The sequence below is a fragment of the Emys orbicularis genome, chromosome 12 (genome assembly GCF_028017835.1).
Source record: "Emys orbicularis isolate rEmyOrb1 chromosome 12, rEmyOrb1.hap1, whole genome shotgun sequence".
NCBI classification, from domain to species: Eukaryota; Metazoa; Chordata; order Testudines; family Emydidae; genus Emys; species Emys orbicularis.
Genome location: NC_088694.1, coordinates 23,130,267 through 23,202,355, shown reverse-complemented (window position 1 = coordinate 23,202,355; position 72,089 = coordinate 23,130,267). Strand labels below are relative to the sequence as shown.

The 72,089-nt window shown below is 42.8% G+C and overlaps 1 protein-coding gene across 1 annotated transcript; it reads right to left on the bottom strand.

Annotated features, from left to right (window-relative positions):
* Nucleotides 1–22,943: 22,943 nt before the first annotated feature.
* On the bottom strand, nt 22,944–63,653 carry ARHGAP40 (Rho GTPase activating protein 40). The gene is made up of 16 exons (XM_065414247.1): nt 63,538–63,653; nt 55,896–55,979; nt 45,481–45,680; nt 40,997–41,250; nt 36,259–36,337; nt 34,939–35,099; nt 33,735–33,900; nt 33,285–33,376; nt 33,098–33,175; nt 32,657–32,816; nt 30,877–30,959; nt 29,531–29,737; nt 28,749–28,889; nt 27,001–27,161; nt 25,956–26,011; nt 22,944–23,050 (listed from the first exon to the last, which is right to left on the bottom strand). The coding sequence occupies exons 1-16, from the start codon at nt 63,651–63,653 to the stop codon at nt 22,944–22,946; spliced, it is 2,145 nt and encodes a 714-aa protein (XP_065270319.1).
* Nucleotides 63,654–72,089: the final 8,436 nt, after the last annotated feature.

Genomic DNA, 72,089 nt, shown 5'->3' with positions numbered 1-72,089 from the left:
ACCAATGCAAGGTCTGTTCTGCATACAAACATGGACTGAAATAACCAATGGTGTGAATTAAAAGCAATTTAGTTACCTGGCTGCAACTTCTGCGTGGACACTCTTATTTGAGTGTCCTATTTTTATTTTGCTTCCAGCTTAAATAAAATTGAGAAGCAACACACAGACCTGCACCTAAACTTTGGAATTAAAAGCAATTTAGTTATTTCAGTGCATGTTTGTATGTAGATCAGATCCGAAATTGATGTAAATCAGGACTGAATACACTGAAGTCAACAAAGCTAGTTTAAGGGCAAGATGAGTCATACCCTACGTATTACCCTAGGCTGTTACTGCCCAAGTTCCCCATGTACTATACTCAGATTCCTGCTTTTCTAGATTATGTCCTCAAGTTGTTGAATCCTTTGCAGTCCATCCCTATCTTTATACCAGTAAAGTTTGCATCCAGAGCAATATTTCTCCACAGTTAGCTCAGGTCCATCTTTAGGCTGTGTATTTCAACTATCTTCTTCCCACAGAAAAACTCATACGCTTTTCCTCCAGATTAATGTGCTGGGCACTTTGTCCATATGCAGCCTTTATATTAACTTTCAGCTAAAGCTTTCTGAGGTACTGACGAGTCTGGGTAACCTTTTTCCAACTTAACGTATGTTTCTTTTTTCACATTCCTAAGCATTCAGACCAGAAGCAGAAACACCAAATCAGGAACATATCAGTAGTCCATCTAGTCTGGTATCCCGTCTCCAACTGTGGCTAGTACTAGAATCTTCAGCAGAAGATCTACAGCATCCAAAATGGACCTCATGAAAGGTGGTGCTGATGGCATTGGTAGCCCAAGTTAAACCAGGAAGTGCCAAAACTTACTTAAGAAAAGCTGTTCTGAGATTCTTATTGTATATCCAAGAACTGTGGTTGGTTCAGTAAAGCATCAGAACTTCCTAGGTTTTGAAGACTATCCTAGCTCAAAACCTCTCTGAGGTTCCCTCATCATGATATTGAATACATGAAGAAGCTGCTTTGTCAATTTGTTACAAGTGCACACTGCTTTGAACGAAACATGAGACAACATTCAATCATGTGTCTTCTTTCCCTTTCATCTCTCTCCGCCCTTGCCACCCGCAAATGACTCACAGAGCTTCTTTCGGGGATTTCTTTAGTAACTGACATTCTTTATGACTGAAGGAAAGGATGGTATTGCCTTTCCCTGCATTGGAGGTGAAATGAGTCATCATTTGCTATTTCTGGAGTCAGAGGCATGAAGCCTGCAGATTTCTCTGCTGCTGACGACAATTGAGAGGTCATGTCGAAGGCAGAGGGTGGGGGGAAATCAAAACCAAATATAGTCATGTATATATGTGGTAAATCTGTGTAAAATTCACTGGTTTCTCCTTGTTATGATTCATACAAGCTTTTGCACGGTTTCAGCTCCTATGGGTTCTCACTGTGAATTTTGCTTTGAATTTCTGGTTTAAACTAAAATGAGATGTCTGAACAACACCGAAAATCCCACCTTCTTGGGCCATTAGGATGCAATATGGCCCCAATGTAATTCAAAACTGTTTGGTGGGCAGTACACACAAGACCAAGTCATATATTAGCCATGTTCCGATACACAGCTATGAGCCTGCAAAAGTTGAAGGTTATAGTATGATCTGGGAAACTTGAGTAAAACACTGGTCCCATCCGCACGGAAATCAAATGATTTCCATGTCAAATGATTATCGTGTCTGAACTTGGTTCCCCCTACAAATGTAAGGATTAGAATGTAGATGGGACTAAAGTCTCAGAGCTGAACTCAACTAAAACCAGAAGGTTTCACCTGCTTTCGGGACAAAACCACCATGTTTTGCATATTTATTTTCCATCAATCTGACTAGAGTTTCCAGTTTGTATGGACACCTGAAACTGGGTGCATTTTGCTTTGGGGCAAAAGTCTTCCTTAGTTCCAGTACAGGGGCAGAAAGGGCTTTTCAGGGTGTGTGTAAGCCACCAACCCTACTTCTCCCCCTCCCACACACACTTCTGCTGTGAAAATAAAGACTGTTAGGGGCCAAGTTGAGTACCTAAAAATTAGGGGACCTACACTTGAAAAGTCAGGCCTAAGGAATTTGGTTAACACCACATAGCAAATCAATGACTAAGTCCTTAGCAGAACCCAGATCAACAGCTTGCCAGTCCAGCATCCTATCCACTGGACCACAATGCCTCTTTCTAAAACCACATGGCTCTGAATTTAAGTATCTACATTGTAGTTAAGAAGCTGTTTCTCTCTATCCAGCCTGCTCTGCTCCCCTGGAACCAAGAGGGCCCACTCTAATAACTGGTAGAGCTTCTAAGCAATATTAACTATAGACTCCAAACAATGTGGCAGTGTCCCTTGAAATTCTAGTGGTTAAAAAAATAAAATAAAATAAAAAAGTTGGCAGTGCATGCTCAAAAGCCACCTGATGAAATAGTTAGGGGGCATCCCTTCATGGTATGCTGTGCTCCAGCCCTTTGACTATGCTGGGGATTCAGTCAAGGCCCCCACAGCCAAACACATCAGGTGATGACTCAAAAGTGGCTTTGGGAAGAGGGACATCCGTGCCTGACGGGTGAAGGGGTCTAAGCATAACTCATACTTTCCGTTTAATCCCCGTCAGTGCAAACATGCAATCCATTTATTAGAACACTAGGCATAATAAGTAAATACACCTCCCCCACACACAAAACCAGTATATTTGTGTAGATATTTTGCACACATGCTATGTATTCACATAGGTGCACACATCCACACACACTTTTTGTACAGACAGTTGCATGAGGAAGGGAAAAATAATTGTGTGCACAGAATAATGGGGGGAAGCAGGGAGCTGGAGTCTGAGGTGAATTATGTTTCCATCTCATTAGCCTGCCAGCTGTAGCACTAGCTGTGCCCATCAGAGATTTGCCAAGAGTTCTGATTCAGTCAGTCATGGAGGTTACAGCCTTCAGGATAGAAAGAAAGGGGAGGGAGGGCAGAAAGGGACAAAGATCTTATATTTGTGTTGGACTGCCTCTTGAAAGATCAGACATTTATTTTTTTGAAACAAGTCCTAGTGTCAGGAACAGAGTTATAGAAAATGTTACATCTCTGAATTATGCTATTCTTTTTAGGTGCAGACTCTTGTAGTTTAATGGTTTCACCAGATGGCACAGGTGGATCACTGCCTGGAGGCAAAAAATATGCCTGGGGTGATATATACCCACTCTGTCCATGTCATCTTCATTGAACTACCTCCTTATCCACACCATTGCTAGGTACCACACACTGCACCCATCACTTTCACCTCACAAGTGGTCTGTGAGGTGTCCCTCCCTCCCTTTCCTCTCCCTCCCACCCCACATTGAACTCCATGTTTTTCAATCTTTGAAATGAGAAGTCCACATACAAATTCATCCAGCTGCTGAAGTCTCACTGATTTCAGTGCGGCTGTTGCTGCCGGCGTACCCCTCGGTCTGGAGAATAGAAAGACTCTTGTGGGAAGCCTCCTTAGAGACTAAACAAAGCAGAGCAGAGAGAACAGAGTGCAAACCACTCGCAACAAGTATTTTAAATCAAATGGCAGCTTATGTAGGCTGAAAGAAATCCTGTCCTTTTGCCACAGAAATCCAATGAGAAGAGCAAAGGGGGTAAGCACAAGGCTAGAAACACCTAGGTTCCCTGGAAGAAGGGACAAAGCAACCTTTCATTCCCCTCGACAGTGTGTGGGATTCGTTTACATTTTCCCCTCTAATGCTGAACTTTATTTTCCATTGTTTTTGCTCATTCATCTACCTTACCTAGATCTCTGAAATTCCTTATAGTCTTCTCTGTTCCTAACTAACCTAAATCATTCTGTGTTACCTGCAAATTTTGCTACCACACTACTCACACTCACTACTCTCCAGTTCCACACATGAATATATAGTTTAAACACAGGAACTAACACAGAACCTTGAGGTACCCACCGTTAGCCTTTTGCCTTGAAGAAAACTGACCATTTACTCCTCTTCTTCATTTTGTTTCCTTGCCAATTTTCATCCATCAGAATACCTTTGTCTCACAACTTAACTTCTTCAGTAGCCTCTTGTTAGAGACCTTCTCAAAATGCTTTCTGGAAATCTAAATAAGTTATGGCCTCTGGTTCTCCTTTATTCACCCCTTTATTGGCACATTCAAAGAATTCTAAGAGATTAGCACGATACTATTTTCTTTGGAGAAATGGGTGTTAGACCCCATCATATCATGACCTTTCAGGTGTTCATTATTTTGCTTTTCATTGTTACATCAACTAGTTTGTCAGATACAGATGCAAGTCATACCGTTCTTCAATTCCACGCATCACTTCAAGAGCCTTTTTAAATATAGGTACAACATTTGCTACTCTCCAGTCTCCTAGAATAGTGGCTGCTTTTAAATAAGAGATGAGGAGCTTGAGTGTATATAGAGCGGCTTGGGATCTAACCAACAGCAGCTCCCAGGTGCCCCAAAAAGATGGAGGAATACAAAGTTAGCTTAAAGTCAATTTGTTCACGTTCACATACATGCACACCTCTCTCCCCTAAAATATACGAACGGAGAAACCAAGAATCAGGGCCATTGTGTTTATGCCCTTTACCACATATGGGCGTTTCAGAAAATGCCTTTAAAAAGCAGAGGTCCCATTTGCTTTGCATGAGTGTTAAAGTTTTCATAGCACTTTTCACATGTAAATAAGTTTGCCGCTTAAATCAAGACATTTCTCCTGCCCTCCTTGTGCAGCATATTGTGTTGTGCAGCATGGTGTGCGTTACTTGGTTTTTGGATACCTCTCTCACCTACCCCAAAGGTGGCTGCATTTTTGCAGGTGAAGTGATCTGCATCTGTGTGTAGCATTTTTAAAGCTTTGTGAAATTCTTTGGATGAAAGGTACAATATTAATTAAGAAAACTAGAACAGAGAAAGGGTAAGCACCGTGTTGGAGGAGCTCAGCTGGAAGGAGTGCTCAGGGTTAGAACTTACTCTGACTTGTAATGGGACATGAGCATCAGCCCCACATTTTAGAACTAGATCCTAACTTTTCCAGAGTTTGGTGGGAGAGAAGGGGGAGAATCCAGCGTTTAGTTCAGCCCCTTCCCTAATACTCAAGGTTGATCTCTCTCTCTCCTCCATGTTGAGTTTACAGACTCTGAAAAGAATAATGAAAGGAACATAAAGAACCTTAGCAGGTACATGGAATTAACTGTTATAAAATGCTGTCAGGAGCCAGCCTCTTTCTATTATCCAGATAATTTTCCTCTTTTGTCCTGGGATGAATAGATCACTTCAGCACCAAAATTGCTCCAAAGGAGAGTTGTTACCAAGGCTTTCAGAGCAAGAAACTTAGTTATACAACAAGCAGTGATCAACACAAGCAACACGTTGCATCTTCTAGCTGTAATTTCCCAGTTACAGTGATATAGACTATACAAAAACTGTATCCAGCGTCTAACTGGGATGCTGTAGAAGCTGCATACTGAATGTGTAGCATTGTCTGAAGTACAAACACACAGTATTTTTCCAGATTTGTGTAACACTTACAAAAGTTACCCATAGGACTAATGAATACCTAACTTTTCTAGAAATATTTGCTCCAATAAAAGTTTCCCTTCATTTGTTTCTTTTCTAGTAAATTATCATTTGGGAATATTTGTGGAAAGAAAGTTTGAATAGTGACACCACGAATCTGAATCGAGGAGTTATGTTCATCAGAAACAAAAGCAGCACCATCTGACCCATATGTCCGGTCAGAACTAGCCAGCTTCACTTGAATTCAAATGAACAAGCTACACATAGTTATTCACAGAAGTTATCTGGCAGATAAATTTTGAAAATGAATAAATTAGTTTATTGCCTTGACTAGCTTATGGACAAGAGACAAAAAATGAGCTGCTGATACTCCATAGAAAGGAATGCGAGTTCTCTCTCTCCCACTAGCCTCCAACCACCAAGGATGCAGAAGGAAATGCCACAAATGGAAACTTGTGAAATTTCCCAACCTCTACACAGAGTCATAGAAATGTAGGGCTGGAAGGGACCTTGAAAGGTCGTCTAGTCCATTCCCTTGTGCTGATGCAGGACCAAGCATACTTAGACCAGCCCCAACAGCTGTTTATCTAAAAATCTCCCTTGTGTCAAAAACTGGACACCATACTTCAGCTGAGTTCTCACGCAACTGCATCATGTTGGCTTATATTCAGTTTGTGATCTACTATAACCCTCAGATCCTTTTCAGCAGTACCACCACCTAGCCAGTTATTCCCCATTTTGTACTTGTGTCTTTGATTTTTCCTTCCTGAGCGTAGTATTTTGCACTTGTCTTTATTGCATTTCATCTTGCTGATTTCAGACCAATTCTCCAATTTGTCAAGGTAATTTTGAATTCTAATCCTGCCCTCCAGAGTACTTGCAACCCCTCCCATCTTGGTGTCCTCTGTGAATTTTATATGCATACTCTCCACTCCATTATCCAAGACATTAATGAAAATCTTGACTAGTACTAGACCCAGGACAGACCCCTGCAGGACTCTACTAGATACACTCCACCCCCCCATTTTGACAGTAAACCGTTAATAACTACTCTTAGAGTACTGTCTTTCTACTAGTTGTGCACCCACTTCACAGTAATTTAATCTGGACCATATTTCCTTAGTTTGCTTATTAGAATGTCACATGGAACTGCATCAATAGCCTTGCTAAAAATCAAGACATATTGCACCTACAGCCAGGGCCGGCTCTAGGATTTTTGCCGCCCAAAGCAAAAACAATTTTGGCCGCCCCCCCACCCCCGTTTTTTAATTACCCCGGCCCCGCCTCAACTCCGCCCCTTCCCCAAATCCCCAGCCCTGCCTCCTCCCCCCAGGCTCTCAAGTTAATGCTGACCCTGTCATACTGTCCTTTCGCGCGCCGCGGCCGCTCGGGATCTCCCCCTCCCTCCCAGGTTTGAGAGCCTGGGAGGGAGGGGGAGACTCCGAGTGGCCGCGGCGCGGGTGCCGCTTCTCCCCCTCCCTCCCAGGCTCTCAAGCCTGGGAGAGTGGGCGAGTAGCGGCGCGCGAGCGGCAGCGGAGGTGAGCTAGGGCGGCCGGGGCACATTTTTAGGGGTGGCATTCTGGCGCCGGCCATGCCGCCCCTAAAAATGTGCCGCCCCAAGCACCAGCTTGTTTTGCTGGTGCCTAGAGCCGGCCCTGCCTACAGCCTCCCCGCCATCCACTAGGCCAGTAACCCTGTCAAAGAAAGAAATGAGATTGGTTTCATATGATTGATTTTGACAAATCCATGTTGGCTATTCCTTATCACCCTGTTATCCTGTAACCTTACAAACTGATTTTTTAACTGTCTTTCCAGGAATTGAAGTAAGGCTGATTCGTCTATAATTCTCTGGGTCCTCTTTGCCTTCTTCAGTCCTCTGGGACCTCACCTGTCCTCCATGAGTTCTTGAAGATAATTTCTAATGGTTCTGAGATTGCTTCAGATCATTCCTTAAGAACCCTAGGATTAATTTCATCAGGCCCTGCCCACTTGACTACATCTCAATTATCTAATTATTCTTTAACCTGTTCTTTCCCTATTCTGGCCTGTGTTTCTTCCTCTTTGTTGTTAATATTGATTGTGTTAATTATCTGGTCACCATTAAACTTTTTAGTGAAGACTGAAGCAAAATAGACATTAAACACCTCAGCCTTCTTGATGTTATCTATTATTAGCTCTTCTTCCCCACTATATAGTAGACCTACATTTTCACTCATCTTTCTCTTGCTCCTAATGTATTTATAGAACCTCTTCTTATTGCCTCTTATGTCCCTTGTTAGGTGTAGCACATTTTGTGCTTGAGCCTTTCTGATTTTGTCCCTACACGCTTACATTATTTTTTTACACTCACCTCTGAGGCATCCCCTTGTGGTTGCTTCTGGGGATTAGCTCCTCCCAGTCTGATGCTCCCTTCCTTTTGTCACTCGTGCCACAACCTCTCTCTGTCACAGTGCTTCCTCTTTGTGACTTGGACCTTCTTCTTCATGCCTTGGCCCTCTGGCCAGGACACTTCCCCTTCTGGGGTATCAAAGTTTCACCAGACCAGCTGCCCCAGTACCATTCCAGCCAGTCTTCCAATTCAAGACTGTGCCACTCTCCCAGTGGCTGGTAGGGGAATCCAGACCCAGCCACTACTCTGGGCTCCAGCCCAGGGACCTACAATCAGCAGCCAAAGTCTGTACCACTGAAGCCTTGTAGCAGTTTCCCTGGGCATCTTCTCCTTTGGATAAACCTCTTCCCTCAGGATCAGGATCCCAGGGTTTCTGGTCCTCACTTGGGTTTCCTCCTTCTCTCCTCACTAGGCCCAGAGAGTGACTGCCAACCTCCACACTGAAGCCCCTTCTGCTCTCACTTCCTGGCTTTAGACAAGCCCCTGCCTACTATTGCCCATCTTCAATTAGTGCTTGTCAATCAAGCCCAAATTCTCCTCCCAGGTGCTACCTACCTGAGCCACCTTAACCCCTTCAGGAGTGAAGTGGGGTGAACACCCCATCACACAATCCTTTTATTCCAAGTTCTGTTATTGACTTATCTCTGTATTATAAATAATACATGCCTCAACCCCATTGTGCTAGACATGGTACAAACACAATAGAAGAAAGTCTCTGCCCTGGAGAGCTCACAATCTCAATATAAGACTTACTGTCATTGGGGTGGGAGCTTGGGCAAGACCCTTCACCTTTGTGCTCCTGCCTGCTTACTCAGCTTATTCTGTACTCTAAAATGGAGCTCACAAAACATACAAACATCACAGAAGGGGTCAAAGACTAAATACATTAATGTCAGTGCTTGGATAGCCATAGTTGGAAGAAGGAATAAGTGCAAGGTGTTATAATTTCCCCAAAGACCTTTGCCAACTATTGAACATCCTACAGGGCTTGTAAAGGCTTTTTCACAGACAGTATCAGAGCCCTTTTTGCTTCCTGTGGGATATTGATCTGGGTTTTTTTTTTAAACAAGTGTTTTAAAACATACTGTAGTGTGTTTTTTCACTGCTTGAATTGGCATCAGGTCTCAGGTGCAAAGAACTGCCTGGGGGTACATGCCTGGCTCTGCAAAGGATTCAGCTACAGGAAGAATCCAGATGAATACTCAGGGGCATAGTTTCACTATTACAGGAAACATGAAGCTATGAGTTTGTTCAAGGGGCAGAACTTCCTCTAATTTCTTGCTTCCCTCTGCCACCCACCTCCCCAAAGCTTTACTTTCTGTTAATACCCTCAGCAATGCAATATTGATGACGGTAGTTAATCAAGTTAAGCAGTTAATCAAAAGGGACCATTATTTCTCCCTGAAATCCCCATTATTCTCTGCATTGACAAGCATGTTTGCAAGGATGCATTGTGGACTGAACCACATAGGTTCTTTCCTTTGAAGCTAGCTCATTGCCATACAAAATCTGCCACCCTGGCTTGTTTATTTATTATGGACCCGTCATGGTTTGGAAATGTAGCTTAAAATAAATGAGCCTGAATGCCACCGACTCTAGAGTTATTATTAAACTGCTTGGTCCTGAGGAAATTGCTTTTCATAAACATCCTAAGCTCTTATGGGTTTCTTTTAAAGTGTTTAATACAGTGAGGGTCCTAGTTAATCTGAATCAATCTGCAAACTGCATCACTAATGAGAAAGGAAAATGTATTATTGTTCGATATTGGAATACTAGCGTGAAAAGGACATGGCTAGAGAGATGGGAGGGGATGCACAATATACATATATTGTTCTCTTACTAGTTGATGCACCAGCCTATACTTAAAGAAAATGCCTTTAAATTTTTTTTCTTTAGTAGCCTCAAACTTTATGAAACGCTTATTCCAACCTTATTGACATTGTCTACGCGGTGGCCATCAACTCTCTGATTTTATCAACTGAGATTGGCTGTGTACAGACAGTTGTTTCCACCTGAAAACAGTTGATGGCCTACATTAAAAGAAGAGCTGGGCTCAGGGCAGTCCTGAGTGGATTTCCCAATTACAGAGCCAATACCACTGCCTAGCTTCAGTCTCAGAAGTGCAGAAGCCACCTTCTGTAGGTGCTCATTTCTTATTCAATATTTGCACTGTGGTAGCACTTAGAAGTTCCCTATCAGGCTCTGCTAGACATTGTACCCTCACGGGAAGGAGACAGTCCCTGCCCCAAGGCACTTACAATCTAAGCAAGTTCATTTCTAAAACGGGGTCCCATGCATTGCACAAATGAATGAATGGCAGCTGGATGGTACATTCCTACAAGCAGTGCCATGGCTTGGGAATAGTGAATCCAGGCACAGATTTAGAAGGATGACCCAGATGAGCTCTGAACACTCAGCAGCTCCAAGGCCTTTAAGAGGGAGAATCCCTGTGTTCCATGTCTGCTCCTACACACCAGCAAGGTATAGAAAGGGGATGTCCAAGTGACTGGAGTCTGGGTACTTGTGAAGCCAGCATGTGATGGCTACTCCTGTGAAGTGGATAGTGTTATACCCAGTGAAACTACCTCAAACTCCCCCCTACCCTCCAAAAAAAATCCTTGACAGCCTCCTTTCACCCAGTCCCCACCTCCTGGATTTCTGAAATAATAATCAATGGCCTGTAAGAAGTGAGTTAGTGGGTCTTAGTCCAGTCCCCACTAAATATGTCCAAAAGTGACAAAAGCCACATATCGGCAGTCTCAGAATAGGCAACAAAGAGTGACCACTTCTCTTCCTGCCTCTCACATCAGGGTTGAGACGCATTGCCGGGGAGGAGGAAAGGAGGGAGTCTTATGCCAAGCTTACCTTTCTGCACTACTGTAATGATTTTTTGGAAATTTTTCCAATGAAAAGATTTTCCTTTAAAAACATAACCTTTATTCAAGAATGAGATTTTCACAAAAGATATGTACTTTATGAGAAATTGTGCTTATAAAAATGGTAAATGAACTATTTCAATAGCTATTTTGCCAGGTTTTTCTAAATAAGTTTTTAATATTCTTGAAAAAAAATGAGGGGAGGGAGTTAAACTGAAAAACAGGTCTCTTTTGAACACTTCAGAATGAAAAGGTGGTCTAAATTTTACATACATACAGGTTTTCATTTTTTTGGACCAGCTCAAATTCTTTGTATTCTAGTAACACATAGAAAATTCCAATAAAAAATGAAGGCTCCATCATGCTAGATGCCATGAAAAACATTTAATAAACAGACCGCTCCTGAGAGAAAAGACTTCAGTCTCCAGAGCTGCCCTGCGAAATGGGTACAAAACAAAACAAATTAACCAGCAGATGCTCCACCTTCCATGGCTTTACAATCTGAACTAGACAAATGACGTCAACCTTGCATTTTTCCCCTCGCTAACAGATAACATGATACAAGAAAGGAGTTCCCTAGACCTGATCCTGCATCCAGTTTGAGAGGAATGATGCAGGTCCCAGCCCTTGTCACATACCCAACCTTCTGCAAATTTGAAAGGAAGAGATGAAAAATAGCAGCTAAAGGAACAAACAAGAACTCCAGAGTGCCTGACCCCTTCAAATAAATTCATGTGCATTAGTGCCTGTGCAATAACATGGAGCCAAGACTCCTTGGCATCACATTTTTTAAAAAAGTAAAAACTAAGGATCTGTAGCCAGGAATAAATTCTTATTTGCATTGAGGCTAAATTGAAGAAAATGATGCGCATTTTTTCCTCCCGGAAAATGGGCGATGTAGACCAATCTGGGTTGCTATGCAACCAAGGCCTGCACATGGCTGATAACACTCAAGGCATTATCTGCGTGCCTGACTGCACAGAATCAGAACAAAGCCTGGCTAATGAAGCTTTCAAATGCTGTTGGCTCTGCCTTTGACGGTTCAACACAGGCTCTCCCTGCATGTATGTGACAGTCACAGCAGTGATTCAACATCCCCTCCAACCATGGATGCCTCTCAAGCCTGGACAGGAAAAGCCCAACGGAAAGTGACAGACAGACAGCAGCGGAGAAGAGTGGCAAAATGTCTGACATATAGCTAGTTTTCAAAATGGAGGACAGCGACACAGAATGAGAGAGAGAGAGAGAGAAAGAAAAGAGGGGATAAAAGAGCAATCAACAAGCATGATCTGCAAAACGATGAGCAACCTGCACCAAAGACCAAGCGGATTTTGTTTAATCATAGAATGCAATAGTCCTAATTCACCAAGGCTAGAGTTTATATTCATGGTGGAACAGAGACAGGGAGCAGAAACCTTTCTAATACTAGCCTAACCAGGAGGAGGAGAAAGACTGATCCTTCTCTTTTGGGTTATGTAGTTCAAACACTCCCTGCTAATGCATGCACTAATATGGGGAAGGGCACTTAAAGACAAAAATCAAGTCTTTAAAAAATGCTATGTTAGAATAAGTTTGGTTCTGAATGTATTTACTCCATTCATGGATGAATGCAATTTCTCTTAACTATCCCACAGTTGGAGAAACAGATCCAGCAAACAGGTGAATGCTGTCCCCAGCAGGATAGAGTACATTGTTTTCCCCACACCTTGTCTGTCCCCACCCACCCCCGGCTCTCCCAGGTTATACTGAAAAGGTCCCATTTTGTAATTTTTACTGCAATATCGGATAGTCACTACCAATCCCATTGTTAACAGGGAAATGCACTGGGGATATTCTTCCTTAGAAAGGCCAGTTGATTAGATACCCTCTCCTCCTGCTACACCGCTGTCCCCAACAGAGCTGTCATTGTCTTTTCCCAGCTTCTCTGCCATCCACCAGACAGTCCATTTTCTGGTAGGACAGAAGATACCACAAGAAGGAAGGAGATCCTATTTGTTCCATTTCATGAATTTCTCATCTCTTTTGAAAGGATCATGTTAAGATGTGATGTGCATATCTCCTGGGATCCTTTACAGAGCAGTCTGGGTAAACACTGTACTTCCTGTTCTCTGTCAGCAAAGAAAACACACAGCTCTATCCAGCTTAGGGTTCTCTACTGCTGCCCATCACCATAGTGTTGGAATGTTTCCACACAAAAATCAGTATCAGTGATCCTAGTGGACCCCATAGGCATCTGGCTCTTCTTCATTTTCAGGGTAAAAAAAATAATCTCTGCTTGTGTATCAAGATGGGGTTTGTTGAGTTGCAGAGGAAATTAAACAAAAGGGGAGCCATGTTCCATCTTCTTCCGTTAGAAAGACAGGGTGAAGCGCAAGTGGGGAAGAGGGAAAAAGAGAGCCTATCTAAATACCTAAATGTAAAACAACCTCTGGGTCTGATCCTGCTGTCACTGAAGTGAACATGAGTTGTGCAGATGTCTTGATGATTCAGAAAGAAGCAGGTAACCTACTGAATCAGCGGCACCTTGGGTTGTCACGGGACATGTCCCATCCAGCTATTAACCAGGCCCAACCCTGCTTAGCTTGAGTGAGCTGGGGCAGGGGGAAATCACAATTCAAGGTTCTATGGCTCTAGAACAAATTTAACAAGAGAGACAATTATGCAGCTTTGCCATTAAGACCAACATGTGAAAAGCTTTAAATCCATGCAGCGTATGCCACTCCTGAAATTTGCAAACCTCTTCCCCACTTTCCAACTAAATAACGCTCTTTCAGTCCGTTTGTTCTGTCACAGGCAGCCAAAGTGCAGCCAGGCTTGATCGATTTGCTAATTACAGTAATTTTACCTTAAATGCAGGCAGCTGAGTGTTCATCAAGTCACAAATTCGCCGTTTAGCAAGAGACCTCCCCCCAGCTAAATAATTAGGGATAATAACAAGTGGCTCATAATAAATGCAACACACAACAATATGTGCTAAGGACATGATGCAGAGTCAGGAGGGCTATTAGGGAACCCCCATGTCTATTTCTCCTTTTGAAAAAAACAATGCAATATCCTTAATTGTCTTGCTTGAAAACTGGAATCTAGCTCATCAGCCAGCTCTGTTGGTTTGTTATAAGTAATACCCAATTATTCCCTTTTTGGCTGCCTCTTATTGTGTCCGGAGAACAGCTTACCACAAAGTCATCAGCACAGGCCAAGAGCATCTTCTTCAATGTACACTGACAGATATGAAAAGCTGCGATGCGAGGCAGCGGGAGACACCGATTATTTATGGAGTTCCTCGCCTCACAGCCCTCCAGTTTTTTCTTAATCATTAAAGTGGCAAATTTGTGAGCCACCCCTATAACCTGGCATGGGTATTTGGGCCTCTCTTCCCCTCTCTCCCCACACCCATCAATATCTTCCTGGAGGGGAAAAAAGGCAGTAGATTTTGAATTTGCATAAGTTTAACTAGGCTGGGGATTTGCCTCAATTACAAGGGTCGGAGTGGCTGTACCAATACAACACCACTACTGCCACTGGTGGAGCTTACTCTAGGGTTTCAAGTAAGAGGTAAAGGCTACCAAAGCAGATAGTGGTTTTGTCCATCTACACTAGTGGTTGCACCATTATAGTGTACTAGCTATATTCAGGACAACTGTCAAGGAAAGGCCTTCGAGTGATTACTAGTGATTGGGAAAGTAGTTTCCATGCCCTCCTACACCAATGGAGAGGAGCTGAAAGCTCCAGCACCACCATCACACCAAGTACAGTACTCAGTGTTGTTGCCATTTAGGGCAGATAGGGGGCTCTCAACACCTTGAAAGAAAAACACATGCAGCTCTGGAATTTTGCCATTGCCACTTCCCCTGTTGGCCACTAGAGGCTTCTGTGCCACTTGCCCTGCAAGCTACCTGCAGTGAGCGAGTGCTTGTGAATGCCTGAAGCAGAGTGGAGCCCTGCAGTAGGTACAGCATAGCAGAGCCACCCTGCACCCACAGTGCATGAAGGGGGTGTTAATGGAGGTCAGGGCCTAGGGAAGCCCCATCCCATGCAAGCTAGAAACAGGGGGCAACTGCTGGAGCCTGCCCCAGGAGTGCGTGCCTGTGGTAGTCTGCTGGGAAGGAGGGGTTTTGCAGAACTCTGCCAGAGAAACCCCTCCCTATAATATAATCTGCCACATATTTTATATACATACATATATATATATATATATATATATGTATGTATGTTTCAGAGCACCCCTTCTCTCCCCCCAGTGTATTAATCTGCCTCCCCCTTACCCAGCCTCCCAAACACTTGTGCAGATGCTCCAGATGCGCCCATTCCCATTGCTTTCCTCAGCACTAGGCTTTTCTGCTCCATCCATCCCCAGCTTCTTTGTTCCTTCAGTCCCCTCTTAGTGCTGTCTGGGGCACCTGGGAATCACACCTCCATCCCCTGCCCATGGGGTGGAGATAACAGGAGAGAGTTTTATTCACCCTGCTGTTCCAGCCCAGGGACAGGGCCATGACGGGAACCTGCAAGGAGGAGCTGGAGAGCCAGCTACAGAGGAAGGAAAGGACAAGTGTTTCAGGCATGCTCCTGGGCCTTCGAGAGTGGTGGAGCTCAGCCCATTCCAAGCGCTGAAGGACAAAGAAGCTGCCTTCTCCCTCTCCCCCACCTCCCGAGGAAGGACAGCCAATCAAAGGGATGTTCCCATAGGGGGACAGGTGTTCCCCATAGACTTCAGAAAGCTGAAAACCTGCATCTATGGAAACCAGAGCTGCCAACTCTGCTGTCACCACCTATGTGGTGTAGTCACTGCAACTCTGCATTATCTTTAGTGGGACCTTGATAAGTGGCCTACGGTTTAAGAGGTTGGGCATAATGCATCAGTCTTGCCCAACAGGGACAGTACCACAATCCAAGGATAAACCTTTATGGCACTAAAGCACGCACAAAACGACCTTCACGTCATGTTACTTCAATCCGATCAACGGCTGCCCGAGACATTAAAACCCAGTGAAAAATATAGACAAACACTGGAATTAATGCTTTATGAATCAGGTCTTAACATACAAAGTGTCACCTCACATTTAACAATCTTCCCAAATTAGGTTTGGGGGTTCCTTTCATTTGTATGGCGTGCCCCTCCCCCACACCTCAGAGGCTGCTTGAGAATATCTGCAGAAAGAACTTTCAATTCATAACCGTGTGTTTGTTCTGGAAACCTCCAGTTTTAACCAGCCTGTCACCACCACCACCACTTAAAACACAAAAATGTATCCCAAACCAAACATTTTTTTTAAAGCTTACAGTTCTCCTGAAAATCATGACCTATTGGCAGGAATTTGTAGAAATTAAGACATTTTTAGTGAATAAATTTATGGGGAGGAAGTCAAACTCCTCACAGGCAAGTAGCAAAGGGGTGGGGGGGAAAAAGCATCTAAATGTGATGGATAAGTTATTTGCTACGAATTATTCATGTTGCTTTAGCAAATGCGTTTGTTTAGCAGAACTGTTCTGTTATCTGGTTGTTTTTCTATGGCATTCATCTCTCCGTGCTAAAGTTTCATTCAGCCACTGAGCTTATTCTTGTTCAGGACTTCATTGTATTTCTACACAGATTTTGTCCTGGGGCAAATGTTGTTTTTTAAATGGGTGACATTTAAGTCAGTTCCACTTTATTCATATAAATCTGTTTAACCAACATTTTGCAAAGCTCTCGCATGCTATTTCCAATGATCACCTCACGTCTCACTGTGAACAGTATACAAAATAAATACCGGACTTTTATTCAGAGCAGACAAGATGGCCATGTAATGATCAATCAAAAAAATGCCCTTGGGAATGAGAGAGATTAGCACTTTGATAATGTGGAAGATGAATGGGTGGACTGAGTTTGATAAACTGGTGTTTTCCTCAGATAATCCCTCTGAAATACTTAAAAGGAGAAAAGCAGCCTCGAACCACTTGGGCTGTTTTTCCTTCCATTCGTCTGAAAATCACTTAGGGAATCCTGATCTAGAGTGATAATCCTGTGCCCACTGCTATTGCTTTTTATATAAACACAGCTTCGGGCTTGTGCCGTATTTCACCACCCAAACACTAGGCAATTGCAGCACCCAGCAATAAAACAGCAACTAATCATAATTTCATTCTACCGATGATGTGTGAAACCCTTAGCTTCCCTTAATCTTAGTTAATATTTGGTTATTGGCTGTTAACCAATAGCTGGACTATTCTGTACTATGTGTAACCACAGACATAGCCCAATGGAGGGTGGGAGGCAGAAGGATAGAGAGGTTTTGTCTTTAGTTGGAAGTTGAGATGTAGGTGAATGAACATGTATTGCCTTTCTAGGGCCTGTGGCACTCACCCTCTTCTTGGTTAGGTCAGGATGTCCATCAAGAACCTAAAGTCTCTGGCCATGCGTCTCATTGTCCAGAAACACTGGAGACAGAGCAGCCCAGCCTAGCACAGTGGACAGGTGACCAAGTGGCAGAGGTAGGAACTAGGAGTTGTGAATGAACACACACACACGGATCATTCCCAACCCAGCTGGTTCCTTTTGGCCTTAGAGGACAAGGGAAGTCGTTGAAGGCTGTAGTATTCATTTCCAAACACAAGCCATAGAGATCGTTACGGGACAATAAGGCTCAGGAATGAAACAATCAACAGTCTGGTTTCCTTCCTTGTTACAAGATCTTACCTGGAACCTCATCAGGTATGCCATGCCTCAGTTTCCCTTTGTGGCCCAGTGTCTCCCTCCAGCTGGTAGGATGCTTTGGATGCTTTAACCCTCTGGCCAAACCAAAAGGATCCTCTCCCGAAGTAAATGAGTCGAACAAAAGCAGACCGTCCCCCTCCCTCCTGGGTTGAGTCCCTTTCTCCTGAAGATAGGGGTTAATACCAGTTCTTGCCCATCCCTGAGATAAGTTCTTCTCCATGGCTGCAGGGACCGGGTGTTGGGAGGCTCCTCCCCCTTCTTCCACAGTCCTGGCCTGGGATCCCCTAACTGAAGAGCAATTGCACAGAGAAGGTGTCATCCCCATACTGCTCCATCTGTCCAAGCCCAGACCATCCTCCTCCTGCCCCAAAGCATCACCAGAACAAGAGCTCCTTACATCTCAATGCAGGGCACACTCCTCCTTGGCCCTAATAAAAAAAAGCAACAACCCTGTATCTCAGGATGTCTTCCAGAGGCCTGTGATGGAGACCCACAGATAGCTCCAGGCCTCCCTGCCAGCTTTCTAACCCAAACGCCACCCCTTCCTTGGGTGCTTCCTTTCCCCAGCCCTTTGGTTGTTTCCTTAAGGCTGCCTTGCACACACTTCTTTGTTCCTTCGGTCCCCAATTAGTGCTTTCTGGGGCAGCTGCTTCTGTTCCCTTCAGTTCTTCCCTTCCCAGGTCCAGCTGTGGAAATGCACCCAGCAGGGGTGCTGGAACTCAAGAGTGCTGGGGGTGTGACAGCACCCCTGGCTTTAAATGGTTTCCATCATATATAGGGTGTAAAGTTTTGTTCAATGGCTTTCAGCACCCCCACTATAAAAACTGTTCCAACACCCCTGCTCCCAGGTACATCTTGCCCTCCCTGTCTCCCTCTTATTTAGTGGGAGTCATGCCATCACATGATTCCCTTCTCAGTCATACAACTTGTCCAAGTTTTAAAAGGGCTGAGGCCCTACAAGTGCGCTGGTAGCAATTTACCTTTAAATGGCCAGCTTGCTCTGTTACAGACCTCATCACTTCCTGAGAATAGGTCTGAAGGGCACCTCATCCTAAGTGAGGAGGTAGCGTCTACAGAGAGTTTGAATCAGGTCCCATACCACAAGGAAGACAGAGACAAGTTGGTAAGCTTGTGTACATCTTGCCAATGTCTGGAACTAAAGACATGGGGAAAGTCAAAAGTTACTTTCAAAAAAAAAAAAAAAAAGGTCATCTTGTAGTTAATTTGACTGGTCTTTTTGCCATTGAGTACTAAGACTTACAGTCAATATGTTTTATTGTAATATTGATAATTTCACTTCAAGACCTGTAAAAATGTATTGTTTATATTTTGACTCGAGTCTCTCTGGTTGACCAAATCTTGGCCCCATCTATAGGAGTTTTGCCATTACCTTCAATAGAACAAGGATCTGTCTCTTTATAGCCTAATCCTGCAAATATTAATGCACAAAGTTTTACTCACTGTATGCCGCCAAGACTGAATTTGGGCCACTGTCTTCAAATGAATTTAATAAATCCAGCGTGTAACTGAGATCAGAATATAGGCTAGTATCTCCAGTAGACAAACATAGTAGCTTGAATGTATTTTTGTCCAGTCAAGCTCATAGTGGCTATCCCATCCTAAGTGCGGATTTCATACCCTGCCACTGGAACATGGGACATAAGAAAGCCATTTATTTAACATCTTATGATTCTTTTGTTGCTTTATTGATTAAGTGGATTTTAAATACACCATTAAAACTATTGTAAAAAATTAATAAAAGCTAACATTCAAAACAAAACTTTTACATGGTGGTGACATTTTTCTAGCCTCACCAGACTTGGTCTTTTTTACAAAATTAGGAAACTGAAAATACAAAAGAACATCAATTCTATGGACAGAGATGAGGAGTTTGACATACAATTTGAATATAGTTTTATATTCCTAGCCTATTTGCCTCATGAGATATTCCCTCTAACCTTGTTTTTCACAGCACTTATTTCACATTGTTTGGTTTGCTGAGAAACTCACCAAGAGATGAGTTGTTTTATAGAAGTGATGGAGTAGCATTTTCCTTTGTCCCCACCCTCTAGCCCTTGTAGCCAATCAGAATGCACAGTTGTTATAGCACTATAAAATATTCCTCATACCAAAGCAAGCAGAGTCCTGTACTGCAATTTGGACTATCCTGCTGCTACTGTTGTCCATCTTTGTACCTTGAACTATATATTTTTTTAAAACAAGCACATCTCGTTCATCACTACATTGGCCAATGCCCTTTGTGTTTTCATGTATAAAGGATCTCTGTTGTCTCAAAGTACACTATTATACTTGCCAATTTCATGTCAGATTTTCAAAAATGTGCACAAAATGTCTGTAATTTGCATGCACAAGCCAGATGGTTGTACCTGCAAAGCATAGAATATCAGGGTTGGAAGGGACCTCAGGAGGTCATCTAGTCCAACCCCCTGCTCAAAGCAGGACCAATCCCCAGACAGATTTTTGCCCCAGACCCCTAAATGGCCTCTTCAAGGATTGAATTCACAACCCTGGGTTTAGCAGGCCAATGCTCAAACCACTGAGCTATCCCTCCCCAAAATAGATGAGGAGCATTTGAATGTTCAGTTAAATTAACTGTGCATGCAAATTAGGCATGCATTTTGTATACAGATTTGAAAACTTTGAAAAAAAATTAGCCCAAGATGTAGAGTATCCCTCCTACTGATAACTCTAAATCACTACCCCCAGCAACCAATTGATCGGCATTTCCCAACATTCTGAAGCGTTCATATCTTGCCATCTCTCTGAACAACCGGGCTGAGATTGGGAGAAGGGGGAATGCAAAGTCAGCTGCTTATCGGCTTGGGAGGGAGGGGGGTCATTTGTTTGTATCTGGTAGGAGTGCTCTGCACCAGTTCCCAATGGAGAGATATTGTAATGACTTATGAAATGTCACTAGACAAGTTTTACATTGAAAAAAAAACCTGAATATATAAATAAAGCTACCTAGGATAGTAGCCTATGGGTGGAGGAAAAAAAAAAAAAAGCCACGTGATTTAGAACTATCAGGAGTGCATCTTACAGTACAAACACCTTTAGTAGGAGGGCATGAATGGGCTCATCTACATACTTCTAACTCCCACATCATTCATGAGATGGTCCCCTGGTATCCAAAGACGTGCCACCATGCAGCAGCAGCTATTACTTTAGAATATTGTATTCATGGTTTTGTAAATCTCCGCTGTGTTTTTGTTCTTTTCTTTTGCTAATGCTCATAACAATCGCTTTGGCCAAGATTTTTGGAAGTGACCAGTAATTTGTGGCCCTTGTGTTTTGAGGGCCCAAACTAAGAGCAGCCTGATTTGCAGGAGTCGTGAAGCATCCTGCCTCTGAAAACCAGGCCCCTCTAAGGTCACTTAAGTAACCCCTCCCCCCTCCCAAAATTGAGGCACCATAGTCGTTAGCCACTTTTGAAAATCTTCACTTACAATTTCAGATTGTTATTTAGGCTCTTTAAAAGAGGATCAGGAGAGTGGAAGAAATGAAAGTAATGATCCCTCAAATCCGTGCATCTGCACATCATAGCTTTAATCTAAAAAACAATCAAAAACAACAGACATTCTCATATAGACAACATTTTAAAAAGTCAGCAGCATAAATACAGGAACAACATCAGGACTAAGAAGAATTAAACAGAATATGGCTCAGCTGTTTCTCAAGGATCTTAATCCTCTCAAAAGAATTTAACTGGGATGGAAAAAGGAAAAGAAATCTATACTTGAAGTGCTCTTATAAGACATTTTATGATTCCAAGACAGGGAAGAGCAACAGCTAAATATCAGCCTGAGAAAATAGTAAAGAGGATCAATTCAGATGGCAATGGAAACAATTCAATTAGTGAAATAAATAATACTGAGATCGTCTCCAGGGTGGATAAGGATGGGCAAAAGATGACTTTCTGAAGTATACTTGAAGGACAGCCCTATCTGTGCCACATGAATGTTTAAAATACATTATATTGCCTGCTGGGGGTACAGTTAGACTGATAGATTTGCTGCACATTCCACATTCTACCATTGTGTATAGTGGGCTCCTTCATTCTTTAGGGATTTCAGCACCACTGTAAGGACAGTGACACTTCTGAGGTACTCTTCCAGAGCTGCAGTCCAGTTCTGATCTTAAGGAAGCCAGTACACAGATGTTTATGCTACCAGACAGGCTGTAACTATTCTGGGCTCTCCCCAAACCCAGGGCATGCACACTCCAGAGTCATGGAAGGTTGCAGCCAGTATAAAAGAGCCCGATTCAGTGCTCACAGTAGCCTGATGGAGTTTGTAGTCAAAAATGATCTCCGCACATCACTTAGATTACCTTTACCCTGGCAAGGACTATAAGAAGCTGTGTGGAGCTGTGGCCAGGTCAGACTAAGCCTCACATTAATGTTGATTTTGCAGGCTTTAACATATGATCTACCACACCCAAACCAAGTCCAGTTTGGCCCCTATATCAGGACAGAAGTTCTTTGAAATACAATAAAAACATTCCTCAAATACTGTTCCAGAATCTCTCCTCTGCCACCTTTTACCCTGGAGGTTTCACAAAGATGATCAAGCAGCAAAACTAGACGCTGGTCTTCCTTTCAGTACTGGAGGACTTCACATCTTGCGTGTATCTATTATGATTTCCACTGTGCATTACCAACAGGACATGTGCAGGGACGGGGAAGCAGCTCCTCCTTGGCATATCTCTTCTATCAGCTGGTCCCAAATCCATGTCTTTCCAGAAACAATTACTTTTTCTTGTGCGCAGCTTTAACTGTAGATGTTATTTGAAGAATGCAAGCCTCTCCTTATATCTGGCCACTCATTACATCCCTCCACAAACAAAACCAAAAGCATCCTAATACTTTTCAGAGAAACCATGAGACTTGAGGAGTGGGGGGAGGGGGGAAAACGAGTCTAGTTCTCCCAGCACTGTACATGTGACGCTCACTGAAAAGTCCATGAAACTTAACACATGCAACACAAGGAGACTAGACTGTTGATAGTGCTAGTTGATTTGACCATCTCTCTCCTCCAAAATGAGGACGTGGTCAAAATAAAGAACAATGCAAACCCAAAAGGATTAAGACACATTCTACCAGGTTCTTCCTCCAGGACAGGTCTCTCCCCCACTTTCTCTGCACCTCTGCTTGCAGGTGCTTTACTAAAAGTATTCACACCCTCTGGATTCTGTGACCTAATGTTGACTTCCATTGGTTACCAACTCTCACGTGCTCTCTTTTTTCAGCCTGCTGTAACTGAAATAGTAAAAAACATTCCAAACTAACACTGCTTATTTCCCTCCAAAGTAACAACCTTCCTCCATTCTGGGACGCCACATTCATTAAGAAAAGTTCTAGCTTTCTGCTCCCACCCAGAATCTTGAAACAAAAGTCTATTTTCACTCATGTTTTCCCTAGAGCATCCGTGGAAAGGACGGATTTTGCCTTATAATCCATTCAGCATGGGGGTTGATGTGGTACAAGTCTAAGAGGTATGTATCTGGATCCAGGCAATGTTCACCTGTTGGATAAAAACACAAATTTTCAAAAGAAGTATTTTGCACCCTCAGTCCCATAGCTATTACTTTTTCCTGTGTGTAACACTATTCAAATTACTTTAAATATATATGTATAGCTATTTAGAGCAAACAAGTTCCATAAGTCAGTAATAGCTACCCTTGTTTTTAGAAGTGGACTCATCACGGATCAAGTTTTAAGAAGAAGTGGTTTTCATTTGTAAACATGCAACTTTACCCATGCACTTTAGGGGAGTGGGACAGCTCAATGGTTTGAGCATTGGCCTGCTAAACCCAGGGTTGTGAGTTCAACCCTTGAGGGGGCCACTTAGGGATCTGAGGCAAAATCAGTATTTGGTCCTGCTAGTGAAGGCGGGAGACTGGACTCAATGACCTTTCAAGGTCCCTTCCAGTTCTATAAGATGGGTATATCACTTCAGGACCATTAATGCTTGCAGATATGAGATAGACAATTCCACCTCTGTGCTGGTGATGCGTTTTGCATGTATAAAGTTCTATCACTTGTTTGTGCTTTGCTGGAATCTGATCTGAGGCCTAGTCTGCATTAGAAAGTTTTACTGGTATAACAATTGGGTTATGGGTGTGATTTCTTTTACTGAAATAATTATACTGGTAAAAGTCCTAGTGTGAACAGTTATACTGGTATAAAAGTGACTTTTACCAGTATAATTATTCCCTTTCCCATACAGGAATAAGCAATATCAAAATTACTGCACCCCCACTAGAGGGGTTGTAGCACTAACGTACTGCTTTAAATACACCAGTATAAACTCTGAGTTTAGAGACGGCCTGAGTGTGCAGGCAGTGGTTTTGGAGAAGTTTAAGCACAGAAATGGGTTACAACCTGATCTTCCCTTTAAAAACATTTTTTAAAAAAACGACTACCTTAGCTTATAAAGATGACAGAATTTGTATTATTTAATTTAGCTTTCACAATCTATGCTGTTTATTTCATCTTTTTCATTTCAGCTTGGTCAATTAAAAGCCACATTTGTAATTTTCACATGTGTTTCCAGTCAATTTCACTTTCTGGTTCTCATGCACTAGAGAGTCTTTGGGTTTATCACATTCCAATGCAACGTTTCAGAAATCAACATCTATTCTTTTTTAAAATCAACCAGAGATCAGATTACCTTTTACTTTCCTTACACAGTTCTGCCGCATATAGAAATGGCAGACCAGAATAGAAGCATTAAGAGTAATGCAACAATTTACCGACTGTATTAACTACGGAAGTATGGCCCTGACTCAGCAAGGTAATAAGCATGAGTCTAACGCTAAGCATGTGAGTACCTTTCATTGAAGTCAACATCATGAGCTTAAAGAAAGGTATGTGGTTAAACACCTCACCCTCTAATACTTACATGTGACAATAATTTGTCCTGCCAACTGTTCTGTGTATTTTTAATAAAGAACTGGCAGCTAACAAAAAAAATTAAGTTCATTCTAGATCATGAATAATTTCCCCCAGTGTTGTGTGTGTTTAAGTTCTGGGGTAAGTTGACAGTGTCCCTTAGAATAAATGACACTTACTGGCCCATCCTCCAGCATATGAACTGGTAAAGATTCCTGAACAGATACACTCTTGTTGCCAACTTCAGTCACTACAGAGAACCAGCCTACCACCCTCATTCCTAGCTTTGGCCTTTTATCATGATAAAGGCACCATAACACAGTATTAACAGCCAAGAACTTTAGTGCTGGTAAAGACCTTCATACAGATCACTCGCAGCCTTTGGATCTGGTAGAAGGGATTTAGTTACTTCTATCAAGCAGGCAGAGTCCCTTGTCTTCTGTTGATACTATAATGGAGAAGCATTAAAGACAGACCTCTTCTGGTAGATAGAGTTATTCTCCTGACAATCCTGTAGCTCATTATAGATGGACATTACAGAAACTCCATCTTTGTGCTTAGTCCATGTTGCCTCACCTCTATGTCCTTTGTACTCATTAGCAGAGACCATCTTTAAAGATTCCTAATACCATAACAAGCCTTATCAGTCCTCACAAGACAAGCAGGGACCCAACTAGAACCTTGAATTTGTTGAGCCAGCTGGGTTGTCTTTCCCTGATAGCAAACAGGTTGTTACTAGTTCATTAGTGAGCAAGCCTTCCAGCAGCATTAGCCTTCTCCTTTAATATGTAATAGATGATGATACTGTACATCATATTATGGCACAGGTTCATTTTTACTAATGCTGCAGACTCAGTCTTTAAAAAGGATGAGGTGTACAATGGAGACTGACTCACAAGAATAAAGTTGGGTTTGGTTAGAAAACCTGTATATGAATTAGAGGATGGCAACGGATGGAATGGCATTGCTCTGGATGTCTGTGTTAAAACCACAAGCAAGTTCTGCAGGTCATTCAGAATTAGTGCCAGAAAAGCCTTTGTATCACCATGAAAAGAAGTAGACACGTACCTAGTTCTGCTGCATTTCAGAGAAGTTCCTTTAGAAAGCGTAACTATTTTAGGGTCACATTTTAAAGAGATCTCTACTGTAGGCACCTGCGCCAAATGGACCAATTTTAAGAAGAGCTCAGCACCCACAAGCTCCCATTGTTCCAAATGGCCTTGTTCTCAAGGGGAGCTGACCACAACTTCGGGATGTCTGGGTTTTAACACTGTTTATTGGGCCCATTTTTTAAATAACTCCCCACTCTATCAAGCTGGATTGCCTGGATAACCACTTCAAGGACTCTTTGAACCGCTTAAGTGGCAGAGGGTTTCGTATGGGTCCTGTGTACTTGGGTGAATTTCACCCATGGGGAGTACAGTTTGCTCCACCTTTATCAGAACCCTCTCCTGCAGCCAGACTTTCTTAATTCCCCACTAATGCCCCAGCACCAAGAAGAGATCTGTAGCTATTCAGCATCCAATCTCACATACTTATATTGCCGCCTACTTCGTAGAGGAGCAGGTTCAGCGACTCGACAGCACCATTACTGCAGGAGACAAAGAAGAAACACAACTTTGTAATTGGGCTTTGTACAAGGCAGGCCGGAACAATCGCATCAACTCAGCAGTTCATGTTTCTAAGGCCAGCAGGGGTAAGAGAAGCTACAGGGCATAGGGCAGTAGACTCCCCTCATGCTCTAGGAGTGCAACTCTTGAAAAGATCACCCAAGAATCAAGACTGAAGCAAGGGACATTCTTCACTGCTACGAGACCCACAAAGGGCTGGCAAAGGACTAGCTTCTCAGACAGAAGATAAAAGGCACAAAATCAATGTCTATCGGCAGCGTTCACCTCGGACCGACAGCCTATCTGAGCAGCATTCGTCTGTGTAAGGAAGACTGCAGCAGCCTTTGGCAGGGAAGGCAGCTGGTCATTGGGATATTAGTGCTAATGCTTTCCAGTCTAATGTGACAGCTTTGATTGCTTTCTCCCCTGCTCTCCTAAGCCTGGACATACCCTGCCTAGGGATGTGGTGCAAGAGGTGCATCAATGTGTGCTTCCTGAAAACACTGCCAGATACAAGCAACTGTCTGGATTAGCACAAAGGGTGATATTTTGGCTGCTAAGTAAAGCTGACACCACCTCTCCTGGTTTACTTGCAAACTTCAAAATGGAAGCCAATAAGGGTTTCCCTCCCCACCCCCCCAGAAGGGCATCCACTCCTCCTCCCCAAGAGGATCTTGCACATATTGTTACAGTTCACCTGCTCTCTAGCACCCAGGGGGCAGCAGACCAGTAACTGCTCCACATCCCCAAAAGCCCATACGATGAGGCAGTCACAATTTAAAGGGAAATTAGGGTTTCCTCTTCCCCCTCCCAAACACACTTCAAAAGGTTTAAACAGCAAACCAGAATGAGTCACTGAATGTAGTCACTATATAACCTTTCTCCCCTTGCCAGCCTCCCACCCCTGTAAGAGAAAACATATGGAAACTGGACTACTCTGTCTGCTTATAATGAAGAAAGAGCCTTTTACCGTTTGATGAGGCTGACTTTGTTGACAATACTCCAGCCGTTCTGACTGAGGTGTTTCTGAAACTGCCTCAGGACATCAGCAGCTTTGGTTCCATTGTTCAGATGAACCTCCAGTGAATCCTTCAGTAACAGAGATGTCTGGACTTTCACTGTCTTGAAAGGCTAAAAATAGAGGGGGGGGAGAAAAATGGTTTTAAAAGAAAGACACGGGCAATTTAGAACAAGAGAGATGCCAGTTTTCTAAATGGAGGTGGGAAATCATGTACAAGTACAAATCCAATGGCCCATTGATGGGATTTATACCAGGTTGAGATGTGAAAATACAGAACTGTCTAAAAGCGGTGAAGATTAAAGAGCTCGACTTTTGTTTTAATATTGTAGCCAAGGATGGAATTGTTGGTCTTGGATATAATTTGGAATAGAATTAAGTGTGGGTGCCCTCTGGTGGTCATGAGTGGTCTGGGCATTCAAGCTGGTATAGAAACTTTGACGTAGCTAGAACAGTCAGTTCCACTGAAATGGAAAAGCTTAGTGAAATTGGGTTGATTTTGCCTGAATTTCATTTTAGAAGAAAAACTGAAAAGGAGGGGGTTCTGAAAGCACTGAAATGCCCCACTGCAGCATTTTCCAAACAAAACATTTTGATTTTTAAAAAATTTCAGTTTTGGTTCCAATCAGAACAAAGCCAAAATTTCAGTCTCAAAATCCTTCATAAAACTGAACTTCCGTTCTCTGCACAGTCCTTTGAAAGTTTTATAATGGATGTCCCAACACACACAGTTCTTCCTGCTTAAATTATACCTGTTTGTTCCATACTGGATGGATAGTTGCCAACTCTATTAAGCAGCAGCTTTTCAACAATGATAACCTGCTTTGCATAATGTGGGATTTGAGAGTGACCTGTCCCTTTTGTTTAATTGATTTGTGGTTTCTAATTGTTTAATAGTAAAAGCCAAAATTTGCAAGTACACCACAGTCTGTACATCACTTCCTAACTTTTCCTTTTAAAAAAAAAATGCCAAAAAGAGAGGCTCCCATTTAGTAACTCTTGTTTTAAACAGAATTTGGATAGGGTCTGTCAGCACCCATGGGAAAGAAAGTGGTACGGAAACAAGTGCAGTGAAGCACTATTATTATTTGTATTATCTCACTGCCTATGAGCCCTAGTCATGGAACTATTGCTTGCTAATATCCAGCACCACTGCATGCATCTTTACTCATTAACGCTGGTGTCATGCAACCCTACTGATCAGAACAAGTGTTTGGAAGCACAAAAGCAGGGCAGGAGAGACAGACAGGTACCTGAAGGCTGCTGCCCTCATCTCTAGGTTTCTAGGATTTCTAGCTGGCACTTGTAATAAAAGCCAGTGTGTATCAGTAAGATAAGCCAGTATGTCCATTGTGAGCATACAGGGCCAAATCCTCAGTTGGGTCAAGTTTACACTTGGTGCAGCTAAGACGACAAGATTCAACCGCCAACATTTCAAATTTCCCTCTTCACACACAAGCCTGAGAGCACATGGCATCTAAGCCACAGCATTTGCGCAGTTTAGTAAGGGAAATGGGGGTGTTTTGCAGCAAGCCAGTGAGACGAATTTTCGAGGAGTTTGTTGTAATGTTTTTTTCTGTTTCTCTTTAATTTTGGTTGAAAGAGAATTTAATTCCCTGGCATACACTCATCATTTATGAGGGGACCTTTAACGGGAAATCCTCATTCAACCCCATCCTCAGAGGGTTCAGCTTATTTACTTCTGCCTGGTTCTTCTCCACTTTGTCCTTGTCTGTGTGAATCTTCCGTAGCAAGTTTTTGATCCGTTTGTCGTAGAACTGGTACCTCCGGCTGCTGCTCTCATTCAGTTTTCTCACTTGAGCTACCAGGAAAGAGGAGATCTAAGGGAAATAAAAACAAACCAATAAATAGAACCAATGGAGAGGGGTGTGTGGATGGATACATTCAAGGACTAGACAGTCATTCTATAAAGATACTCAGAAAGCACTGGGCTCCAATATACGTTGACAGTTACACTGGCGCATGCGTAAGTTTTCCCTACATTGAAAGGTTGATGGGGTTAAGGAGAACATGGTGAATGGGGGGGGTGGCACATCCCCACCCACTTTCAACCCTGAGGAAGAAGAATGCCTTCTAGGGCATCTGCAGAAAGTTACTTCTGCAATGTCCATTGCTCTTTAGGGGACTTTTGGTGGCTTTGTTTCTTTTTAAAAGGGAGGATTTGTGGCTTTATGCATATCACATCCACAGGCCAGGTCACCTGCAGAGAAATCAGTGAGTCTTTCAAAGATTTCTATTGTAAATAGGAAAAAGCCCCTAAAAAACAACATTCCATAGACATAATATTTTGCTTATGTGCCTTCAGAACAGCAAAGACAACAAGAGAGTTTAGCCAAACAACTTTTGTCTACAGAGTTCTGTTTCGTTTAAGATCTCCAGGATTATCTCATTCTTCTGAGTTATAGCCCAGTCTGGTTAATGCACAGGTTGCTATCACCCAACAAACAGCCATGTGACTTACAGTCCAAAGCAAGTCTTGGTAATGGATCATCATCCGCACAACGTCAGCTGCCCCCTCTGCCAGCTGCTTCTCCTTTCCTTCTGGGATCTTATTCGCCAGTCCTTTATGCATGAAGAGATTTGGAGCGATGACTGTGGAAACATTCCAGAGATTCATTTTGTTCTTTTTCTCCCTAGCAACCACTTTACTGAGAAATTCCAGCAGAGCCTGAAAGAGGGAGAAAGACATGTAGTTTCAAGACATCTGTGCACAGTACGATTCAGCAAACCTGATTGGGCAAGTGCTGGGTTGCTTAGTTGGTTAATGTCAATAGCTTTTCATTTCTGGAGACCTTAATGCAAATCACAAATGTAAGTGGGCTTGGTGGTCAGGTTCTAGCACTAAGAAGGTCATCAATTAGTTGTACCAAGCTGTGGTGGCGGCTTTTGGGGCGTCAAATCCATAAGTCAGGAAAGACAACAAGTTTTGCACAAGGCAGATAAGGTCTTCTTCCCTGACCCGTGGTAGGTTGCATCCTTTGGAATTCACTCTGAATGTCAGATTCCAAAGACCCCTCAAAATTCAAAGCTTCACTCAGACGAAACAGACAAGCGTCTCCTGTTTCTACCCAAAACCATAAGCCATCCAAGCTGCCTCAGAACACTAGACCAATAGAGCCGGAGTTTTAAAGTTACAATAGTTCTGCAGGACTATGCAGATATAGCACTTTGATCATCTGGAGGCGGCACTATCGAGCGACTTGGGAGATACTTGTGGGAATTAAGGACATGGCTTCTGCAGTACTCCTGACACCTGGGAAACTGCTAGAGAACAGAAGTAAAAGCCAAATGTCCTGCACTGCCACAAAACTGCCCCTGAAACAACATTCTCTTGTTCAAAATTAGCTGCATAGGTGAGAAAGGGATTTTAATGCAGTCTGATCTGTAGGGGGTAGAAAGTTAAAACTTCTGCAGCACTTTTTTCCACATTTTAAACAGATATTATATAAGAATCACAAAGATCAGCTGCATCTTGGTATCCAAGAGCTAAGGAGACTTTGGTCAATGGATATTCTAGGAAGAGCCAGATTGTCAAACATGGGCATAAGATGTACCCTGACAAGGCATGACTCCTGCTGCTCCTGCATTTGCATGCATAAACTTGGCAATCCCACTGAACTCACACAGGAGTTTGTTCGGCCCCAGGCATCCACACCTAGACAAGTTAATGGAGTTGATGCAAGATCAAAAGAATAAGTCCAGATTGCTTATACCTCTCTCTCTACAGGAGGTATTAAGACATAGGTTCTCTGGAAGGATTCACATTTTCTCACACAACTAACTGATACAGTAGAAGGTGGTTATTACCTTTAGGGTGTTTCTATTGGGCTCTGGCAGAATCAGAATAAGCAGGTTGAGAGCTTGCAATCTCTGCTTCAGGTCCGGGATATCTACAGTAGGGAGAATGTACTGTGTCCCATCAAACAGCAACAGCACACATGCAAAATAATCAGTCTAGTTAAACATCTAAATCCACCTGGCTCCCACATGGAATCAGAGCTCTGAACATGCTGGTGCCCTATTGTGAAACACATACCACTAATATGGGAAAAACAAAGCACCTAAGTGATTTAGGGCTTGTCTACAAGGTACTGCAGTCTGGACTATGAGGGTGTGAACTGTAGAACGCTCTAACTGCCCTGTATTTAGTTTGCTTTAGTAGGTCTATAAAGGGCAGTTAAAGCACACTACAGTTCACACCCCCAAATCCAAACTGCAGCACCATGTAGACTAGCCCTTAAAAGCCTGAATCCTACTGACTCTCAATGAAACTTCAGAGCTTAAGACTAACAGATGTATTGGAGCATAAGCTTTCGTGGGTGAATGCCCACTTCGTCGGATGCATGTCACCCATGAAAGCTTATGCTCCAATACATCTGTTAGTCTTAAAGGTGCCACAGGACTCTCTGTTGCTTTTTACAGATCCAGACTAACACGGCTACCACTCTGATACTTCAGAGCTTAAGTCACTTTTGAAAAATGGCAATAAGTTTCCGAAGTCTGAGGGTAAATTTTTCCAATGAACCTCAGTACATTATTTTGATTCTAGGATAGGCACTACAGAAACGTGAGAGTGTTTTACAAAATTAATTGAGCTCACAGCATCCCTGTGAATAGACAGATTATAACCATTTCAGAGATGGGTCAACAGAAGCACTGAAGTTGTGATTTGCTTTAATTAAAATAGCAACTCTGTGGCAAAGCCACTCGCAGCACCCAAGAAACCAGATTCCTAGAATGTGCTCCAACTGCTACTCCATATTTTCTCCAGAGGCAGAGAGACAAGTACAGAAAAGTAGGGAATGAGTGAGTTTTGCACAACAGCATTAATAAAAATTAACTAATTTAATAATGCATTTATGTTCCACTACAGCAGCTGAAAGACTTGAAAAATACACTACACTAGATGGATTGAAAAGTGAACTGGTGCCACATTCATCTATGTTTATGGAAGCAACATGTTTTGAGACAAAAGCCATGTTCTAGCTGAGAACCAGAAGGGAAAAAAAGAGGAGGGGGGGGAGGGTGTGTATGTGGTCTTGTCCAGAGGTGTGCAATCCATGTGTTACGGCAGGCTAGGGAGGAAGCATCGTGGTCCAATGGAGTGGGGGGGGCGCAAAGGACTGGGATTCAGGAGAGCTGGTTTCTATTCCTGGTTCTGCCACTGACCTACTGTCTGACCTGGAGCAAGTCACTTCCTCTCTCTGTGCCTCTATTTTCCCTCCCATCCTTTATCGGTCTTATCTTAGATGATAATTTTTACCATATGTTTGTACCGTGACTAGTACAACAGGGCCCTGATCTGAATTGTGGCCCCTAGGTGCTACTGTTACACCAGTAATAAATAATGCTATTGGGATACTTGAGTGCCATGCAAACGACTTTCGTACACTATTGGAAATAAGAGAGAATCTAGTGTTTTCAGCACACTGGGTGCGGTGTCTGTATTTATTTGACTGATCCTAGTTCATATCTGTCTAGAACACAAAAGCTTATGTGGCACATATCAAATAGGAGATCACAAGACCAACAGAGCTTTGAAAAAAACCAAGGCTGCTAAGGCCAGACTACTTGGAAAAGGACTCACTTTGCACAGCAGCGAAAGCCGGCAGATACTCGGCTGTCAAGAGAGGGGTGGGCAGCTCTCGAATGAACCTCTTCAGTAAGCCAGACACATCATTCTGGCGGACCTCATCCCAGCGGAACAGACCGGTATAGAAGTCACTTTCCAGCTTTTCCTCCAGGCTCTGCATCGGGAGGAAATACCCCATCACTTTCACTAACAAACAGAATGGGAATCCAACAGGCGGGGATCTTGCACAGGGCAACCCCTCAACAATGCAGACACTGCAGAGTGCTTCACAACGTAGACTTACTAGCAGGCTCCCCAGCAGTGAATTTTCCATATTGTGTTGGCAAGGTGAGTGGGGATAATTTTAAATAAGTCTGATACCATATATCAGGCTCATGCAACATGATCACTTGACATGTACTCCCATACTTTAGAGTATTACCGAAATGATTGTACCTTAATCCTGGTCTGGGACCCAGAAACTCTCAGGATGCCTTCAGTGTCAAGCCCTTTCTTTTCCAAACATGACAGCAACTACAAGGGAAACAGAAAGCTCTCAGGTACAGATCTGAAGGCAGCCGTCCAGCTTATGGTTCAAGACCAAGGAGCTATCACGTGCAAGTGAACTCTGAAGGTAACTTACTGCTTGGAGAATCAGTGGGACCTTGGTGTTGGGGATGAGTTTTTGGTCATTTTCCAACAAAGTGCTGAGTGGAACTCCAAAGAGTCGATTCTCTGCATTGAGGACAATACATGTTGTAATTCTTTACTATGGTTATAAACCAAAACGGGCATTTCTTCAATTGCAACCAAGAACTACACTTTATTATTATCCAAGTTGTTGGAGGAAAGAGAGGAACAGAAGCTACAACAGTAGTTAGCAGAGCAAGGGTATAGGGGAGACCCACAGAAAGCAGCAGTGAGAAACATGGACCCATGTTCTGATCTCAAGTGACAGCTGTGCAAGTCTGGCATATCTCGATAGTCTTTAGCCTGGATTTACATTGGTTAGACTGAGGGAGTCTGTAATGAAGTCTAGCGTTACTGAGACCCATTGTCCAACTTTGATCACAAGAACCGAGATAGAACTGACCTTTTGTCTTCTGTTTGGATGCCTTGTTCCTCTTTAACTCCAAGCCCAGGATGTCGCAGAGAGCCGTCAGCTCAATCAGGGCCAATGTGGGGATCTTCTTCATGTCCTGTGGAGATAAGTCTCCTATCCGGGTCACTCCCAGCCTGCCCTTGGGAATCTTAAACTGCTAGGGAGAAAGAATGGAAGAAAGTTTGTAAGGTTTGATGGGGATAATTCTGTTGATTTTATTGTGTGTCGTGAATTCCTTTGTGTCCCTACTACTTCCTTCCACCGCTCTTATGGCTGTAAATCTGCCTCTCACCAGCCACAAACCACTGCCCAGGAATACCCCTACTTCTGCTTCACCTCCAGGGAAGTTCTTATCCAGGCATTCACCGCCTCTTGTCTCCACTATTGCAATCACCTTCTCTGTGGTTTCCCCAGAGTCCTAAACTGCAGGTTTCCTAGCACCTGTAAAGTTTCATGCTGCAGACTGCTTTGCACCCAGAGCTCTCAATAGTGTAGCAGAATGGGTTGAACACAGTAGTTCAGCTTCTTGCAGCGTCAAAATGCACCACCACCAGTTTGGATGGGACTCAAACCAGCTTACAGTTTCAAGGTGGATGCACATATGATAATTTAAATAATGCTAAGTGTGTGTTTTAAATAAATAAGGGGATTTGTTATGCTCTGGAAGAGCTCACTTCCTTCAGCATTGCTTTTCCTTGATTGATGTCTTATTTGGGATCCCAATTTTGTCAGGCAAATTCAATACACGAGACCATCCCAATCCACTGTAGCACTTAGAAAGGGGCCCGATAGCTTCATTTGGCTTTGACAGAGTCTCTTTTCCTATGCAAGTCAAAATTCCCCAACACAATACCTTGGGTCTGGTTATTATCCTTCCTCTAATGTACAGTGAAAAGAGGAAACGCAAGTGGCCCAGACACCAACAATGCAGAACTGTAGTTGTTACGTCAGCTAACATTTGGTGCAGAGATACCTCCTTTCCTGACTTCCACCACAACACAGTTCCTTTTATTTATCATTGCATTACAAGCACACAAACTCCCACATTCACATGTGCACAGTTCTGCTATGCTTACCCAGAAGTCTAACCTGTTTAATACCCTGAAAACACAAAATGAACTAAGTTCCCAAGGCTTCTCTCTATAAGAGGGGGGCTCAACAGGTTCCGAGGGTAGAAGTGCCTTAAAGCCCTTACAGTTAGGGTGCTCTCGTCCTTTATCCTCCTAGACTCCCGTAGAAATGATCCCTTGAGCAAAATGGCTGCTTGCTCCGAGTAGGCAATGTCAGTACAGAATATCTCCTCTTTTCCAGGGCTTCTGAGCATGCAAGAAAAATCCTGGAGTCCCCTTGAATCTGCTATGGATAAAAATCTCTTAGTTGAGGAAGTTTGGAAAGCAAAGAGGACACATGGGCAAACTAACCTAGGAATGCATATTAAAGTGCAAGACTTGTGGAGCCACCATAAACAAATAACATCCATGGGTATTTGAGCTGGGCAAGGTTTGTCAGCACACAGCATTACGTCCATGTTCAACAGGGTAGACTGGCTTAAAGTCATGGTATTATAGTTACAATCTACCAGGTCAGTGACACACAAAATGTCTAAAATGACCTTGAAATGAATGAATGTCTAGATGGACAACTTCTTAAATGAAGACGCACAATTGATTTTTGGTATGATAGCATGTGTTAATCTCTAAAACTACTTATTTTCACAATCTATAGCAACTACCCAAGTCTGTAACCATGTGATATTACTCCATAAACTCTATCCTCTAAAAAACCTAACACCACACAACACTATTTGAGCATTGGGACAGGTCTGGCAAACCCATGACAGATGAAATGTTTGGGTTAAAAATCTAGGCCAACGCTCTGCTGTTACCAGATGGCACTGGACTTAGATATTGTAGCACATAGGAGATGTGTTACATAAAGATAATATACTCTTCTCAGAACCTTTAATACTGGAGGCAAAGCTGTTTAAGAACTTAGATTAGAAACACGTCCCTCCTGGATTTTTAGCCCTACCTAGGAATTTCCTTGCTGTTGGAGATGATAAATAAAAGGTCAATACATGTATGTAGTTGCACATTATGTGAATATTGTGTTTGCCAGGTTGACTCCAAAGTCAGTTACTAATTAAAAGTGTAAACATGTGTTGCACTTCCTGACTATTTTTAAAACCAAGGATCAATTAGGAAAACCCAAAACTTGAACAGTTCTAAGCCTTGGCCTTTGCATACGTGAAAAGAGAGAGAAATTAAATAGCAGAGTGAATTACATCTCATGAGTATGTTTTAATCCCTTATAAAGGGATGAAATTCTGATGGAAGTGGTGCAGGTACAGCTCTTAGTTTTTCACTGCTGCTAACAAAGAGGGCAGAGGAATATTTGCTTGTGTTTTTATATTGTGAAAAAGAGCTTATCATAGATGCTCTGTTCCCCAAAACATGCTCCCTTCCTAAACCTCAATGACATAGCGTAGGTTTACAATACAGTAAAACTGCCTTACGTTTCTGAGTGTAGTCTGAAGTCTCCACACTGTGCTGAGACCGATCCTTGTCAGACTCCTCCATCCCCACTACCATCTCCTAGAAAAAAGGATGGAACACAATATGCCATATGCAGAGCAGATCAGCGGCCAACATGGGGCATCCTCGTTTTGGCAGAAAGTAACATGTAAAATAATCTTGCTCTCTAGCATTGAAGAGCTATAACAATGCCATTTAGCTGAGTTGAAATCTGCAAGGTCTGCCATGGATGCGACAATCACTTAAAGAACTGATATGAAATAAAATACTTCACAAACTTCAGTGTACATGTCTTCGTTTTATAGTATCTGTAGCTTACTTTCTTCTGCAGCAGAAACCTGCAATTAGCACTCCTCTTCCTGCCCGTCCCTCCATAACCCATACACTCACACCATTGTTAAATCACCAATTCTTCCTCTTTCACAGCTTCAGGTGTCAGTGGACATATGCAGAGAAGTCTCAATGGCCCCATTTTATACAGTAGTTTAAGTGTTCTAACTGGCTGTCAAAATGCACCAATCAGCAGTCAGTTTTCATTCAAACAGCTTCTGTGACATCCACCCACAGCATGATCCATCCATGGAATACTGGCCTTTGAGGAGAAGTCACTTTCTTCAATTATATGCCATTTAGCCACATGGATGAAAATGCACTAAACAGACTAAGCAACACAATGTTTCCCTTTTGTCTGCTCTACAATAACACATCTCTTTGCCACAAATCATATAGGTCCCTGAAGTGACGTGTCTAAAAGATCAGTGTGATCCCAGATATCGCCAAAGGACATGCTGACAAAATCCCATGGTCAACAGAGCTGGCTGTGAAAGAGGAAAAAGAATATTTTCATTCAAGTTTTTTGCCTCAAAAACTTTAAGACTTTCTAACTAGCTCCAATTGCAATGATCTTAGTGTCCAGTTAACATGGCAATAAAGAATAAGGAACCTATGCTGAGCCATTGCAAATAAGTAAAATCATCCAGGTGCAGAGAAAGATTTTACTTCTTTTCTTTAACAAAACATGCGACTGATTAACCTTGTGTATAGCTGGCCCAGTGACTTAGCAACTATAGTCCTGTACCTAGCAAGCACACGGCATGACGTCAGAGCACCACGGTCCTTTCCAGCCTGGCATGCCTGTTCTGTGAACAACAATGTGGGTGCATCCACGTGTGTGAAAAGCTATGCTAGAAATGCAAGTCATTTTGAGGACTAAAAATGCTGCTTCAGAGATGTAAATAGGAGGTCAAGGCAGACTGCAATCACACACACACACACACACACAGGTAGAGAACTCAGATAAGGAAATGTCATTGTGAAGCAAATTAAGAGTCCCTGCTGGTTTTGATCCATTGGAGTGCGAGTGGTTCCTTCATAGGCCCTGAACCTGCCCCTATTGAAGTCAACAGCTGGACTCCCATTGACTGCAAAACTGCAGAATAACTCTCACCGTTGTCATATTTATTGGGCAGAATACTTTCCTTAGATCAAATGTGGCACCTAGAATTCACAGTAAGAACAGCATCAGAAATAGGAACATGGGCGAGGGTCTGATCATAGGACCAGGAGCCAGGTTTTCAATTGTTACTCTCTGCCTCTTGCACTGACTTTTTTCTGAGCAAGATAGTTTTGTGATTAAGGCAGTGGACTAGGACTCAGGGGATCTGGGTTCAAAACTCAGGATGCAGTGAACTTCCTGTGTGCCTGTCAGAAAAATCACATTACCTCTGTGTGTCTCAGTTTTCTCATCTGTAAAGTGGGGATAATATTCAACCACCACACAAAGGGATATTGTGATCGCTCATGTTTGTGGAAGTACCAGGAAGGTAAGACATGCTAAGTATATTTGTTTGTACAGGGCTCCCATGATCTTCAGCAGAAAATCCACACTTGCATTGGAGGGCAGAAGTTGGCCCAGCATTCAAGATGTTCTGTGGAAAAAAAAAACTGGCCTGCTCCAAAGCCTATTGAAATCAATGGGACTCTGTATCAGGGTCTGTAAAAGGGTACCAATCAACACATTATACAAGTTGTTTAGGATCCCAGAGCATTAAAATAGGAAGAATTAAACATTACAAATAAATACACTGATTGCTCTTTAATGACCCGAATTAAGAATTTGGTATTTCCCCTGCAATGGAGGAGGGTATCACAAAACTCAGAAGAGATAACAGATTAATTGCCCTTTTTATTTTAAGTGTTTATGATTTCATCTTCTCTTGCAATAAAGGGAAAGAAAACCCAGGAATATGGAATTCAGGTCTTGGCAAGTCAGTAAAGGAGGAACAAGTTTTCAAACAGCTAGCTTTAAAGTAAATTTATTTGCAGTTTTTAGCTTTGCTCACCCTGTCCAGTACATTTTGCTAATGATTGGGGATCGTAAACACATGACTGCAAAGCTTTGAAGTCCAACAATATTGAGACAGAGAAAACATGAATAATTCCAATGGCTCTAACCAGAGCCTGTAGAATGGGGTCTAGAAATCTGGCTTACAGCTAGAAATGAGATGGAACATTCTGTTTTCTTATCAAGTTAAAAGATATTTAAATAAGCAGGCTTGGTATCTTTGAATGTGCACACAGTATACCAAATATTTTAAAGCATGAAGCTGGATCTCAGTTGCATGGATTATCAAATGCAAATATTAGCAATGTATCAAATGCACACAGGAGACTGATATTTATAAGCTTGGCAAATGCTTTAGGAGCAATGGAAAACGGAATAATTTCAGAAGAGCCAATGGGATCACATTACATTTGTTGCTGATAAGTCAAAACTAAAACATTCAGCATTAAATTTTCAGACAAGCAATTAGATTGAACCCCAGGGCACAAACAGTTACTGTAGCTCCACATAGGGTAACCAGGCACCCTGATACTAGGGGCTTTATCTTATATATGCACCTTTACCCTCCCACCTACCCACCCCCAAAAAAAGTGTCCCAATTTTTCTACACTTGCTATCTGGTCAGCCTAGTTGCACCTGCAAAATGACTGCATGTGTGCTGTTACCCACTTGTGCATGAACAAGAGCAGTCTGCATTTATACAGGATTATTCATAACCCTATCTCTTGCAATTAAGCATGCTAGAATTATCTCAACCTAAGAACAGTGAGAAAGCTACAACTAACATCTGCCACTGGTTTCCAGCCTTATATTATGGAGACACTAGTTTATTTTTCCAGCATGTATTTAAACAAACATTTATACTATTAGTGTGTTCAACTGAAACCTATCAGAAAGGTCATCTGGAGAAGTATGAAGGAACAGCTCATTCCTGCCAAAGGTCTGAGTTATAAGGATGACACCAGGCTAGGCTCAGCTTGTATAAATGAGCATTCCAAATTTGTAAAAGGCATCAGGTGGAAAGGAAGGAATTGGGCAACTTCTATTGGGTAAGCTCCCTGGGTGCATTCACTAGCAAGTCCACTTTCCAGGGCTCGTAATGAGGTAGGTTTAAGGACTGTGCTATCCTGCCTAATGCTTTTTTAATAAGACTGATACTATCAAGCCTCTGAAGGCAAATTAATTGGAAGAGGAGCAATTAATCCAAATGTTCCACTTTAATGGGACTAAGTTCAGGAACATGTTAAATGGGGCCTGTATTATGATCCATTCTCTCTCTCCTGACTAGGCACTGGCCCCAAACTCCATAGCAAATTGTGAATTAATACTTCTTTTTCCTACCCTTTGTGTCCATGTGGTCAGCTTAGACCAGGGGTTGGCAACCTCTGGCACGCGGCTCGCCAGGGTAAGCACCCTGGCAGGCCGGACCAGTTTGTTTACCTGCTGCGTCGGCAGGTTCGGCCGATCGCGGCTCCCACTGGCCGCGGTTCGCCGTCCCAGGCCAATAGGGGCGGCGGGAAGCGGCACGGGCGAGGGATGTGCTGGCCGCGGCTTCCCGCCGCCCCCATTGGCCTGGGACGGCGAACCACAGCCAGTGGGAGCTGCGATCGGCCGAACCTGCCGCGTCGGCAGGTAAACAAACTGGCCCGGCCCGCCAGGGTGCTTACCCTGGCGAGCCACGTGCCAGAGGATGCCGGTCCCTGGCTTAGACTCTGAGCTATCGGAGGACTGTGTACATGCATACACTGGGGCAATGTTCTTAGCTGTGGCCTCTAAGTGCTTTTGGAATACAAATAAAATAGTAATGTTTTTGTGTGTCATACATGGAACATGTCATGAATTCAGATCTGGCCAACAAAGTTAACAACAAGAAGTCACCGGTGCTGCAAGCTGTGGAAAGCGGCTCTTACTCCAGTACATAGTCGACAAGTATCGAACATCACAAAGATCCCCACCACAAAGGACATTAACTAAGATGCTTGTTGGCAGTCTGCAGGAAAGCTATGGACACTGAAACAGCCCCTCACCACGAAAAGTGTTAAGGCATAGTGGCAGAAGAGTAGCTGGAAAACTTGTATTGCTGCTGCCTATACCATTCCTGTTCTGTGGCTACAGAGAGGTCTTCAGACTTACAGAGCTGCCATTCTGCTACCTTTCGCTAGCACTACACTGACTAGAGTGAAGTCTCTAAATCCTCAGGTTCTAGAATATTGTTTTACTGTAACCCTGAGGCGTAAACTCTGCAAGATACACTTCCGCTTCGGCTCAAAGGTGAAATGCTGCTAGTTCACAGTCATATAACCCCACAGAGCCAGAAAGCCAAAGAAGCTGCTAGGACGCATGGAAATATTCTGGAAGTCAGTAAAGCAACATACCTCAGAGTTGACCACACCAAAAATGTCTCTGACATCACGCACGGGCGGTTTGTTCTTCTTCCGCCGTGACCGCGAGTAAGTATCCAGCCTTCGCTGCACGGCTGCAGCCTGGGTCTTGGTCAAGGTGGAGAGCAGCACTATATTGTCATTGTCTGAGGTGTCCTCCCCAATTAGGTCAGAGAGGCCTGCATCCTGTAGCCACTCAGCTTCGGCTTCTCCCTCTGAGAGGCAAGGGATGAGGAGAAAGGCAGTGTCTGTGAGAAAGCAGGGTAACACTGCAAACTAACAGATACAGTCGGGACAAAGCAGGGCTAGAAAGACAGTCAGACATGCCAAAAATCCCAACCGCTCACTTCATTTGGGTCCCTCAAGGATTGTTTCTCTTGAACTACCTTTTTATGAAAACTAGAGGGCTTTGAGCCACAGCCCTGGGTTGGGGATGGATCCAAGCCACATCACCCCAGTGGGCACCAGGAGAGACTGGGCTTATCAATTAGTGTTGGGGGGGCAGGGAGGGACATGCCCATTGCAAAAGCTGCAACATAAACTCCTCTCTGCAGCCGGACAACTCCACTGAGCCATGGGGAGAAAAGGTAGTGCCCTGCTACCACCAAGACCTCTTTGGGGCAGCTAATGCCACATCGTTCCCTACTGAGGGCTAATCTTTACACTCTGACAGTGCACAGACTGCGATTATTGCTGAACACTGGGGATGAGGGTGGGGGAGGAAAACTTGTGCTCTCCCATTACACAGCTGCCAGCCACAATCTGGTCTCAAAGGAACTTCCTGGGCAAAATTCTGCCCTGGCATAAGGCAGCACACAACTCAGTGACTGCAGTGGGGTCGGCACCAGTTCACTCCAGGAGTGAATCTGATCCGACCGCTTCCTATAACAATCAAGAAAAAAGCTCTGTTAAAACACAAGACTTGATATTCCCTAGGTGGCTTTTATGCTCTTACTATTTAGATTGTTCCTTTAACAGCTAAATACATAGTTCGATTTACCTCAGGATATATCCAGACTCTGCCTGGATTCAATTTTATCACCTTTTATTTAACTTCTTATGAGCAGTTATCTTGGTGCAGTAACATTATTCTTTTACCTCCACAGTTTATTTGCCATTACATTTTAAGTGGGCCCAGACATCCTTGCAGTATTTCTATATGGATGGTCTAGACAGTATTTGGTCCTGCCATGTGGGCAGGGGACTGGACTCGATGACCTCTCGAGGTCCCTTCCAGTCCTAGAATCTATGAATATGCAGGTAGAACTAAGTTCTGTATTTAATTTACAACTATATTCATTTTTTTAAAAAAAATACTACTACAGTCAAAGCATGTTATGGGTCCAAAGTGAAGCTCTCAGAAGTCAGGATCCATAAAGTTATCTGCAAAAACTTTACTCTCTCCCCTTCTGCAAATGAATCAAGTCTGAGGACATGCCATATTTTTCCTGCATAATTCATTCTATGTGCAGGTCAGACAGTGCTATGTGAATGAGGCAGCTGTTTGAACTCTGAGGATAAACATAGTCATGTGTAGCTTCAGCCTTAATACATTGTATGCCATTCAACCTCCTCTCTTCCTCAGCCCTGTCTCTGCATCCTGCATTTATTCACTACAGGGAGGTTCACAGACATTCTGTACTTATCCATTTACAAACATGGCCGAAAAATCACTATTGAACTGACTGAAGACCGAATATTTGTTCATGCTCTTCCTCTGACAGAAACTGATATTTCCTCTCCTGGGACAGCTGCTCAAGCAAACCATGACTGTCAAATCTATTATACCATATGTCTGTTAAATGTTTTTATAGGAAATACCCCAGCCTTGTGAAGTTAAATTCACCTAACAACTGGATAAAGCTAACATCTCATCACATAGCCTTAAAAAGAAGTATATTGAAGTAAAAGAATCAATATAATGAAGAAAGAGGAGACAGCTCATTATGGAGTCACAGTTGCAAGATATTTTCCACACTAAACCTTATTTTTTAACTTGGTGAAAATAGAACAGAAGCAAATATTACTTGCTTTGTCGTCTAGATTTGCTATTCTGAGGTTCAACTTGGTCAGGAAGAATTCCCCCCTCCCCCCCCCCCTGAAAAATATCAATGAAATGAATTTGGGGGGGGGGGCACGCAAAAAGTTCCCATTTTGTCAGAGAGCCATTTTTGCTGGAAAAAGCGGACAAAAAAGATTCAGCCAGCTCTATATTAAGCCCCCAATCCTATAAACACCTGTGCACATGAGTCATGCCACTCAATTCAATGGGAACTCAGGTGTTTGAGGTTACTCATGTATTTGCAGGATTAGAGCCTTAATCTAATTAAAGAGCCTTGCACTAGACACCTTATTCTGACAAAAATCCTGACCTCTGAAGTCAGTGGGAGCAAGGCATGCACAACAGGGCCTCCGTTTATTAAATTTTGGTGATGAGGAGAAATGTCAGTGTAATTTTTGCAACTCTGAAAGTTTCCAATTCCAATCATAACAGGAAACGAAAAACTGACACACAGCTAATTAGGTATCTGATTTATGGTCTTCTGTTAAACCTATTGGCCTATCTGATGCATCCAAAGTATCTTGGATATAATTCATCTAAATAATTTCCATTTAATAACCTTGGGCTAAATTACATTTACTGCTGGCATACAAGGAAGCAAGTATGACTGGTTATTTCTCTGGGAAACTCCATTGGGAGGAATTGTCCAGTACACAGGTTCATGAAAATCTGGCCTCAGTGATTTAATTTGGAGAATAATTTCAAGGCTGACCCAAGCTACGTAGGTGCTAGACATAAAACATTCCCAGGGAGAGAAGGGAAATATGTAACTGAGGAAGACACATGGATCTGGGAATTTAAAGAGAACACTGACCATCATGAACACACCTTTTGAGATGTAATTTAGCCAAAAATAGTAGTCAAAAAGGAACATTACCCTGAATTACCTAGAGAGATTTAGCCCATCCTGCATTGGACTAATATATGTTGTAATCCCAAAAGCTAAGGGAAAATTTCTGACACATGGGTTTCAAAGTTTTAGAGAAACTGTAAGAGGAGAGGGTTTTCCCTTGCACAGACCCCTTTCTTAGGCATATGGAAAAGTCACTCAGCTTCAAGCTGGGCAGAAGACAAAGAACTTCTGAGATTCAGTAATCTCACAATCTTTGTAACTTCAGTTTAGTGCCAACCCAGCACTGCTTTCTACAACGCACAAGTTCTTGACCTCTTATTTGATCATATTCTCTCCGAAAAAAACCTGCTACTAAAAATGCCCATTTAAATCTACATGCTTGTGACTGGACAGCTGGGGCAGTTGCTAGCACTGAAGATCCTGAACTATGAGGACTGGGGAGGCAGCATGATGAACAGGTTGTGATTAAAATACAATTTCAGAGGCATGGCGAAAGCTGCCATCTTCCTCCCCACACAGTGCCACAGAAGGACTTATGAGGGGCTTTGGGAGTACCAGGAGAGCCAAGTAACCAGAAGGGTCCTGGCCATCTTACATGCATGATGAAATACAAGTGCCCTGCTGACAGTCTGTGGGGGAGTTCTATGATTAATTTTCCCAGAGGAGATAAACCACTTCCTCTCAGAAAAAAAAAAAATCAGGATATTTTTCATTTGTGGCAGCATTTTGGGGAGCTCCTCATTTGTGCATAGCCCTCAGTTTGTTTCGGTTATGGTTATTATTTATGGTTTGCTAAGCTCCAACAACATGCCCTGGAGTGTATACTGCCTTAGCAGTGCTTTAAACTGCAGTCTGGAATCCAAACTCTTCCTTTGCACTTCATGAGCTGCAAAAAACATTCAGTACTCTCTTTCGCTACACAAAGCTTTGAAGAGCTCATGCTACAATGCCATCTAGTGGGCTGCACTGACTGCCAGGAGAAACTAGTTCCAAAGAGAATGAAAGTAAGAGGTCATTGGGAAATTCGTAGATTTCAAACCCAGAAGGGACTATTAGATCTAGTCAAGGGGTGGGCAAACTACGGCCCGCGGGCCGCGTCCAGCCTGTCAGACCTTTTAATTTGACCCTCGAGCTCCCATCTATCTTTCATAAAGGACCCCTGTCTTAAAGGCACCACTTCCCTTGGTAGTTTATTCCAATGGTTAATCACTCGCACTGCTAAAAATTTGTCCCTTAATTCTAGACGAGACCCTGCTGCACAATTCTTTCGCACCACAAATCGTTTTGCCCTTTTCCCCATCCAAATAGTTGCCCCTACCCTTTACCCCTCTCCCTACAAAAAATATTAATAGGGTGATTTTTTTTGTTTTGGGGGGGAATCACCAGGCAAAATTATCAAAAAGTACCTATGTACTTAAATGACTTAGGAGCCTACATCCCATGTTCAAAGTGACTCAAGTACAAAGGTACTTTTCAAAAATTTACCCAGTGAGATTTGGACCTTGCCAACAACATACATTTTCCTCTCCATTGCTCCCTCCACCGATATTCCCAGTGACCTACCCTCTGGGGTTTTGACATCTGCAAGGTTGCACTCCTCTTGCTCAGTTTCAGTGCTCTGTTTGATGTTCTCCACCTCCAGCCAAAAATTGTCCATTGACAAGCTGTCCAAAGAGTCTACTCTGGAATTCATGCACTCCGACAATGGGGGCTCCATAGATCTCTTCTGAGGAAACTGGCTCATTTTGCAAGGGCAACTTCTGCTGTGGAGAGAGGAAAGAAATAAATTAAAATCAATCAAGATCAAGATATCTGGGCTCGACTTTCATGCTTCGTGAGAATAAGTCAACACTTCATGATTAATGACTGCAACAACCAAATAAAGATAAGTGTGCGACGTCCTATTGTTTTTGTTTAGCGATAATAGGAGGTTGAAGGCTGGAAACAAGCTCATTAGTCTAGCTACATGCATTATGACGTGAGTGGCGGTAGTAACAATGCAAATTTCCTTGGACTGTCCTTCCGACGACCTAATACGGAGCACCCATCAAGTTAAGTGAGGAGTAACAAAATCTCAGACTAGCTCGGTTCACCTAAGCTGTAGGCCTCCCCAAAGAAAGCTACAGTCCTGTTGAACGTGGGACTACATTAGTGCAAACTAGGTACCTTTCAGAACATGCCAGCAGTCTACACGGGGCAGTTAGAGCACAGGACTTTAGAGCACTCTACAAATCACATCCTTCTGGTACACTTAGTCAGCGCCGCATAGACAAGCCTTAGGAGACCAAATATGGAGACCAGAATTACTCCCCAGTTGTCTGCTGAGCAGCAGATTATTAGGCTTTAAGCAAAGATACCTGATATATTTTGAGAATAGAAGATGCTCTAGGCATAGTCTCAGAAGCGAGGATTTAGGAATTAACACTGCCACAGCACTCAAAGTGAGCAAGAGCAACTTAGATTTTTCACAATAGCTTTGACAGCTCGATAGATACAGAACCTGGATTCAGCCCCAGTCCCTACACCAGTTGATCAACACTTGCCTGATTTCCATAGGTATTCCCAAATTTCTTGAAGGAAAGAATGATTTTAGATCATTCCAGACTCAGAATGCAAACCTTTTGTAGTGCAAGCAATATATGCAACAGAGACAACCAAAAAATGAGAGTACCACTCATTTTACCACAAGCTATATAAACTGATCTAGCCCTATGTAACCTACTAACTAGTACGATAACCCCAAACCTCTGTTATGTCACGTCACAGAGATTTTGCCGTTATCAAACTCTGCATTTCAGAGGGCTGTCACTAGCTCTACAGGCAAAATCAGTGTTGCCAACTCTTGTGGTTTTATCACAAGTCTCACAATGTTTGGTCTTTTCCTTGAAGCGACAGCTCCTGCAGTCACGTGATTATGTGAGAAACTCGACTTTCATTTAAAAAAATGAATCATAGTCAAGGAAAAAACCTAAAGGCTCAAAAACCAAAAGGCAAAAAGAGTCTTTACCCCAATTTTTTTTAAATCTCTGTGTTTAAGCCAGTCATGATTTTTGGGGACCCAACTCATGGATTGTTGTTTTTAAAACATTTGGGACTGGCAATACTGGGAATTAGTAAGAGAACCAAAGCAGCTAGGACTTACTGAACAAAGAGTAAGCTGTTATAATTCCATGAAAGAGAAGTTCAAGATAGTAAAGCCCTGTTAGACCATCCAACCATCCCCCAATGAGTGTTTGCTTCCCCTCCCCAGCTGCTGAAAGTTGTATTACTCTGACCATCACAAAGTAAAAGATTAGCATTTACATGTTTGGGAAGTCCCCTAGAAAGGAGAGAAATGCTTATAAAAGGGATCTGATAACCAGCTCTTAAGAAGAGGAAATGAGCATATTACAGTAGGAGTTGGGGAGATGAAAAAAGAAATATTCTTCCCCATTGACCCAAATTGGGTAGTTCTACTTGGTATTCCCCTACACCAATTCCAAATGAAAGTAATGGTCACTTGATCAAATGCTTGCCTCAGGGAGAAGATCTGTTTCTCATTCTACAGTGGTCACTGGCTTCACCAAGGAAGTAATTCTGGAGAAACAAATGACAGCTCACGGCTCAAAGTGAAATCAAATTGGAGTCAGGGACACAGAGAAATATATATCTGTATACACAACACAGATATTGATATGTAAATATGCACAAGTAATCATATTTAAATATATATACACACACAAACCACACAACTTGATTCTACATTTGATCCCATTACAGAACATAAAAACGAAAGGTGTACAAGAGAATCTGGACACTGAATCGAGGACACATAGCCTTGCTTGCCCTGTGAGGGACAGTAGAAGACATTTATTCACACAATTCTGAATAATAGGATGCCACATCTAGAGCCAGCCCCACATTAATTACACCAACGATTCCCACCCCAACCCCAGAAAATCAGAACATCCATGTTTTCTGACCTATTTACACCTGATGTGTAACTGACACCACCATTTTCCTCACTGAATTTGGCCCACAGACATCCATGGGTTCCATTCCCACTGACATCACGTGTGAAGTTAGGCGGCAAGCTTTTTGGTGCAGGGGCCATCTTTTCATTATGCTTTTGTACAGCATTTAGCATAATGGGACACTGCTCCCTGATTGGGCGTTCTATTTAAAGTACTTCTGTGACCTGTAGTATCTGGTTGCCTCACAACCTTTAATGTATTTATTCCTAACACCCTGTGAGGTTAGGAATTGCTATCCTTTCCATTTTACTGAAGGAGAACTGAGGCACAGGAAGGCTAAATGATTTGCTCAAGGTCATGCAAGAAGTCTGCTATCGAGCAGGGACTTGAACCCAAATCTCTAAAGTCCTAGGCTGGCACACTAACCACTGGACCACCCTTCCTCTCACACTACTGTAAGGCAAACAGATTTAGAGCCCAATTGTTTCTCTAATCTGAAGACAATTAATGTTTTCTTTTGATTTTCTAAAGAACAAAATTGACTGTTTAAAGCTGCTTTAAATATGTGACTGATGAGGCAGAAAGCATGCATCAAGTTAGCTTCAGATTCCAGACATTTATAAGATTATCTCTGTGAGGACAGTGAGGGAGGAACATTCAGTGACCTACACGAGTAACAGTAGTTTAGATTGGAGGTGGAGATTGTACGTTTTAAGCAAAGAGTAGGTGGAATAACCAAGTTCACTCAGACGAACCGTAACCATAACAAAAAGTTTAACACTTCGAAGATTTTTTTTAAGATTAACTCGACAAAGCAATTGGTTAGAAAATCAAGTTAGTGAAGTGCATAGTTTAAAAAAAAAAAAAAAAAAAAAAAAAAAAACCACTCATGGCAACCCTCCATCTTGAAAGACAATGGTGTGAGTGTCAAACCAGTTCAGTTGCTGCATGTCGTGCTTGCAGCATCACAAGTAGCTAAAAAGTCCAATTCTAAAGTGAGAGTCATTGCAAGAGATAATGTAGGCAATAAGGTGCAGGGCCAGAAGATAAAGCTGACTCACTACAAGAATTTTGCTTTTTCAGGTACTTTGCTATCAGGCACCTTGGTTCCCCACTTGATATTGAAAATACAACGAGGACAGCAGGTGTGGAAGCTGTTTAACCTTCTCTCATGCCTGCTTAGGTGCTCTAAGTATTGCCACCATACAGCAGCGTGCTCAAAATGAACTTCTGGAAGACCCATATCTTGGTGCTCAAGTGCTTAGTCAGTTGACCAAATGCGGGTGGCAGCCCTTCTCAGAACTTATCATCTAGAGATCAGGTATCCAATGTAATTGACCCTAGATAGCAAAACTTGTGCATAACTTCTAGCTTGGTACTAGCTATTAAAACTTCTGGTGCAAAAAACACACAACATTGTCTTCCTTAGGCAGATGGTTAGTCTGAATTCCTCACAAGCTAATGCATGCTACTGCAAAGCTGCTGGAGCTCCTCCCACTGTGTGTGAGAAGTGCTGCGTCATTGGCGTAAAGAAGTTCTCTTATCATGCTCTTAAATATGCAATGTTGAAGCATTTTCCATCTGATCTTGTGTGGAGATGAACACCTGTGGTATTAGATGAGAAAGCATTACAAAGCAGCAGAGAGAAGAATATACCAAAGAGGATGGGTGTCAAAACACATCCCTGTTTGACACCACCTGTGGATTTTAAAGCTACCAGTATGATCACCAACATACTAGATTGTAGCCTTCATGCAATCATGGAAGGATCAAATCCAAATGCAACTAAGGGAGGAGTGAGGGACAACCAATTCTCTCTAGGAATTGGAAAAGGCCCTTGCTGCTGACCACATCAAAAGCCTTTGTAAAATCTATGAAGGCCATATAGAGAGGTTGTTCGTTGTTCTTCGAACTAAAGCAACTGTAAGAACAGTGTGAAGAGCATGTTGATAGTTGATCTACCAGCACAGAAGTTGCACTGATTCTCTGAATATGCACATTCAGCAAGAATTAAGAACATAAGAATGGCCATACTGAATCAGATTAATGGTTCATCTAGCACAGTATCCTGTCTTCCGACAGTGGCTGGTGCCAGATGATTCAGAGGGAATGACCAGAACAGGGCTATTTATCCAGTGATCCATCTCCTGTCATACAGTTCCAGCTTCTGGCAGCCAAGGGTTTAGTGACACCCAGAACATGGGGTTGGGTCCCTGGCTATCTTGGTTAATAGCCATTGACAGACTTACCGCCCATGAACTTTTCTAATTCTTTTTTAAATCCAGTTATACTTTTGGCCTTCACAACATCCCCTGGCAAGGAGTCCCACAGGTTGATGGTGCATTGTGTGAAGAAGTACTTCCTTATGTTTGTTTTAAACTGCTGCCTGTTAATTTCATTGGGTGACCCCTGGTTCTTATGTTACGTGAAGGAGTAAATAACACTTCCCTATTCACTTTCTCCACACCATTCATGATTTTATCATATCCCCTCTTTCGTTTCTAAGCTGAACTGCCAGCCTTTTTAATCTCTCCTCATAAGAGAGCTGTTGCATACCCCCAATCATTTTTGTTGCCCTTCTCTGTACTTTTTCCAATTCTAATGTATGGCTTTTTGAGATGGGACAACTAAAACTGCATGCAGTGTTCAAGGTGTGGGCATAAAATGGATTTATATAGTAGCGTTATGATATTTTGTCTTCTTATCTATCCCTTTCCCAATGGTTCCTACCATTGTTAGCTTTTCTGTCTGCTGCTCCACATTGAGCAGATGTTTTCAGAGAACTATCCACAATGACTCCAAGATCTATCTTGAGTGGTAATAGCTAATTTAGACCCCATCATTTTGTATGTATAGCTGGGATTATGGTTTTCCTATGTGCATTACTTTGCATTTAATCAACCTTGAATTTCATCTGCCATTTTCTTGCTCATTTACCCAATTTAGTGAGATCCCTTTGTAACTCTCTGCAGTCAAATTTGGACTTAACTCTCGAGTGATTTTGTATCATTTGCAAACTTTGCCACCTCACTATTCAGTGTTAAGAATGACCCATGCGAATGCCTTACCAGCAACACTAACGAGAGAAAGTCCTCTGTAATTGTTGCAATCACTCCAATCTCCTTTTATATACTGTATTATGATGATAGCATCCTTCATGTCTTGTGGTACCCCTCCTTCCCTTCAGCAGGCAAGCAAGGCATTGTGCAAATGTTCAAGCACAACTTCTCCTCCTTGTTTCAGTACTTCAGCTGGAATTCCATTTTTTCCCCGGTGTCCTTCCCTGAGGCTAGGGAGGTGATTGCCTTTTCAAGCACACTTATAGATGGTTCTATATCGAACTCTTCACTAATCTGGAATCTACGGATCATGCTTAGCACTGCTTCAAAAACAATGGTTTCATGCAAGTAGTTTGTAACTGATGCAACACTGGGTGGAGCATTGTTTGCTTCTATCAGTAATGATGTCTCCATTAAGAGATTTGAGTGGGACAGTCTTCTTGGCAGAAAGATCTATTGCTTTCTTGATTCCATCATACATACCTCTTATATGTCTATTCTCGAAGGAAATTTGCATCTTCTCGCACAGACCAAGACAGCGTGAGGATATTGCAATGCACCCTTGACCACTCTGGGGTTAGCACATGTCTCAGAACAGAGGTTAATATCATCGATAAAATATGCTCTGCACTTTGCTTCAATAACTGGAAGTATTTCTTCAAAGCAGGATTAAAGCGATAATGACTAGGCCCAAAGACTTGAAGGCCATGATGTTTGGAAGCCAGCATAGCCACAGGAGATGCTGGAGGACAGAGCTGTACTGTAGTGCCAACCACCTGACATTTTTCCCACAGCAAATTTGATTCAGGGTTTTCTCCCCTGGCCTTTGTTCAGTCAAGAACTAGCTGCAAGGCCGCAGCACCAGCTGGAGTTACTCCTTTGTGGACATTGTTTTTTATTCCAATGGGGATCTGGCATACCCTCCTAAAGAAACTACTCTATAGTGATGTGAGCCATGTCAATCCAGCCTTGTCCATGAAACAAACGAAGGGGGGAAAAGAGGAGACAATTCTTCAGCCATCTCTACAGCCCATTTCTTGTAAGCATCATGGAGAGGAAAAGACACAGCCTTAAGGATCAGTTCAGAGAGGGCATTCGGCATGAAAGGGGCAACATAAAAAGCAGTGCTAATATTGTTATGGGAAAAACAGACAAAACAAGATCATTAGGCCCCCAACATTGGTAAAGCTGAATGAGGCAGGGTGAGAGAGAGAACAAGGACTACTGCATTTAGCCCATTTCAGCAAGCCATCCACGTTCAGCAAAGCATGAATATAAAATGGGACTTAGGCACATGATTTGGCATTCACTTGACATGTCCAAGCCACATGAGACTTTACTTACTAATCAACATCCCCACAAATGACATACCAGCACGATTTAACACTTCCACCTTTGTCACCCTGTCTTGCCATCTTATTTGAAGAATTTTACACAAGGATCTGATATGAAAGCAGTTTAGTTTTTTGGGTATGTTTAGCGTAAATGCCAGATTACAGAAGCCCAAAGAGTGCACTGTACTCTGAAGCTCGTGAAGGGCCTAGAAAGAGAGGCAGACCGCTGTGGAGATTTGAGGATGCTTGCAAAGATGACTAAGGCTACATCTACACTACAGGGGGGGTCGATTTAAGATACGCAAATTCAGCTACGCGAATAGCGTAGCTGAATTCGACGTATCGCAGCCGACTTACCCCGCTGTGAGGACGGCGGCAAAATCGACCTCCGCGGCTTCCCGTCGACGGCTCTTACTCCCACCTTCGCTGGTGGAGTAAGAGTGTCGATTCGGGGATCGATTGTCGCGTCCTGACGGGACGCGATAAATCGATCCCCGAGAGGTCGATTTCTACCCGCCGATTCAGGCGGGTAGTGTAGACCAGGCCTTAGTATCCTTTGGAATCTCTGTGGATGATTGGGAAAGGAGTGAAGAATGCCATGCTGGTTGGCAAGGCCAGCTTGTAGATGGAACAAAGTGGACTGGATCAAGCTTCCTGATGACCAGCGTCAGAGGAGGAAAGAATCTGCTGCTCTGATTCAAAGCATTGCTTGCATGTGGGTGTGCCCTACCAATGGGGATGTCATCTCACTAACCCTCCCCTATGATGCTCAGGTCAACCCTGGGCCAAGTGTTGTGATGGTAAGAAATTAGGGAGGGGGACAGGAGGCAATCAGATCTGGAATGACATGAATTTTAAAGGCACAATCTTTCAAGAGGCTATGAGGACCAGAAAGAAATGCTTTCTACAGCACCACTGGAAAGAAAAGATTCCCCTCTCTCCAACAGCACTTCTTCCTAAATCTGGTGGCTTGTAAGGTATCAGATGTCAAAGCTGTCACAGCCCCTTGGTCCAGCAATGCTTTTGGGGTACTGAAATAGTAAAACAGTTTAATTTTTAATCAGTAGACACTGACAAACACAAAACAAAGTGCATCGTAAAACACTCACATAACCCAAGCTCTTCTGAACCCAATAAGAAAACAGTGTTGCTGTGTATTCATTTTGTTCTAGCACTGGATCATTCCATCCAGAGAGCTGCTCTCAATGGGGTGTTAGCTCCTTGGACTTCTTCCCCACTTGCTCAATGTTCTTTCCGTATTGAGAACTCTTCAGACTGCCTCTCTTTCATCAGATGCATAAATAAAAAGGTTTCCTCCTGTTGTGCTGAACTACTTCAAAGGGGACACTTGCTACCAGTTTAAGCCAAAAAAATATGATCCACTTTAAAACTGTTCCAAACCTAACCAAGGTGGGAAAAGGCACGAGATGGTGAAGTCTTCCAGATATTAAAAAATGCAAGACAAGATATCACTTATCTTAGAAGTATTTCCAAAGACATGAGCCAGGCCCAGAGGGACTCCTGGCACCAAGAAACAAAACAGGCAAGAATGAGTTTGAAACTAAAATGAAAAACTAAACATAAAATTGTATGAACTCAGAAGGAGTCAGCAGGGTGCAGTGCTACAAAATCACAGGTTTTAAAGAACAACATTCAGTGTGGAATAAAGAACAGGTCTTGAGAAGGAGAAAGCAGGAGTTGATTGTCATTAGTTGGATAGGCTATTAATTTAGAGGAAACAACTGAAGCCCATCTCTTGTTGGCCTTCAATTTATTTCTCAAGGTCGGAAAAAACCTCTAAAAACAATCAGCTGGCACAGGAGCGCAGGATTAAAGGAAACGTAGGAGGCCCGTGCAGTGGGAAACTAAGTCCTCTTTAATTTGCTTCCAAGTTTCAGCCTGGAGCCATGAGTACAAATCCTAATGAAGAGGCGTACAAGTGAGTTCTGAAACAGAGCTGCACATAGGCCAGATCAGCTGATAAGGGCTCACAACAGGATAGATTCTCCTTTGCATTTGGATCCCTTAGCTCTGCGACCTAGCTACACAAAGGGGCTGAAAAGTAGCTAGGTCTGGCCAGCTAAGCATTCCCCTCATTGTGGGGGAAACTGTAAGCCATTACAGAGCCCAGATACCCACCTCCATGCCATGCCCAGCATAGAATACGGTTAGCAGGGAAAGGCTGCAGCCAGAGTACAATGCAGAGGCAGCATTCAGTGGTCATATGGCCCCTCCAGACCACAGCCAGCTAACTTAAGAACAGCATCTAAGTTGGTCTACCCTACACTGGAGTTCAGTTTGGCACAGATCCATCCCAGACACTTCCCCCTTCTCACTGAGATAGGAAGCTTAGTGAAGCAAAGATTCTTGGCCAGCATATTTAAATAGGCTACTTCAAGCAATCTTGTTTATTCACATGTATATTCATAGATTTTAAGACCAGAAGAGGCCACTGTGATCCCACAGTCTGACCTCCTGCATAACACTGGCCCTAGAATTTCACTTAGGAGATTCCTGTACCCTGCACCCCAAAGAGAATCTCTTACAGCTCTCTGTCTCGATACAGCAAAGATACACTCAAGAACCAACAAAGGTAGCTCATTTGAGAAGCTGAAGAGAATCCTGAAGGAAATGAAGTTGTTTCATTTGATTCAGAAATATTTTTTAAATGTTTTTGGAAAAACTAGAGAGAGTTTTTGATAAATTAAAAAAAAAAAATTCAGTGCACAAAAGGTCACTTGTATTTACAATATTGATCTGGCTGCCAGCTACCCAATGCTTAGATTAAACTATCAGTGTCCTAGCAAAAGCATAGGTCTTTAAAAAACAGGTTACATTGTCCGTTGCAATCCCCAAGTTCAGTTGACTTAAAGCACTGTCCTCAACTCATGCTACCAGTTGTCTCTGAGGTTTGACAGCATAACAATACAACTCACCCCTTTAGAGAGACTGATAGCCAAATAACAAGGTTGGTGCAATTGTTAGGTCCATAACCTAGTTGTAGTCCAGGCCATACTACTTCTCAACTGTGTCATAGATGAGGTACCTCAAGCCCGGACAACATTTGCATATGCAAACGAGATAGGGTGACCAGACAGCAAGTGTGAAAAATCAGGATGGTGGGGGAAATAGTTCCCTATATAAGACAAAGCCCCTATTATCAGGATGTCTGGCCACCTTAAAACAAGAGCTTGTGTATGCAAATAACAATGCCTTGAGTGTACCCTATTTCTGAAACAGTGTTCGACAGCCACATCCTAACCAGTGTTTTATACACTGATAAAATATAAAATTAGATGTTCTTCAATGGATTTATTTTCCTACTTGCTTTTAAAATAAATGTAACTGCTCCCATACTAACACAATTGGCATCAACAGTAAACCAGAGCAAGTTACTCTCCTCTCGATTTAGACTGTTGGAGCAAAGGAAGAAGAAACAATGCCTTCTTGCTAATGTAACTACTGTTCCTATAGTATTTGAAGGGAAAGGGAGAAAGAACAGCAAGAAGGAAAGGAAAAAAACACCATTTGTGACAGGATCACCTTGTACAAGATGGACTCATGCCAGGGCTATTTTAACTTAGCTTAACAAACAGAAGGCTAAGGAGTGATTGATTACAGTCTGTACGTACTTACGTGGGGAGCAGATACTTGATAAAGAGCTCTCTAATCTAGCAGAGAACGGTATAACATGATCCAATGGCTGGAAGTTCAAGCTAGACAAATTCAGACAGGAAATAAGGTGTTAATTTTTAACAGTGAAGGTAATTAACCATAGTAACAATTTACCAAGGGTCGTAGTGGATTCTCTATCACTGGCAATTTTTAAATCAAGATTGGATGTTTTTCTAAAAGCTCTGCTCTAGGAATTATTTTGCAGGAGTTCTCTGGCCTGTGTTATATAGGAAGTCAGACTAGATCACAGTGTCCCCCTTCCGGCCTTTGAATCTATGAATAAAATCCAGTCAGTGGTTAACAAGTTTGCACAATCATACAAGAGAGAAACACACAAAAATCTCATTCCAGAGACTAATTGCTGGAAAGCAGAAAAAGGGTCTTCAAAGTAGCTAGAACCCATCTCTTTCTAGGGGCTGTCTCAGCTGATAAGTCTTAGAGTGCTTCGCTTTTTTTGTATGAAGGGTCATTGTAGCCAAGTTGGTCCCAGGATATTAGAGACACTAGGTGGGTGAAGTAATATCTTTTATTGGACCAACTTCTGCTGGTAAAATACTACCTCACCCACCTTGCTTTTTTTGCACATACGCTCATATTGCCCTGCTTTATATTTTCCAAATACTTTCTAGATAAAATGACACATCTTTGTACTGATAGCCTTTACCTTGAACAATGATTTTTTTAAATTTACCATGGGCCTTGTGAACAGGAATGTCAAAGTTCAACTTCTCTAAGGGTATGTCTACACAGCAAGTAGACACCAGCTGACTTGGGCTCACAGGGCCTGGGCTGTGGGGTGGCTTCATTGCTGTGTAGACTTCCGGGCTCAGGCTGGAACCCGGTTGGGACTCTCTCACCTCACAGGGTCGTAGAGCCTGGGCTCCAGCCCAATCACAGAAGTCTACACAGCAATGAAACAACCCAGCAGCCCTGATCTTTTTATTTACTTCAGTGGGAATTGGACTGAATCGGTCCCGGAGATTGTTCCGTGAAGATAGTAATAGCAATAGTAGTAAAAGCTGCTGCCATTGCATCCCTCTGAGAATAGGAATAGGTACTGGTAACTTCCATTTAAAAGTGATAGCAGAACAAAGAATAGGACACAGCATTAAGACAGTTTGTAGGCTATTTTGCCGACTACAGCCCACTCTCGGTACACAGAATCCTGAATTAATGGTGGCATCCCAGTCTTTCATTGCAGTTTCAAGACCAAGTTTTTTGGGTGCAAGGCTAACACTTTACACCACATCACTAATGAGTCTGGCCTTAATGCCAGTATAATCAGCTCAGGGAGGATCGACCCAGTGCAAGAGCGACCCTTCAAAGCCATAGCCAGTGTAGGGGCTTCCATACTGCCCTTCCTCTACTGCTGGTATTTCAAGGAAAAGGGGCAGGTCAAGATTCCTCTAGGCCAGAGGTGGGCAAACTACTGCCCGCGGACCACTTCCAGCCTGTGGGACCGTCCTGCCCGGCCCCTGAGCTCCTGGCTCGGGAGGCTAGCCAACCCCTGGCCCCTCCCCTGCTGTTCCTTCTCCCCCACAGCCTCAGCTCGCTCACTCCGCTGCCGGCGCAATGCTCTGGGCAGGATGGGGCAGGAGTCCCGGGGGGGCCATCAGGAATGAGAGAAGGGGTTGGATGGGGTGGCAGGGGGCAGGGGTCCGGGGAGCAGCCAGGGGACAGGGAACAGGGGTGTGTGGATGGGGCAAGGGTCCCGGGCGGGGGGCCATCAGGGCACAGGGGGGAGTTGGATGGGGCAGAAGTCCCGGGGGGGGGGCAGATAGGACGTGGGGGCCGGGCCACAACCCCCTCCCCTAACCGGCCCTCCATACAATTTCTGAAACCTGATGAGGCCTTCAGGCCAAAAAGTTTGCCCGCCCTTGCTCTAGGCTATGCTGATCCTCTACTTGTGGTTTGAAGCCCGTGAAAGTTAGAGCTGCCTCCAGGCTTCTCTAACTCAGCACAGCTGGATCAGCTCTGCAGAACAAGAGGCACCAGTTGCAGAGCAATGCAAAGATAAGCTTTAAGCCAGCTTTGCACATACCTCCCCTGACATGTTACATGCAGGTCATCCACAGCCCAGGGGAGCCACAGCATTCATGCTTGTGTCAAAATACTTTATCAAGGTTGCTTGGCCATAAGACTGTAGACTTGCCCCTCTCAGGCACTAGCAACAGTAGCTGGGATTTTATTACCACCATCTGCCTATGGGATTATAGTTTGTGCTCAGAGACATGACAGTTGCTTCAGCATGGCCTTCCTCTACATTGGGAACAGCTCGGGAGCTGGCATTCTCTGCTTCAGCTGCCTTCATCCTGATGTCAAGCACATTTTTCATTGTGGTAGCATGTTTCCAGCCCACTGATGATCCCTCAGCACAACAGAAATAAGAGTGCAATGCTGGCTGACTGCCTCCTTCTGTCAGCTGAACGTAGTATTGTGCTGTACTTTTAAAGCAGTTTCTTCACTTGCACACAGGGCCTCCTTAGACAATAAGTGTTCCACAGGCTTGGCATACCTAGCGCGTGCACTGACTCATCTGTGCAATTCTCCCCTGCTCTGGCTGAGTCTTCTCCAGGAAAAGGAGACCATGCCCCAACTGCTGGCCTCTCACCCCACAACCCTGCCCAGAGCAGGGAGAGAACATAGTGGGCAAAATACTACCTTGCCCTGTCTACATGAGGTGGTGAACTATGAGGCCTAAATTTGCCTACAAGCGCATCCTCAGATCAACTTGTACTCCTGCATCCAAACAACAAAAATGCTTTCTGTTCCAAATCTAAACCGCTCCAATCTCCATTTCCATTTCAGCCGTGCCAATGTAAGAGCAAGTCAAACTTTCATGCTCAATTACCCGAGCCCTGGGAAACTGCACCTCAGTCCTCTCCTTTCTGGGCTACATCCCAAGAAAGCTACCATTACACACCCAGGGTGTGGTGGTGAGAAAGGAAATAACCAAATTAGAGGTGAAGGAAACAGGAGATTTGCACACCACTATTAAATAAAACTACCTTAACCATAATCGATACATACGAAAAAATCAATTTGTAGGGGGAAAAAATCAAGACTCATTTTGCATTTAAAAGTGATTTATTAAACAAAGGAAGTATTATTGTAGTTAGCGAAGTGAACTGCTTGTTTCTGGCCACCATGTCCTTCAAGATTTCAGAACTGGTAGATTTCATCCGCTCACGCCTACTTTTTATTCATGGATTGGATTAGAAAAAAACAAGCTTTCCTGCTTTCTCAACTCTCAATTGGATTTAACTAGTTGAATAAACTGGACTGAAGAAAACGTTCTCTCTGTACCAGCAAAGGGGGTTACTGCTGTCAAAAGCTGGCACACTCAACCTCTTCCAACAGTTCAGTGTTTCGACTTTCTTTAAAATATGGCAACAAACATGTACTCCTTGATATTATTTTCTGAATTTAATTGAAATGATTTTAATAGATTATAATAATTTTTGGACTTAACATAAGTTAATTTCAAACTTAGTTTTAAATAGTTTAAGTAAACGTGCATTTAGTTAAGATTAAATAAAAAATTGATTTTTTTTAAATCAATTTATCCACTCTGCAATCACACAAGCAACTATGATTTATTTACCATCCTACCCACAAGTGGGAGTAATGATGATCTACTTCACATCACACATAAGGTAAATAAGGTAACTGGGACACAGAATTTCAGTGATTTGACAAAAGCCAGAGAGTCAAAATATCCTAGCTCTTAAACTTCCGCTCCAACCTGTGGACCATGTTGCCTCTTTGTTAGAGTAAGTGAGCTTGGTTCTATACCCATCTCTGCTGTGCAACCTTGGGCAAAACACTTAACCTCTGTGTACTTCAGCCTTCCCATGTGTACAGGGACAAGTTATCTGTCTCTCTGTGGGGAACCTAGTCTGTGTGTTAACATGCTTTGAGATCCTTGGGCAAATAGTGCTAGGAGGGTACGCCAAGGATTATTTTCTGTTTGGTCCTTCGTTTATTAAAGGAAGGCCTCTTTGGAATTACAAAGATACATATCACATGTGGTTAGTACGTTTCTAATTTGCCTTACAACTACTCCAGTGCTGAACACCTACTTAATCGGTGTAGTAATTACTATGAAATAACTCACCAGCGCCAGTCATTTCCTGTTGCAACTCATTCTAGAAGCTGGCCAATTTCACTGTGCATTAAACCAGATAGAATAGATAAGCATAGTTTACTGCTCAGGAATACTGGGGAAAAAATTGGCAAGAGGTTACAAGGAAGGTACATGAATTAACTACTGACCAACAGCATTAAAAAAAAAGGACCAGAGAAGGATACACTGAAGGATCAAGTTAAGCTCCATGCTTAAGAGATTTAGGGACAGTGGAAAACAGGAAGGGCCGAAACATAAGCTCCTTACTTGGATTGCTCAGGTTATATCTACACTTAAACAAAGAGTGGCACAGCTGCGTCACTGTAGTGCTTCAGTGTACACATTCACTATAGTGACAGGAGGGATCCTCCAGTTGCTGTAGTTCAGTGGTTCCCAAACTGGGGTTCACAAAATGTTACAGGGGGTTCTCTGGAAAAAATTCCCTAATGGTGGACAGAGCTGTCCCTAGGGACCCCGGGCAGCACGGGGCCAGCAGCCTGGAGCCCCTGGACTTCTGAGAGCTACGCATTTCAAAGCAAGCAGATCTATCACACTGAGGAGATTTAAACTTTAAGACTCCTTATAAGAAATGGAAAGGGAGGTGGATATTTTTTGCTGTTTTTAAAATTAATTAGGCAGTTACTATTGTTTTTAAAATTATTATGAAGAACAAGTTTAAGCTTTGTTGTAACGTGCATTGTTTGCCTGGGCTGCTCAAGACCTGAATGCTTGTGTAGGAGGAACTCTTTGAGTTGGCATCTTAAATACCTTCATGCTGTTTCACATCTGATACTCCTTGATGAAACATAGGAGCCTTGTCTCATAACAGGCTTATTCAAAATGATACATGCTACGAAAATGAGATCTTGGAAGAGTGTTGCTGTTTTCATAATGTAATAAAATTACTGTAATGATAAATAATAATTAATAATAAATAGTGTGTAATAAGCATATCATAAAAACAAATTTTATATGTCCAAGATCACCGCTTTTATGAATTATACTCATGTAGAGGAGAAAATCCCTAGAAATATTCATTTTTAGGAGGGGGTTCACAAGACTTGACATTTTAGTGAAAGGGGTTCACAGATTGTTAAAGTTTGGGAATCACTGCTGTAGTTAATCCATCTCCCCGAGAGGCGATAGCTATGTCAACAGAAGAATTCTTCTAGCACACTCCACATTGTGGGGTTAGGTTGGTTTAACTACGTGGCTCAAGGGTGTGTATTTTTTACCCCGAGCGACATAGCTGGGTTGACTGCACTTTTTCAGTGGCATATGCTGAAACAGTAAAAAATGTTGATTCTGCACAGAGACAGAAGATTCCATAGCTTGGTAACTGTTCTCAGACGTTTAGCAAAAGCAACTGCCAAGGACAGGTTAACCTCACCATTGTTCATGATGCATGAACAGTTCCTGTGTGCAGCTTGGTCATCTCACGGAATGTCACTAAGCAAGTTCTAGAGCTCAGAGAATGCAAAGCAGCTGGCTTCCAGCATGCAGAATAGGGAACTCACCAATACTCACACATGGCCTCTGTCTGCCAGATTTAAATAGAAGGGTTAGAAGTAATAGGGGGAGGTGCACTCAGGGAAGGAAAGCTGGATCAATAGCTCTTTTCCAAGATTGCTTGAGAGGAATGGTAACAAGGGTACCATTACAAGGGATCCCGGGTATACGTTGGGGTTGTGTTCCTGAAAAGGGCGACGGATACTGAAACGACAGATACCAGGGAATTTTTCCCCATAAGAAATAATGGCCCACCCTGCCGCTTCCTGCCCCCATAGCCCCCCACCCTGCCTTGTTCCACCCCCTCCTCCGAGCGCACCCCATCCTCACTCCTTCCCCTCCCTCCCAGCGCCTCCTGAACACCGGGGGAAGCACCCAAAGAAAAGCCACACAAAAGATGAAACGATGGATATGCGGATTGGAACCGATACAAATTGGAACACGTTCCCCTATTGATGAGCGATGGATAGGTGAAACGACAGATAAGGGGGAGACATATACAAGGGACCCCCCATACTGGGTAAAATGATTGTCATTAAGATACCTATCCAATACACATTCCATAGTTACCACTGCAGGAACAATGGATAATTAAAAACAATTAATATGAACACTGGAATTTTCGGCACATCATTTCACAAACATCACTTCATTGTACAGCAATCAAATTCTAGGTCTATAAGACTACCGTAGAGAGATTAGTTATACAAGAGTTAAGTAGTTTACATGATGGCTGGACCTGAATGAGTGTTTCTAACTAACACCTGGCATTCTGCCTTCAACCTATTGTTTGGATTTAATGAGAACTACTTCTACTCCAGCACCTTCAGATTGAGCAATACAAGTATTATGTTGGTAGTCTGGAGAATTAAAAACAGGTGGCTAAGTGGTTTTTCAAAAATACCAAGAGTTCAAAATATTCAATAGCCAATTGTCTTAAAAGAAAACCCTCAACTGTCTCAAAGAGATACTGCTGACTTAGAATCTAGTCCATTTTTTAAAAATGTGGAATTTAAAGTAGTGTCCCCCCCCCCCAACGGTTTTTACAAACATGTTTTTTGTTTTCCTCCTTTGTTGCTATGTGAAAGACTTCAAACAGACCGATTATACAGCAAAACAGACCACACTAAGTACTGTGAACTTCAAAAGCAAACAAACTGAAAACAGAGAAACATACATTTTCCTGTAAACCCTTTCAGATGGGATAATCTACCCTGCTCATTCTAACAATAAAACATTTTCAAACAGAAGCATGATTTTTAAATAGAAGGTCTCTTTCCAGCCGGTATATAGTCTAGATACAAAGTGGTAAGCTAGCTAACTACCCGAATCCAGTAAAAGATGCTCTGATATGATGCAGCAGGTCAAAACAAGAGTAACTGTCAAACATAAAACAATCTGATTTAGTAATAAATTATGTTGTAAACTAGTGCAACAGACTCACTGACTAATACTACACATTGTACAAAAAACACACCATTCCTGTCTCCTGTGTTCAGTTTCACTGACAAATATAGAGAATAATCTTTTATGACCAAATGATTACAAATGCCGTTTTATTTCTGAATCTTGGATAAGGAAGTTTTCAGATGCTATAAGTTAGTCCCCCGTGATGCTTCCCACTCCCCGCTCCCCACCCCCGTCTTTTATAAAGTTTGCTGTATTGATTCTGAAGGTTTATTCTGTTTCATACAAGAACTCAGAGCCAAGAAGTGTACTTATGTGACACTGATTTAAATTAAAATGCTATATGAGAATTTGTGGAAGATCAAGATGGCCAAAGTGTGTTTTTAAAGGAATTCTTAACTACTCTTGTTCATATTCCCATTAGGGTTTCACCTTGTTTCCACTCATTTGTATATTCTACTCGGGTGCATTATTGTTCTACCTCTACATCCTGCTTTCTGAACAAAGCTTAAATGCACAGTAAAAAAAATAAACTCAAAAATGTGAGCACTCCGTACCTGCAAATGCCAGAGACCTGCGAATGGGAAGGAGGCTGGATGGAATGGAATACAATTTGAGGCCTGGGAATCCGAGTTCTGGCAAACCCAGAACCAGGCTTTCCAAGTTTATCCATGGTCTTGGTTACAAGAGGAATCAATGTTTGCTTTCTTTCAGCAGCAGTAGTCCATCCTGTGTGCCTTTGACAGTCACAGAGCAAGGGAGTTGCTGTTATTCCTTGTGTTACATCTGCAGCTGATTGCAAAGAAAGCAAAACCACAGCACCACCTACTCATGCTGCAGAAACTCTGCTAATTGGATGGTAATTCCCTCCTCCTCTTCTCATCCACCCAGCCAGACTGATGTAATAAAATCATGGTAAACATACCTGTGACTTTAAATATACAGCTATGCAGCCTGTTCAAGAGCTATAATCATCTGTCCTGGCTGGGAATGCAATACATACCTGAAGGACATAGTGAAACCAGCTTCTAGCATTTGAAAATTGTGTTGCTATGCATTTAGATCTAGAGAAATTGTTCGCTCTACCATTTTCCACATAACTGATGCAAATCAGACAGGGAACATGCCCAAACCAGGGCTGGTTAAACGATAACTAAAATCTCAACTATGTGAAAAGTAACTCCCATGAGTGGCATAAGTAGCAGTGAACAATCAATCCACTTGAACTGTACCAAGGGTCCTCACAGACTGGGATACGTTAGCCTTTCAGTAACCCCAATGAGAATGTAATCTGACCTCTGGTAGATATAATGCATTAACAAGTGCACAAATTGAAGCCCAAGAACTCTTGGAGAAGAGGGGAAAGACAGTTATATGGCTGTTCCAAGCTTTGGTATCATGTTCTGAACCTATTTCTTGATGAGTTAGGAGTGTAAAAAGCAGTATTAACTGGATGACAGTAGTATCAACAACATGCAACCAAACATATGGAAAGATGCAAATCCCAGGCCCTAAAACTCATTTAAGACAAGCAATATATGACAGGAGAGGGGGAAAGGATAAAGCAGTCATATTCCCTCATCAGCTTTCTTCTTTCCACCTTCCATCCTCAATTGTTCCGAGATTTTTCCGGTCTGATTTTCAGTGTTTGTTTTCCACTGCAAATCTTATAGAAAAATAAAATCACATTTGAAATTTACTCGGTGAAGCCATGTGAGGCTTGTCAAATACTAACAGATCTTCCCGATGTTCCTAGCACTAATGGTTCTATGGGTCATTCTCCTTATTATTGGGTCAAGAGAAGGGGCACCACCAATTGAATTTCCTCAGAAGGACTCAATATTTAAAGTAAGAGTATGCTAAGGAATCTCATTTGTGGATTTCTTCTACTTATTAACACAGCCACTATTCCAACCTGTGTACTAGTAACTATAGACCCTATGTGGGTGATTCCTAACCACTGGAACTGCATAAATTTAGATCTAGTGGCCAGCCTGCACTAGTTGATTCACTGTAGGCAAACGTGGCACCCATGGCAGCAACATGTGGCACTCTACCCACATTGCCGTCCCTCCGCAGGGCTGACTTAGGAACTGAGTGAGGCATGGGGCTATGTGCAGATTCCCTGCACCCGGGTGAATTTCACCACAACCCAACTGTAGAATTAAGTAAGTCTCTCGCTTGGGCATTAATACTAGCTAGGAGGGGAACATTTCCAGTTTTCATAAAAGTATAAAAATTACCCTCTCTTCTGTCCTGTTGAAGAATTTGTCCTTTTGAAATTCTTGGAGCTTGACAGAATGAATGTTAATTGTTGATTAGATACAATTTTTGCTCATAAAAATAAAATAACTGAGCCCAAACCTGGAGCGCTCTCATATCTGCAATACATGCTGAGAGACATCAACTTTCTTGTTCAATTAGAGCCTGATCCAATGCCCAGTGAAGTTCCCTATTTCTACGATATGATGGGGGCTAATTTAGCTACAACAAGTCAGGGAAAAGCTCTTGAAGTCATCGTGGATAGTTCTCTGAAGCTGTCCCCGCAGTGTGCAGAGGCAGTCAAAAAAGCAAACAGGATGTTAGGGATCATTAAAAAGGGGATAGAGAATAAGACTGAGAATATATTATTGCCCTTATATAAATCGATGGTACGACCACATCTCGAATACTGCGTACAGATGTGGTCTCCTCATCTCAAAAAAGATATACTGGCACTAGAAAAGGTTCAGAAAAGGGCAACTAAAATGATTAGGGGTTTGGAATGGGTCCCATATGAGGGGAGATTAAAGAGGCTAGGACTCTTCAGCTTGGAAAAGAGGAGACTAAGGGGGGATATGATAGAGGTATATAAAATCATGAGTGATGTGGAGAAAGTGGATAAGGAAAAGTTATTTACTTATTCCCATAATACAAGAACTAGAGGTCACCAAATGAAAGTAATAGGCAGCAGGTTTAAAACAAATACAAGGAAGTTCTTCTTCACGCAGTGCACAGTCAACTTGTGGACCTCCTTACCTGGGGAGGTTGTGAAGGCTGGGACTATAACAGCGTTTAAAAGAGAACTGGATAAATTCATGGTGGTTAAGTCCATTAATGGCTATTAGCCAGGATGGGCAAGGAATGGCGTCCCTAGCCTCTGTTTGTCAGAGGATGGAGATGGATGGCAGGAGAGAGATCACTTGATCATTGCCTGTCAGGTCCACTCCCTCTGGGGCACCTGGCATTGGCCACTGTCGGTAGACAGGATACTGGGCTAGATGGACCTTTGGTCTGACCCGGTACGGCCGTTCTTATGTTCCCTCTGGCTGGTCTATCACAAAAAAAAGTCACCGATTTCTAGTTACCAAATGAAGGCTGCACACATTGCATTCTACACAGAGTTCTTTCAGCTTCTTACACCCAAGCACACATCACTCCTCACAGGACTTCCCTCCCAAGCTCTCACAGATTTGTTTCATAACTAAAATAAAATAAAAAAAAAATCTATAAGCTTCTATTTTAATTTTGCAGTGATTCCACACTACGAACGGTCAGCTGAAGAGAGAGGAAAGAGTCTTCACGAACTACATAAGACCACTCAGATGAAGAGCAATTATGTAAAATGGTAACATCTTGCTCAATAGATCTGCTCCCTTTGTGTCTTCACTCAGATTTGCTTACAGCAGTGATTTTCACTAATTTTAGTCTTGTTAGTGTGAGGTGACCTGCTTTCCTATAGGATAGGCAATAGGGCTGTGCCCCTTCGGGTTGTGTTTTGTCTCACAGCTCCCATTTGATTTATTTATTCACACGTAAGACTAGCCCCCAAAACATTTCAACTGAACAGATTCAACCACTTTTGAGTGCTTTGTGAACATAAGGCATCTTCAAGTTTATTTTTAAAAGGGTCCCTCCCCTCACCGTTTTGTAGTTTAGGGGTTTTCCTCAAACATGCAAGACAGACAGGAGAATGTTTTCAAACGCTGCTGAGCGTGTGAAAATGGGAGGGTATAATAAAAGATGCCATCTTAACTATAGCTTTCACAACAGTAAAAGATAAATTACACAGAGTACTATCAAATTAAATCCAATAGGCCAACAACCAAAATTACAGATCTGGCTAATCCACAAAAGCCAGGGAAAGGAATTCAATTCTCCACTCGAACCCAGATACATACACGAGATGCTTCTACAAAACCTATACTCCTGCAAAGTGAGAACAATTTGTAATCAATGGGCCAGATCTTCAGTGGATGTCAATTGGCATCACTCCCTCAGTTGCTGCACTGGCTTCAATGATCTGTCCCACAAGAGGTCCCATGCCAAGTGCACTGTGCTCTGACACAGGCTGTAAAATTCACAGCCTTTTCTTTGCCTTTTAGAATATCCCTCCACAGCTCCCCCTTAAAATTCCTATGAAAGAAAACAGGTGCACATAACTACCATTGCTGAAAGAACAGAGGGCACGTCACACCCTGCAGACGCCTTCTCCCAGCACTTGTAGGCAGTCTCAACATGTCTTGCCCTTGCCAAACTGGTTTTCCAATAATACAAGTTGTCTGCAGGATACCCAATAATAATAATACAAACTAGCTTCACAGTCCTGGGTTTTTAAACGGACAGTGACTATACAAGACGATAGTTCAATCAGGTAAGTTACAAAATGGAAGAGTTTAGAGTACATAGGATGTACTGAAACAGGAACAAGTTTCAATTTGTTTATGTAACTTAATTCCTGGGAGCAGAGCAGCTTGTGCACAACATTTCAAAACTGAGTTTAACAACATGGGTACATGTATGCACCTCAGAGTTGCTCCACATCTTGTATGGGGCCAACTGGGTGAAAGTGTTCAGCCTATACCGTATTCATTCCTTTCTGCATTAAAGTTGGTGACTTGCTGGCATCTGGGAGGGATAATTCGTGTGAAATGCTTTCCAAAAAAGGATAGAAAGTCACACCGCCTGCTAAGCTTGTACTCTGGGTGCAACTCCACTGTTCTGACTCTGATCTCACACCACTGAGAATCAAGAATCTCTCCAGTGAAGTCAGTGGGATTACACGGGTATAAAGCCAAATTGGGTTCAGAACCAGGCCCCTCACGCGCATCCTCAGTCATGCATCTTCTAGACGGAAAAAAGATGAAGCCAAAAGGAAAAAACAAGAATTCATTTCTGGCTTCTGAGAGCATTTGAATGAGTCATAAGTGCAGCCCAGCACCGGGATTCTGCTGTTAACAATATAGGTGACTCCAGCTTCAAAACATGAGTTGCTGCTTAGTGGCTTGTCAATGCCGCACAAAATGTTTTCAGACGAGTTGGCCAATACCAGTAAACCCTGATTTCACTAAGGGAGTATGGGGGGGGGGGGGTGAAGGGCACAATAAGAGGTTCAGATAACCAGGAGGTTCAGTCAAGCAGACTGCACATGCCCCACAGGGTTGAAGTCTCCGGGTAAGCTCATGTGCAACCCCCAAGATCTCTGTAGCTACATTCCTGTGAGAGTTTTGCTCCTGCAGGATGAGCTCTGCAAGAACAGTTTCAGATGGTGCAACACCTTTCTGGGTACGTGGTGTTAGCCTGCATCCACACTGCTGGTCAGTCATGTTAGAAGCTGACGGGCTGCGCTAACTCGAGCGGTAGCCTATACCACCGTTTGGGCCAGCCAACTTGAGTCAAAAATCACCACCATATTTCAGTTAAGAGCATGCGTGGGCACGGGACTCAAGTTAAGGGCACCACTCCAGTTAACTTCGCAGTGAAGACAAGCTGTTAGAAGCAACAGCAGAAACAGATATTGTAGAGCGCCTTTTAACCATTCAGACTTCATATATGCTTCCAAGTGAAAGACAGTGTTTACCTGGAGTGAAGGGTGAAAGTCTGTCACGTCAGCTGAAATCCCATAAGAGAATGAGGTCCTTTGCTCAAAAAGCACAAAGGTTAGAAAGCCTGGAAATTCCAAGCGAAGGCTCCTCTTTACATTTTACAGAGTGCCCATTAACACTAGGGACTTAACATTTTCTTAAGTCATCCAAGTAATTTTAGCTCTTCCCCCTGCTCCTCATCAGAGATCAGGAGAAACCTCAAGCTACACTACCTATCCATCCACACATCCTTATTAAGATTAAGTAGTAATTATAGTTTTTGTAGTCCGTAATGAGATGAGCCTGTGTGATGGATGGATAAGAGTCTCTGCTTGTTCTCAGAGTGATGCTACAGATAGAGCCGTGCGCGGATACAAAATTTGTACATGCATCCAATCCACAATCTGCAAACATGCAGATGAGGATATCCACAGATATAAAGCAGATATCTGCAGATTTGCAGGGCTCTAGCTACAGAGGCATAGTTGTGGTTTGGGGTAGTGTAAAGTAACAGTGAGGTTTATTTATTGGTAACCAACCAGCAGCAGTAAAGCAGCTACAGAGATTTTTTGACCCGATGGAGCTCCCAAGTTTGTGGTTCTATAGCTCCTCCAAGAGTCAGGATCTTAGTTTTACATTTTATCTGGAAAATGGCACCTCACGCAGCCCCATGCTATGCTGGGGCATCAGTTCAGTGCTGACTCAGAGGGGAAAGCATCACCTTCAGTGAATCGCCAACATTACTTTACATCATGCAGCCACCTGGCTTTTAATCGGAGGATTCAATCCAAATACTGAGCAGGTGAGAGCCTGCTCAATGACACGTATAAGACCCAATCTGATCCCAGCCTAAGACTGTAAATCAGAGGGCATAATCCTCCATTTGTGGATTCATAATCTGCTTTAAAGCACCTACATGTTATGTGACAAACAGAGAATCACAACTTCAAGTGAGAATCAACAGCAGGAGCAGATGATTCAGAAAAGCAGCGCAGATTCTGTTTTCATGCAAATAAACTTTAATCTTGCAATTGATGATTTTTTTAAAGGCATGATGGTCAGGGAATACACTAGCAGCTGGGGAAAATGGGGTGGAGTGAGAGCTACAGACAAGTAGTGGAACCCAGAGTTATTTCTGTCCATTCAACACACTATCAGCAGTTGTAGCTGTGCTGTTCAGTTGAAAGTAGAGCAGAAGCTGGGAGCTGCCTGCACACAGCAGGAATAGATTGCATACCATGGGAGGTGGGCAGAGGGGAAAAGAAAAAATTTGCAGGATGGGGAAATGGAGAAGAGGGCAGGAAGAGGCACTGCAGAGCAGGCTCTGCATTCCCAAGTGATCTCAGCATTATCTGACCAATATCTCACCTCTTCTGCTGTTCCCCAGTGTGCCTCTAAAGTGGCACATGAGAACTAAAGAGTTAATAGTGAAGACAAGAAAAAAAATGCAGAAAATCTGTACACAAAAGCCCAGAATTTCAAATATTGGATTCAGATTTAGCATACAACATCAATGGTATTTCAGTTATAAAAGTACCTTTGGCCCTAACATAGCAGTCACCAGGCTTGAGAGATAGAGTTAACGTTGAAGAACCTTTTCCTTTGCAACCCACCCATGTTGACTTACTCAGACCTTTGTCAAACATTCTCCTTTTGAGTTAAAGCTTTCCATGATTGCTCCTACCCAAGGTAGGACTGCAACCTGTATTTCTCTTTCTTAATCACACGCAACTTTCCAAATACAATAGGGTTCGGGGGCGGGGCATCCAAAGAGGTAAGGGTGTGTGTAAGTAGAAGAGAGTATATATGCTAGAGGCTAAGGTGGGAGCAACTGTACTGGAAGGGGGTGTTACACAGAAACATTATAATTATCAGGACCTTTTAAAAAAAAAAAAAAAACCCAATGTCTTCTCTCATACTACCTTGTATTGGGATGCTGTATCATTCACTATGATATTTTGCCACTAGAGCTTATTTAAATTCCGATGTGAGTAGTTCAGACCCAACTTTGTACGTTTATTTTAAAACATTCTGCACCCTGAATTTGATTCAGTCCTGTTTGTACGGAGCATTCATTTTTGGTGACACTTCAGGCCACCAAAAATTGATGAACTTGTGCACGAATGTACATTTGCTTAGAAGTTTGTACTCAAAATTAGTTACTGTCCTGTTTCAGTCATCCATTCTGGGAACCAGAACGCTTGCAAAATAGCTGTTAGGAAACAGCACCAATTTTATTATTCCTGCATTTTTCCATACGCCATTTAAGAGAATGCATTTCTGCAACCATTATTTTTGGGCCCCATTAATGACATCATTTCACACTCAGGCCAAAGCTCTCCGTTCAGTTGTAAGCAGCTCTACAATAAAGTTTATCTAAACAAATGCATGTCTAGTCACTAATGTAAATAATGAAATTTAAACCACCCAAAACATTTCCACTGCCCAAGGAAAAGCTGTAACAATAGAAGGAAGCTCTAATACATAAAAGCCACTATTGCTTTGATGAATGAAGCTATTTACTAACCTAGTTACACAAGTTTCTGCCTCCAGGGCATTTTTCAAAGTCTGTAAAAAACTGCAGCTCTTAAATAGATTACGGGTTATGACTTTGTTTACCTAGCTGTTGAACACACCCCACACTCGGCCACATAGAGAAATAAGAACAGACAACAGTAAAGAAGTTAATGGTGTACAACAGGGGTCGGCAACCTTTCAGAAGTGCTGTGCCGAGTCTTCATTTATTCACTCTAATTTAAGGCTTCGCGTGCCAGTAATACATTTTAACGTTTTTAGAAGGTCTCTTTCTATAAGTCTATAATATATAACTAAACTATTGTTGTATGTAAAGTAAATAAGGTTTTTAAAATGTTTAAGAAGCTTCATTTAAAATTAAATTAAAATGCAGAGCCCCCCGGACCAGTGGCCAGGACCCGGGCAGTGCGAGTGCCACTGAAGATCAGCTCGTGTGCCGCCTTCGGCACGCATGCCATAGGTTGCCTACCCCTGGTGTACAATATTTTGTATCAGGTTATATCTTTCCAGCTGTACCTTCAAGACAGATACAAACCCGATGGCAGAGTGGAATGAGAGCCACCAGTCTAGCATGCTAAACATATTTTTAGTAGTCAGTCAGGTAGCTTTAGGAATACCGGTAAAAATAAATGGTGGCCCTTTGAACATACCACCAGATGACATGAAATGCTCCCTGTAACTTCTGAAGATAGAATACAAGGATGGGGTTGGTAATTGGTCAGAGCACCTTC

Bases quoted from the DNA above. Each gene is read 5' to 3' on its own strand.
- ARHGAP40 (XM_065414247.1), bottom strand. From the start codon at position 63,653: ATGGATAAACTTGGAAAGCCTGGTTCTGGGTTTGCCAGAACTCGGATT. The intron at 33,901-34,938 runs GTAAGGGCTTTA...CTTTCTCCCTAG, and splicing joins AGGACGAGAGCACCCTAACT to CAGTTTAAGATTCCCAAGGG. The intron at 30,960-32,656 runs GTGAGTCCTTTT...TCCCTACTGTAG, and splicing joins GGCTTTCGCTGCTGTGCAAA to ATATCCCGGACCTGAAGCAG.